The sequence below is a fragment of the Plecotus auritus genome (genome assembly GCF_963455305.1).
Source record: "Plecotus auritus genome assembly, chromosome: 5".
Classification (NCBI taxonomy): Eukaryota; Metazoa; Chordata; class Mammalia; order Chiroptera; family Vespertilionidae; genus Plecotus; species Plecotus auritus.
The window spans coordinates 93,826,815-93,898,903 of record NC_137776.1 but is presented as its reverse complement, the minus strand read 5'-3'; the positions used below and the strand labels follow the sequence as shown (position 1 = coordinate 93,898,903).

The window sequence follows — 72,089 nt, the reverse complement described above, 5'->3', positions numbered from 1 at the left end:
CCTTTCTGTAGTTGAATAATTTGAAACCCAGAAAAAGATTGTTTAACATCCCAGATTGCATAAACAATCTTGTAATTTCTAGATGGGCCTGCTTCCCAATTCCCCTCACTGTGGAATGATACGTATTTCAGTAAGTTTATTGCAAGATGCTTCCATGCAATAAATTTACCTGCCTCAATACTGAAGTGCCAAATTAATAATGCAGAAAAGTAGCATTTGATGTTCACTGGATCAAAACAAAATAACCTAGCAATAAAAATACAAAATAATAGAAAAATTTAACTTTGATTCTAAGGAATACACATCTCATCTTCCCTAATGTTAATTTGCAACATTAAGGCACAGAGGTTTTAAAAATATGTTTTTATTGATGTTTAGAGAGAGAGAAAGGGAGAGGGATAGAGAGATAGAAGCATCAATGAGAAACTTCATCAATCAGCTGCTCCTGCACACCTTCTACTAGGGATCGAGCCCGCAACCTGACTGGGAATCGAACCAATGACCTCTTTGTTTCTAGCTTGACACTCAATCATTGAGCAACACTGGCCAGTCTAAAGCACAGAGGTTTTAAATAAGTACCTCTATGGTTTCTGGGCTCTCTGAAACGATGCTCAGAGAAAATAAAAATGTGCATTCTGCAGTTGTCGGGATATTGATTACATTTCAGCACTTGTCATTATGCTTTCCAAAATTACAGTGAGAAGTAACAGGTAATTCTGAGGCAAGGTTTAATAGCAAAGAAAATAAAGAATGTTAGTCAATCAACTTAAGGTTGTGAAGATTTATCATGGCTTAATAAAGAATCATAATAATACAGTAAATCATAGAGCTAAGATTTATTGCACAACAGCACAAAATGATAATAGATCAATATAAACACCAGATAAAATAATACTTCTTCACTTAAATTTTATTAGTTACTTAATCCCAAAACATAGAAAACATCCAAAATGATTCAAATAACTGAACCAACAAAAATATTTAATTGTAATAGTTAAAATTATTATCTTAAAAAAAATCTAAGATTAATGTGACAATGGAAGAAATATGATGTTGGAGTAAAACATGACACAGATTTGTGCTGTGTGATATCGGTCACATTTTTTCAACTCCCATGCTTCTCCGTGTCCTATTTCTAAAAAGAGTGACATGAATAGCATAGAATTATTTTGAGAATTAAATTAGAATCAGTAATTTGTTAGTTACTTATTTTAGAGCTTCCTTTCACTTTTTCTTTTCATCTCTTTCAGATTGGGTTCTCTGGCAAGCCAACTCTGAGATGGAAATCATCATAAATAAAATATATTAAAGAATATTGTCAGAGTCATCATCTATCAGTGGATGATGGAGGCAGGTTGGGCAGAAGAACTGGACTGCAATATAGTCTCAACAACATTTAGTTAACCTCACTATGACTACTGAAGCTGAATTGGCTATTCAGAGTGATCTCATGTTGGGGTGGGGTCTGAGCATTTAAACTCCAAAATAAGAGAAAAAAATGGTGGCCTAATAGGCAGACCAGATGTGAATATTGTCCCAGGGCCAGACTGGAAATACAACTAACTTGGAGAACATGCATCTGGAATCACCCACTGAAGTTCAGCTGAGGAGGATATAGATCAAGGAAGGACAGAAAATACCTGGAAACTGGTAGGAAGGGTGAGGTCATGAGAGGAGCTGACCCAGCTTCCAGGGGTAGCAGGCTGGAGGGTGCAGAGAGTGAGGAGGGAGTACTGGGCTATGGGAGGGTCTGTTCCCTCAGAAGATAGAGGCCCAGAATTCAGTTTGGGCTCGGACAGAGCCAAGACCCATGGCCCATGTAACATCCAGCTGTGAAAGGTGGCAGGGCTGCTGGCCACTGCAGAGTCTAGAGCCACAGACTAGAGGTGGTCAGAGAGAATGCCACAGTTTCATTTCATTTTTTTGTTTGTTTTATTTTATTTTTTAAAAAAATTTTCCTGGAGTACAGGAGTTTTCATTTGCAACTACTCAACTGAGCCTTTGGTGCAGGGAGGGAGGCATGGACTTGAGGTGCCTAAGGAGAGGCTGAGGTGGGAAGCATTGTGGAGAGACTTGAAAAAACAGAAGCCAGGAGCATTTGGTCATAGCCGCCCCCCAAACCAAAATGGCCATTTTTCCTGAGAGGAGCTAGCAGCTACCAGCAGCCACAGGGCAGGTGAAGAAAACATACACACACACACACACACACAAAAAAAAAAAAAAAAAAAAAACACACACACCCACTCTAGATGGTACAGCTTTACCCACCTTCAGGAGGCCTGCATGCCATATCCTGCATTTTGAGTTTTTTAGAGGAAACAAAAGTAGAAGTCAAGCTTAAAGGTTTGAACAATCTCAAGGAGCCCTCAGTGACTGGATTGAGGAAGGAACAATCCACCCTGCTATCCTGGGAACCAGGCCAGTAATTTCCCTGTACAGGAGAACTGATAAAAACTTTAGGTTTCTGGCCAGCACCATTGGTCTCCATACCAAAGATCTCTGTCAAGCCAAGGGCTGAGTAATATTTCGGGCCACACACAGATAAGTAGCTCTGAGACAGGGAAACACACCCATTTTATTCTCTGAAAGCTAAACAGCACCTCCTCCACCTGAAGCCCTTTCAGAAACAGACTTTTGAATGATTGAGATTGACAGCTGGCTAGCAGCAAAGGCCAGCAAAGGCAGAGCCTGGGGAACCAGGGGAAATTTGCTGACCAGCCATGAACCCCATGCTGCTAACCAGCCTACTTTAGAAGGTAGATTGGCCCCTCCTGCTTGGAGCCAAGGCCTGTAAAGACAGACACAAATGGTGGTTGAGTGGATCACTTGGAGCTTCAAGCAGGTTGCTGAAAGCCAAAGGACAGTACCTGACAGTGGTTAGCCCCTAAGTACCTTACAGGAAGCCCAGAATTGGCAGACAAAACAAAAGAGTGGGATCCAAAGCCAGCTGCCATGGGGCACTAAAGTTGGATGAAACAAATGTCACTTCACCTTTGTTTTTTTCTCTCCCTTTTTTTCTTTTCTATTTTTCCTCTCTTTTTACTATTCTTTTTAATTTTTTCCTCTTTTTCTTTTTTTGCCCCTTTAAATGTATCTTTGTTATCTATCTACTTTATTGATTTGTTTTTAGTCTATGTCTATTTTTTCGTACATATATCTAATTTTCCTCTTCTCTTTTCCTACTCAATGTGTTTTCTATTTTTATTTTTTATTTTCTTCATTACTCAAATCTTTTTCTCTCTTTTACTTCTCCTGCTGTCTCAACATTTTTTTTTCTCATTTTAGGACTATCTGCTTTCTCTTATATTTCCTTTTCAAAAATTTTTTCTTGTCTTTTTGTTTCTTTTCTCCCTCCTTTAATTGTAAACTGTTTTCCTTCTCCTATTCCTTTAATTCTTTATTATTATTTTATTTATTTCAGCTCTGCATTTACAAATTCAGCTCCCCTTTTCTTATTCTTTGTGTGTGTTTGTTTTCTTCTCATATTTCTTTCTTTCTTTTTTTATTTCCCCCTATCATTCTTACTCCCTTTCCTCTTCACTAATTCTCTCTTCTCTGGTGGTTGTTTTTGTTGGTGCTCTAGGGGTCTTGTGTACTTTATGGTTTTGTTTCTTCTGTGTTTTGTTTTGTTGCATTGTATTTTTTTTTCTGTTCGGTCAGCACTTCCACAACAGCTTGCATGACATGCTCGGGGATGAGGCACATAATCAACCATCCTGAGAGGAGATTCTATCCATGAATGGGACCATTAGAATCAATATCAAACTACAACAGGAGAACCCAAATAACTCAAGTAAGGGGCTTTCCTAGAGCACCCAGCTCAGGAGATATAAGAGACTGCACCACTGGTTCCAAAAAACACCTATTACATAAGACCATCCCACAAAATCTGGGAGTCATAGCCCTTGGATCTAATACATAGAAACAAATACAAAGAGATGTCAAAAACGAGGAGACAGAGGAACAACCCCTAAATGAAAGAAAGAAGGAATCACCAGAAAAGAAAGTAAATGAAATGGAGATAAATAATTTGTCAGATAAAGAATTCAGAGTAATGGTAATAGGATGCTCAAACACATCAGGGAGAACTATAAGCAACTTAATGGGAATTATGAGGGTCTTAATAAGAGCTACACCAGCATGAAAAGTGAGCTTGAAGCAATAAATAATAATCAATTGGAAATGAGGAATGACATAGCTAAAATAAAGAAGACCTTGGAAGTATTCAACAGTATAAGAAGAAACTGAGGACTGAATCAATGAATTAGAAGACCAGGAAGAAAAAACACCATACAAGGAAACAAATGGGGAAAAAAATTAAAAAGCAGGAGAGTCTAAGGGAGCTTTGGGACAACCTGAAACATAGCAATATTTACATTATAGGGGTGCCATAAGGAACAGAATCTCAGAAAGGAATAGGGAACATGCTTGAAGATATAATAGCAGAAAGTCTTGCTTACCTGGTGAAGGTAAAAGCCTCTCAAGTTCAGAAAACCCTGAGAGTCCCAATCAAGATGAACACCAAAAGACCCACACCTAAGCACATATTAATTAAAATGGCAAAAATTAAAGATGAAAAAAGAAACTTAAAGGCTACAAGAAAGAGACAGAAAGTTACTTACAAGGGAACTCCCATTATACTGTCAGCTGACTTTTCAATAAAAACACTCAAGGCCAGAAGGAAATGGCATGAAGTACACAAGATAATGAAAAACAAGGGACTGAACCTATGACTACTCCATCCAGCAAGGCTATTATTCAAAATTGAAGGCAAAATTAAAAGCTTCACAGAAAAAAAAGGCTAAAAAAACTTATTACCACCAAATCAGCACTGTAAGAAATGTTAAAGGGGGAATAGAAAATGGCGACCGGCAGGAAGGTAGGGAGAGAGAGAGTGTGAGAGAGTGAGGGAACCATAGAGGAGAGTGTAGACGTGTGTGGTGTGTGTGTGTGTATGAGCTAGGGACAGTTAGATTCTGCAGGTCCTCCAAGGGGCTGCCAAACCAGGCAGTCTTAGACGGAGGAGCCCTGCACACAAAGCAGACACTTCTGGGCGGCCAGTGTGGGCACAGAGACCATGCCATCTTGAGAAAAAGAGCTGCTTGAGACTAGGAAGCTGGCCTCAGAACCACCCAGTCGTGTCTCAGATGCAAACCAGGACCCTGCAGCCACTGGGGACAGAGAACTGCGACCACAGCTTCAGACCAACAGACAACAAGAATCCAGACTTCCCGACCACAGATTTCTGTGAGTCAAAGAGCCTATCCCCCTCCCCGCAGGGTCACGGATAGCACCATAGTAACTGATAGACCCACCCCTTGCTCAGGCTGCAGTGCCCCTATGGGAATTTGAGCCTGTGCAGGAACAGAGACTGGAATCTGCTCCCCACAACGCAATTGGGCGACCAAACCCAAAGCCCACGCAAGGTTGCAGTGCCACCTGACTTCGATTCTGGGCAAGCGCACACGGAAGACTGTTTTCCGCAGCGCACACAGGAGTCTGTTTTCCACAGCGCACACGGAAGTCTGTTTTCTGCAGCGCAGGCATGCCACAGTGCTACTGTGCAACCCAGTCCCCCATGGTGACTGCGACCCAGATTCTACTGGCAGGAGGCAACACTGAGCACCACTGACTTGACTATGTTTCTTACCGTGTGCACCTGGGATCCCTGACTCACAGTGCATTCACACTAAGAGCCAGTGACTCCAATTCTTGGTGCATGCACACACGGGGACCCTGATTCTCAGCAAGAAGCTGCATGAGGCAACAGAGACTCTGATACTCTTTTCTTGGTGCAGACACAGGGAAACTCTGACTCCTGGCATGGGCCAGGGGACTCATTTTCGGTACACGCCAACAGTGCAGTGCAGGTGGGGTCCATGATTCTAGGTGTGCACATGAGACCACACTGAATGCTGGTAACACTGACGCTGGGCAAGCCTGGTTCCCACCAACCCACAGCAGCCACCCGTCCTAGTGTCAGAGCATTTCAGTGACACTCGGTGGTATGAAGCTCCCACAGGACATGGCCCAGGTCCACGCAACTCAAAATTTGAACCTTCTGGTGATAGAATGGGGAGATGACACAATCCCCAGAGGAAAGTAAATGAGGAGTCTCCAAGAAAGGAAATGAGTGAAACAGAAGCATGCAACATGACAGAAAAAGAATTCAGAGTAATGGTCATGGAATTCATACATCGGATGGATGAGAAAATCAACAACCTATTCAAGAATCAGGAAGAAATGAAAAGTGATATAGCTACAATAAAAAACACGATGGAAAGTTTCAACAGTAGACTAGAGGAAGCAAGGGACCGAATTAGTGAGTTAGAAGATCAGGTACAGAAACAAGCCAATCTGAACAGCAACTGGAGAAAAAAATTAAAAAGCAGGAGGAAAGCCTAAGGGAGCTTTGGGACAACATGAAATGAAGTAACATATGTATAATAAGGCTGCCAGAAGGACAAGAAGAGCAGCAAGGATTAGAAAATTTATTTGAAGAAATAATGACAGAAAACTTCCCGGATATGCAGAAGAAAAAAGTTACACAAGTACAGAGAGTCCCAAGCAAGATGAATCCCAAAAGACCCACACCAAGACAAGTCATAATTTCAATGGCAAATATTAACGACAAAGAGAGAATCTTAAAGGTGGCAAGAGAGAGACAGTGGGTTACCTACAAAGGATCCCCCATCAGATTATTAAATGATTTCTCAACAGAAACACATCAAGCTAGAAGGGAATGGAAGGAGGTAAACAAAGTGTAGCAAAGCAAAGGACTAAATCCAAGAATACTCTGTCCAGCAAGACTAACAATCAAAATTGAAGAGGAAATCAGGAGCTTCGCAGACAAAAAAAAAGGCTAAGGGAGTTTATCACCACCAAACCAGCAATGCAAGAAAGGCTAAAGGGAATACTGTAAAAAGAGAAATAAAAAGGTAAGAAGGAACACAGACACAAAAATAGATATGACTACAAATAAGTACCTTTCAGGAATAACTTTAAATGTAAATGGACTAAATGCTCCAATCAAAAGACATCGAGTGGCTGAATGGATAAAAAAACATGACCATATATATGCTGTCTATAAGAGACCCACCTCAGAACAAGGGACTCACACAGACTGAAAGTGAAGGGATGGAAAAATATCTTTCAGGCAAATTGAAATGAAAAAAAAAAAAAGCTGAGGTAGCAACACTTATATCTGACAAATTAGACCTCAAAGTGAAGGCCATAACAAGAGATAAGGAAGGCCACTTCATAATACTAAAGGGATCGATACAACAAAAGGATATAACCCTGATAAACATATATGCACCCAATTCAGGAGCACCCAAATACATAACAAAACTCCTGGAAGATATCAAGGGAGAGATCGACAACAATACAATCACAGTTATGGGGACTTTAATACACCACTGACATCACTGGATAAATCCTCTAGATAAAAAATCAGCAAAGACACAGCAATCCTAAATGACTCACTAGATCAGATGGACTTAACTGACATCTTCAGAACATTACATCCCAAAGCCACGGAATATATGTTCTTCTCAAGTGCACATGGGACATTTTCAAAAATAGATCACATATTGGGTCACAAGCAAAGTCTCCCCTATTCAAGAAGATTGAAATCATACCAAGCATCTTCTCACACCACAATGCCATAAAATTAGAAATAAACTAAAATAAAAACAATCCAAAATTCTCAAACACTTGGAAGCTGAATAGCATGCTATTAAATAAAGACTGGGTTAACAATGAGATCAAAGAAGAAATTAAAAAGATCCTGGAAACTAATGACAACAAAAACACAACAATCCAAAATCTATGGGACACAATGAAAGCATTCCTGAGAGGGAAGTTTATAGCTCTATAGGCCTACCTCAGAAAGCAAGAAAAAATCGTAGTAAATCATCTAATACTACAACTCAAAGAATTAGAAAGAGAGCAACAAGAAAAGCCCAGAGTGAACAGAAGGAAGCAGATAATAAAGATTAGAGCAGAAATAAATGACATAGAGACCAAAAATAAAAATAAAAATACAGAAGATCAATGAAACCAAGAGCTGGTTCTTTGAAAGGATAAACAAGATTGATGAACCTCTAGCCAGCCTCACCAAGAAGCAAAGAGAGAGGACTCAAATAAACAAAATCAGAAATGATAGAGGCAAAATAACAACAGACCCCACAGAAATACAGAGTATTGTTAAAAAATATTATAAACAACTCTATTCCAACAAACTAGGCAACCTGGAGGAAATGACCATATTCCTAGAGAAATACAACCTTCTAAAACTCAATCAGGAAGATTCTAAGAATCTCAATAGGCCAATAACTATGGATGGAATTAAAAGAGTCATCAAAAAGCTCCCAGCAAACAAAAGCCCGGGGCCAGATGGCTTTACAGGGGAGTTATACCAAACATTCAAGGAAGAACTAAAACCTATCCTCCTCAGACTATTCCAAAAAATTCAAGAGGAAGGAACACTTCCAAACTCATTCGATGAAGCCAGCATCACCCTAATACCAAAACCAGATAAAGACAACACAATGAAAGAGAATTATAGGCCAATATCCCTCATGAACATAGATGCCAAAATCCTCAACAAAATTCTAGCAAATCGGATCCAGCAATACATCAGAAAGATCATACACCATGACCAAGTATGATTTATTCTGGGGATGCAAGGATGCTACAATATCTGCAAATCTATAAAAGTGATACATCACATAAACAAATTGAGAGAAAAAAATCACATAATCATTTCAATTGCTGCAGAAAAAAACATTTGACCAAATCCAACACCCCTTGATAAAAACTCTCAACAATGTGGGAATAGAAGGATCATACCTCAACATAATAAAAGCCATATATGAAAAACCCACAGCCAACATCATACTCAAAGGGCAAAAACTAAAGCCATTTCCCCTAAGAACAGGAACAAAACAGGGATGCCCTCTCTCACCACTCCTGTTCAACATAGTACTGGAAGTACAAGCCATTGCAATCAGACAAGAAGAAATAAAAGACATTCAAATTGGAAAAGAAGAAGTAAAACTGTCCTTATTTGCAGATGACATGATATTGTACATAGAAAACTCTAAAGACTCCATCAAAAAATTATTCGATTTAATAAATGAATTTGGCAATGTAGCAGGATACAAAATTAATGCCAAGAAATCTATGGCATTTCTTTACACCAATAGTGAACTTATAGAAAGAGAGACTAAAAAAGCAATCCCATTTACCATCGTACCAAAAAAAATTAAGATACCTAGGAATAAACTTAACTAAGGAGGTAAAAGACCTATATGCAAAAAACTATTGACACTGAAAAAAGAGATAGAGGAAGACATAAACAGATGGAAGAACATACCGTATTCATGGATTGGTAGAATCAACATCATCAAAATGTCCATACTACACAAAGCAATCTACAGATTCAATGCAGTCCCCATTAAAATACCAACGGCATATTTCACAGACCTACAACGAACTTTCCAAAAATTTATCTGGAATAAAAAAAGACCCCAAATAGGCACAGCAATCCTGAGAAAGAAGAACAAAGTAGGTGGGATCTCAATACCAGATATCAAGCTGTATTACAAAGCCTCTGTCCTTAAAGCAGCCTGATACTGGCACAAAAACAGACATATAGATCAATGGAATAGAATAGAGAATCCAGAAATCGACCCAAACAACTCTGCCCAATTAATATTTGACAAAGGAGGCATGAACATACAATGGAGTCAAGACAGTCTCTTCAATAAATGGTGTTGGGAAAATTGGACAGATATATGCCAAAAAATGAAACTAGACCACCAACTTACACCATACACAAAAATAAACTCAAAATGAATAAAGGACTTAAACATAAGACGGGAAACCATAAAAATACTAGAGGAATCCACAGGCAGTGAAATCTCAGACATATGCCGAAGGAACTTCTTCACTGATACAGCTCCTAGGGCAATGGAAACTAAAGAGAAAATAAACAAATGGGACTCCATCAAAATAAAAAACTTTTGCACAGCAAAAGAAACCATCAACAAAACAACAAGAAAGCCCACTGCATGGGCGAACATATTTGCCAATGTAATCATCGATAAGGGTTTAATCTCCAACATTTACAGGGAACTCATACAACTTAATAAAAGGAAGATAAACAATCCAATCAAAAAAAAATGGGCAAAGGACCTAAATAGAAACCTTTTGAAGGAAGACAGAAGGAAGGCCAAGAGACATATGAAAACATGCTCAAAGTCACTATTTACCCAAGAGATGCAAATCAAAATGACAATGCGGTATCATTTCACACCTGTCAGAATGGCTATCATCAACAAACCAACAAACGACAAGTTTTGGCGAGGATGCCGAGAAAAAGGAACTGTTTTGTACTGCTGGTGGGAAAGCAGACTTGTGCAGCCACTGTGGAGAACAGTATGGAGTTTCCTCAAAAAACTAAAAATGGAACTCCCAGTTGACCCAGTGATCCCACTTCTAGGAATATATCCCAAGAAACTAGAAACACCAATCAGAAAGGATATATGCACCCCTATGTTCATAGCAGCACAATTCACCATAGCTAATATTTGGAAACAGCCTAAGTGCCCATCAGCAGCTGAGTGGATTAAAAAACTGTGGTACATCTACACAATGGAATACTATGCTGCAGTAAAAAAGAAAGAGTTCTTACCATTTGCAACAGCATGGATGAAACTAGAGAGCATTATGCTAAGTGAAATAAGCCAGTCAGAGAAAGATAAATACCACATGATCTCACTCATTTGTGGAATATAATAAACAACATAAGCTGATGAACAGGGACAGATCCAGAGACAGAGAAGCATCGATCAGACTGTCAAACCTCAGAGGGAAGATGGGGGAGGGTGGGGGAAAGGAGGAGAGATCAACCGAAGGACTTGTATGCATGAATATAAGCCTAACCAATGGACATGAACACCAGGGGGGTGAGGGCATGAGTGGGGCTGGGGGTTGGGGGGTTAATGGAGGGATGAGGACACATATGTAATACCTTAATCAATAAAGAAATTTAAAAAAAAGAAATGCTAAAGGGACTGTTGTAAGAAGAAGAAATAGTGAAAAAGAGAAGAACACAGACATAAAAAATAAGAATGGCAATAAATAAGTACATATCAAGAACAACCTTCAATGTAAATGGCTTAAATGCTCTAATAAAAGACATAAGGTAGCTGAATGGATAAGAAAACATGACCCCTATATATGGTGTCTGCAAGAGACCCGCCTCAGAATAAAGGACTCTCATGAAATGAAAGTGAAGGGATGGAAAAAAGTGTTCCTTGAAAATGGAAATGAAAAGAAAGCTGGGTTGGCAATACTCATATCTGACAAAACAGACTTCAAAGTGAAGGCCATAACAAGAGACAATTAAAGCCACTTCATAATTCTAAAGTGATCAATACAACAAGAGGATATAACTCTGATAAACACATATGCACTGATTACAGGAGTTTCAAAATATATAAAACAAAACAAAACAAAAAAACCTTCTGAAATATTTTAAGGAAGAGATCAACAGCAATACAACCATAGTTGGGAAATTTAACACCATATTCACATTACTGGATAGGTCCTCTAGACAAAAAATCAACAAGGCAATAATGATCCTAAATGACATACTAGATTAGATGGAATTAATGGATATTCTCAGAACACTTCACCCCAAAGCTACAGAATATACATTCTTCTCAAGTGCCATGGGGTATTTTCAAAGATACATCACATGTTCAGTCACTGGGCTTTTATTATATAGGATAGCGATAGCTACAGTACATTGTGAAGTAAGAAATGTGACTCCCTCTGAACGACCTGACTTTTGTGCATTGAGAATCCCTGTTACTTTGTGTATCTCTGCTCAGACTACCAGGCTGCCCAGTGTCAAAGCTCACTCTTTCTCCATGCTCCCTAGCCTCACCCCTCATGCCTTTATATACAGGGTGGGGCAAACATAAGTTTTCAGCTGTGAGTATGCAAACTCAGAGCTATTCTTGTATTGTTATTTATTAATATTTGTATTATTTAGCATAAGAACAACTGTAAATCTCTGTTTACCACACTCTATGTGTGATGGCATGGAAAGGCTTCAGGAATCAGTTACCTGGTCCTGTTAGAACTCAGTGTAAATTGCTAACACAGAGGATCCAAGTGATTTCCTGATAGCTCCTTTCTTATGCTATTCATTTATTTGTTGCTTTCTGCTTTAGATCCCACTTATCAGTGAAATCATATTATTCATCTTTTCCTTCTGATTTATTTTAAGTAGCATCATATTCTCAAGATCTATCCATGTTGTTGCAAATGGCAGTAGTTCATCTTTTCTTATGACTGAGTGATGGGAGTAGCCCACTATGCAATATACAGGTGATTGCCCTAACCGCTTTGGCTCAGTGTATAGAGCGTCGGCCTGCAGACTGAAGGGTCCCAGGTTCGATTCCGGTCAAAGGCATGTACATCCCCAGTAGGGGGTGTGCAGGAGGCAGCTGATCGATGTTTCTCTCTCATGGATGTTTCTAACTCTCTATCCCTCTCCCTTCCTCTCTGTAAAAAATCAATAAAATATATATTTAAAATATATATATATATATATATATATATATATATATATATATATATACACACACACACACACATACATTACATACAGGTGATGTATTATAATATTACTAGAGGTCTGATGCACAAAATTCATGCAAGAGTAGGCCTTCCTTCCCCTGGCTGCCGGCACTGGCTTCCCTCTGGAACCTGGGACCTGGACTTCCCTCACAACCCCAGCTTCTTTGGGAAGGTCCTCCGGAAGGATGTCCAGTCTAGTTAGCATATTATGCTTTTATTATTATAGATACACTTGAAACATATAATTTATTAATCAATGTCACCCCAGTACATTTAATACAAAACTAAATTGAAAGGTTGAGAAATCCTGAAAAGAATGAAGACGTCTTGTTGGTTAAGCAGTTGTTAGATGTGATCCCTCCTGAAAACTCTTTGTCCTTGCAGTCCACAAGTGGTCTGATGGTATTTTTGAATCATTTTCTGCATTTTGACTTTATAGATACACAAGTTTACAAGAGAAATGGATTTTAGGTAGACTATGTCTTTAATCTTTCTTGTTTTTCTTATGTCAATTCTAATTTCTTGAGTAATAGCATTTTACTAATTGTTGCTATATATTAATTTCTTACTGCATTATGAATGGTACAAAATGCTTCATAATATTTTATATTTTACTTAATAAAGTCTAGTATAATGGGTAATAATATTTCTGTTTTAAATATTTTAAAAAATGAAAATAATGATCACATAGTAAACACTTGCAGACCTGATATTTCAATCAATGCATAAATTCACTTCGTTATGTACTAAAATAAGTTAAATATCGTACACAGATGCACACATATACACATATATACATATAGTTTTTTCTGCTTTGAACTATTTCACACACATACCACTACCTCTGGAAATCACACTGAAGTTCGTAAGATTTGTCCTTATTCTGAGAATGGTGTAGCCAAGGTACAGAAATCCATGGAGCAGGATGCAGGCCTCTGTGAACTGTTTGTCTGGAATACGTATCTGTTACTGCAAAGCAGTTCCCAATGCACAGTATACTATTCCATTGATGTGGGAATGTCACACAAACTCTAGTAATTTTGGAAAAATTTAGCTATCTTCAGGAGAAAAAAAAAACACAGTACTTTATTTACTTCACTTAAATATAGCCTCATGTCTCACTTTCATGAAGGTCTCATGGGTATGGCAGCAACCCAGCATTTCCAAAACACTTGTATGACAGAAAAACAGTACAACTCAGGAGCTAAATATAAAATTATTATGAGTGTTAGTTGCTTTCATAACCTCATGAATGCCCTTCCAGTGAAGAAAATACATGATATAAAATAATGTATATAAAATATTGGGACTAAATAGCTTAAAATGTAAATACCAGACTAGCAATGAACTGCAGGTGCTCAAACATGAGGATGCTGCTAATGTTGGAGGGCTGGGAGGAAAGGGAGACAGGTGATCTTGTTCTGAAGTTTGGATAGTAACCCAAGAGGCTTATTCAACCACATCATGGCCATTTAGAGCACAGAAATGACTGGAGTCATGCAAATCAAAGCCCAGTGGATTAGAGGTAAAAAATAAAATGCTTTAATTGTACTGGACAAAAAGCTGTTCCTAAAGAGTTAACTAAAATTTCCATTGGTAGTTCATATCATGGTAAAATTCCTGAACATGCAATGAACCTAAAGCAGTCATATTTTTGTGCAAAAAATTAAAATTTAAAGTTATCAAGACTGCATTATAAAATTTACAAAAGCCTCCATTAATCAAAAAAAGGGGGGATAGTAGGGTAATATCATGTAAGAAAAAATATTCTATAAGTAAATTACATCTAGAAAATTTTTACTTTACAAAATTAATTTTCATTTGTAATGCTAACAGCAAGACACCCATGAAAAACACACAAGGTGTCTAAATAAGACAAAGGAAAATTGTTTGGGCAAAAATCAAAAGGACCCCAAATCAATTATATAGAAAAGATTCCTTTATTAACTTTTGGTTGGGAATATGTTTGTATATTTTCAGAAAATAACTCCAAGACCATGTGGATTCCTGCAACAGAGAGGAATTGACAGGTCTGCTCCAACCACGAAGACAAGAGGAGAAACAGTCCAGAGATGGGAGACGCTGACGACGCCCTGCCACGCTAGCAGTCAGAAGCTGTGCCTAGGACCAAACTAGAGAGGGTCGGACCTGCATTGCTACCATGTGCCCACCATCCAGATATCATTTCTGACATGTACACCTAAGGAACTGTTTGACATTGAAACGGGGACTCAGAACTGTTGGACATGGAAATTGGGACTCAAACATTTTTTGTTATTATACGTTTATTTCTAGTCTGCAGAGGTAAGATTTTTTAAAGGAAAGAAAGGGGAAAAAAATAGATACAGAGGCAAAGAAGCATTGAACAGACTGTCAAACTACAGCGGGAAGGCAGAGGAGGTTTTGGTGGGGGCGGGGGGCTGTAAGAGATCAACCGAAGGACTTGTATGCATGCATATAAGCATAACCAATGGATAAAAGATACTGAGGGGGAGGGCAGGTAAAGGCATGTACTGGGGAGAAGGGGAGGCTGGGAGGAGGTCAATGGGGAAAAAAAAGAGACATATATACTACTATTTGTAATACTTCAAACAATTAAAAAAATAAATAAACTTAAAAAAAAATGCTCAAAAATGTCTCCAATACAACATCAGTGCCAGGATACAGTAGAAAATGAACACAAATTTATTTTGGTCCCATACTTCCCCCTTCTTTCTCCCCCTTCCCTCCCCAAGCCTCTTGTGGGAGACTACTCGCTCCTCCTAGTCCTCCTCTCCCTCCTTCCTCACACTAGCTATTACAGGGCCCTTCAAGCTTCAGAATTTTCTAATTTTACAGTGTTATCTCTTGGTAGGTCCTGCACCATTATCCCACCCTGGATTCATATCAAACTAGTTGTAGCTATGTAAAGAAATTCTGATTTTTGTCCTTATTTAACAAAAACAAAACAAATATCCGACTCCATTGCCACCCCCAGGTCTTCTCCAAATGGGTAGTTTAACTTTACTCATGCATCTCAGACATTTGTCATTTCAGGACATTTCTTCTCTCTCAGGACTGGTTATAAAACCCGCTTCCATATTCTAATAACAAAGTGTTCTCACCCACACTCATATGTCCTACTGTTGGGTCATGCTCTATCTGCTTATTTCAATGCCAATGGAGCCTGAGTCAGATTCCTTCAACTCCTTCATGGCAGGATTTATATTTTCAATTTTTCTGTTGCATCCAAGGCTCTCTGCACTCTGCTTGTTCTTTTTTTTTAAATTATCTTTATTGTTGAAAGTATTACAGATCCCCCTCCCCCTTTTTTCCCCTCATAGATGAAAACCGTTCACTTGCCCTTCCCAGGCCTTCACCAGACTATTGTCTCTGTCCATAAGCTATGCATATATGCATGTAAATTCACTGGTTAATCTCTCCCCATCCACCCCCCACCTCCACCTTCCTTCTGTGATTCCTCAGTCTGTTCTATGCTTCTATGTCTTCTATGATCATCAGTTTATTTTGTTTATTAGATTCCATATATGAGTGAGATCATGTGATACTTATCTTTCTACAACTGGCTTGTTTCACTTAGCATCATACTCTTAAAGTCCCTCCATGCTGTTTCTAAGGGTAAGAGATCCTTCCTTTTTAACTGCTGCATAGTATTCCATGGTATAAATGTACCACAGCTTTTTTATCCACTCACCTACTGGATGAGCATTTGGGCTGTTCCAGATCTTAGCTACTGTAAATTGTGCTGCTTTGAACATAGGGGTGTATATACCCTTTCTGATTGGTGTTTCTGGTTTCCTAGGATATATTTTTTAGAAGTGTGATCACTGGGTCAAATGGGAGTTCCATTTTTAATTTTTGAGGAAACTCCATACTGTTCTCCATAGTGGCTGCACCAGTCTGTGTTCCCACAAGCAGTGTACTAGGGTTCCCTTTTTTTCCCACATTCTTGCCAGCATTTGTGAATTGTTGGTTTGTTGATGGTAGTCATTCTGACAGGTGTGAGGTGACACTATAAAGCCACTGTATCAAAACAGTCTGTCACTGGCACAAAAATAGGCTGATAAATCAAGGGAACAGAACAGAGAACCCAGAAATCAACCCAAGCCATTATTCTCAATTAATATTTGACAAAGGAGGCAAGAGCATACAATGGTGTAAAGATAGTCTCTTCAATAAATGGAGTTGGGAAAGTTGAAAATGAAACTAGACCACCAACTTATACCATACACAAGAATAATCTCAAAATGGATAAAAGAAGTAAATGTAAGTCATGAAACCATAAAAATCTTGGAACAAACTATTGGCAGCAAAATCTCAGTCATCTCTCATAGCAATGTTTGCCATTACATCTCCTAGGGCAAGGAAAACTAATGAGAAAATAAACAAAGGGGACTACATTAAAATAAAAAGCTTCTGCACAGCAAAAGAAACCAGCAACAAAATGAAAAGAGAGACCACTGTATGGGAGAACATATTTGCCAACAATACATCTGATAAAGGGTTAATATCCAAAATATATAAAGAATTTATACAATTTAACAAAGGGAAGACAAACAACCCAATTTAAAATTGGGCTAAGGACCTAAATAGACACTTCTTCACAGTGAACATACAGAAGGCCAAGTCACATATATAAAAAAAAAAAAAAATGCTCAAAGTCACGAATCACAGAGATGCTTGTTCTTTATTTAAAATCTCTTCAACATAATCCCAACTCCTTGTTTCTCATGTTGTCTCAAGTTGGCATCACTTCATAATCCCAATTTCCTCTTTCTATAGTCTTCTTCATCATATAGGCATTACCATGAAGAGTATTTCAGATCCTATGGAATAACAGGAAATAAATTTTCTAGATCCATTCTTAGCAAAGGATTCCTATCTTATTGGATTTCTTGTCCTACCCTGTGTGGCAAGACCCCTTCACTCCCCCAAGAAATGAGATCTCATTGCGTGTAGATTATTCAGAAAGTACAGAGACACCAACGGAGAATATAAAGTGTGGCCAGAAAAAAGAGAGAGACAATAAATGGGTAAAATCAGGGATTAAATGGAAACTTAATCCTACAGAAAAACTGTGAGAGATTCTGTTAATATGTACCTTGCTAAGGGGCAGAAGTATTTACAGCCCCACACTGTATTCATTGCTTCAGGCCTTTCCTCAGAAGGACCTTTATTTAGGTCCAGTAACCTGAGGGAAACCTTCCAACAGAAATACAGATGCTAGTCATTGGAATTCAGGCTGATATACATGGACATGGTGAGTGGATGTATATGGGTGGAACAGCCACAGCATCTGCCATAATTCAACCATAACTACATTCTTGGCTCATTTAATATTATAGCTGTAAGGATATTGGATCTTCCCAGCCTCTCCCGGTGTTCACAAATCTCACAGAGCATATGTTCTACTACCAATTTACCTCATTAGATTTCCACTAATGTAATATAAATTACCATTGCTAAGTATGACAAACACAAGACAATAACATTTAAAGCTTCCACTACATGTATTTTATAGAGTTACTGTTTAATCTATCATTATGCTACCCTGTTAGATTAGGGCACCTTGTTATTAATGCTACTACCCATTACACACAGACTTACTTATAAATGGCTGAAAACAACCATGAGACACTTCTATTCTGATTTAATTTTTCCCTAGCTATTTTTGTTTCCTAAAGCAAATTGAAATTAGTAGCATAAATATAACTCAAACTTTCTTGACAAAAATAAATGACTAGCTAGGTTATTGAGAAAATGTTATGTCTTTTTCAATCAGATATAAACATGATAATGACAACAATATAAGTAGTTAGAATAGGCAGTTTAAATAATCTACTAGAGCATATATAATAGCTAAAATGAGAATAAAAGTGTACAAAGTAGTACAAAATGTCATTTTCTTAAAATTTTGTAGACTTATTTGAGCACACAATCTTAAATGCTGTGCATGTCTAGAAAAATAAAAGCACATGTGTATCCTTCTTCATTCCATGTTAGCAGAAGGTACATTTTAAAGCCAATCTGAGAAAATTCATCTGCATAGTTTTAGATGCCTCTAATGAAGACATCAGTAGCATTTCCAATTGAACTGTGAAAGGATTTGAGGTCCTGCCAAACTTAAAAAACTGATGGGAAATATTTTGATATTGCTCTCATAACTCTTTAATTTTTCAATTTGTTTAATAAGACTTGTGCTATCTTAACAGTTAACCACAGAGTGAGGTTCATTCTGAGTCAGAATCAAGGCTTTAGAAAAAAGGACCAAACTTGACTCATTCTGATGACACAAAGTTCTTAAAAAAGTGAATAATGTGTGTCCTGTCTGCACATACAGGTGTCCTACCAGATGGTGACATTTCCCCATTCTCTTCAGGAGAAAAGTTTGAAGTGATTTGCTGACAGTGATTTAAGAGCCAAATGACAATGAGAAACTAAAAAAGTTTTACTTTCTGGCAAGTTTGTGTGTGTGTGTGTGTGTGTGTGTGTGCACGCACGCGCGCACATGTATGTGTTTTGAGGAAAAAAATAAGAGCAAAAAATTTACAATTAATGAAGCTTTTCTGTGAACACTGTCTTAAAAATTCTATAGTCTGCTTTAAATAAACACTCTGAAGGATTATAATGAACAACTCTTCCAGGGAAAGATAGCAACTGCTGAGTCTTTAGAAAGCATCTTTGCTCAGATTAAAATATCCATTTTCCTGTCTGAAGTATTTGTCTACATGGAGGGACTAATTAAAACTAATTAAAGTGAGTACAAGGATATCAAACTTTAATGAGTGTCTATTCTAGATATATTTTTAAATGATGTGCAAAATAAGATGCTTTGAAGCTTTTTCCCTTTAGCAAAGTACAGATAAACAGGAGAGAGAACTCAATTTCCAAGGTCAAAGCCAAAATGGGCCCAGTGACATTTGGGAAGAGAAAAACTCTCTACATGAACACATGTCATGGGTGAGTATGGGCCACCTGCAATGTCTTCCAATTAGCATAGCAGCTAAATGAAATCACTAAGCTAGGGAAAATACACACACACACACACACACACACACACACACACACACTATTTAATTGAGCCAGTGGAAGTTGGTTGGCTGTGTGACTGGAGAGCAGGAGAGGCGCAGTCTTAAAAAAACACCTTAGATCTTAGCAGTAGCTGTTTAATATCACATTTTCCCCTCAAGCGTTGGAAAAAGAGAACCTTGCTCCTGAGCTACCAATTTCATGGGCAAATTACAAACAAGCTGTCCTCTCAGTGGTTAAGACCAGGCTCAGGAGACAGCTGCAGCTCCTGGTGCAGAGATGTCAAGGACATTTTTTATGAAGATTAAATAAAAAAGTAAATGTAAAAGATCTGTAAAATGCCTTGCACAGTGTAGTTGTTCTATATATCTGTTTCTTCTCTTTTCCATTCTTTCAAGGTTGATTTGTTCAAATTTGGCAGCATATTGATCTCGATTCCACAGAATACCAGTAGAAATGTAAATCTATTTCTTTTTTAAAAATTACTTTTGAAACTCATGAAAATTTAGTCAACAAGGAGATTACCAGGTGGAGAACTAATTGTAGGTTGGCCTTGACACATACATAAAGTAGACAAAATGCCCTTCTGTTTCTATGTGGCACAGCCACATCACATGAGTGAATTAAAGTCCATTTATACCCTGGCATTTGAAAATAAATCTCTAATTGGAAACATAAAAGATAATTATGCAGACATCATTTGTGAAGGAATAAGCACTAATGTGGTTAGCACATGCTAACTCTAGATGGTCTTTCTCTTGAAAAATATAATTTACAAAAATTACATATTTAAGTTTAAAAATGAAATCTGACTAAAGTTTCATAATGAAAAGAGCAACCTTTTGCCCAATGCTTCCCCATTGAATATCTTCACTGACCAAAGTTAACCACATTAAAAATTAAATCCTATTTTTGGGCATATATCCTTATGTAGCTAAATAACATTCTTCAAAAGTTAGGAAACTTCTTAGATTATCATTATTAGACATGACTTAATATAGTACTCTAGGATTTATTTCTCTGATAGAGCCATCTCTACATGACATTTTCACACTATTTTTACATGCTATTGTTTTTGTAAAATTGTCACGGTTTATGTACATTACGTAATATTTATATTATAAATATACTAGTAGCCCTGTGCATGAATCTGTGCACCAGTAGCTCACCAGTAGCTCGCTGCTGCCCTCCAGTAGCTCTCTGCTCACTGCTCCACCCTCCTGTAGCTCCCCCATCTCCCCTCCCCCCTGCCTCGCCATAGCTTGCTGCCCTGCCCCCTACTGTAACTCTCCGTCTCCCGCTTGTAACCAGTAGCTTGCTGCTGCCCTCCTCTACCTGCTGCCCCACCCTCTTGTAGCTCCCTCTGGCCCGCTGCACCCCCTTCATAGCTTGCTGCCCTGCCTCCTCCTGTAGCTGTCCGCCGCCTGCTTGTAGTTCTCTGCCCCACCCTCCTGTTGATCCGTGATCCAGTCGTTACGCGGTCGATAGTTACGCTTCATGGCGAAATGACCATTTGCATATTACATCTTTATTACATAGGATATAATAAGTATTATATATAAATAGCTTAGTAAAAATTCTGTTAGCAATTTTTTTCTTATACACACATTTAAATGTATTCTTGGCCTTAATAAACACTAATTTACAAATTATTTTATTACTTTTACTAGAGGCCCGGTGCACGAAATTTGTGCATGGAGGGGGGTTCCCTCAACTCAGCCTGCACCCTCTCCAATTGGGGACCCCTTGCAGGATGTCCGACTGACATTTTAGGACCAATCCCTGGGATCAGGCCTAAACCAGCAATCAGGACATCCCTCTCACAATCTGGGATGACTGGCTCCTAACTGCTCATCTGCCTACCTGCCTGATTACCCCCAACTGCCTCTGCCTGCGAGCCTGATCACCCCTAACTGCCCTCTCCTGCAGGCCTGATGTTGCCCCCAACTGCCCTCCTCTGATGGACAATTTGGTTCTGTTTGGTGGGTTCCTATGCCAGTGTCAAAAGCTTCACCTCCTAGGCAGCCATTGGCTCCCCACAGCACCCAGATTTGGTTCTCATTGGTCACTTCCTATGCCAGTCAGCATCAGAAGCTCCACCTCCTAGGCAGCCATTGGCTCCCCGTAGCACCCAGATTTGGTTCTGATTGGTTGTTTTCAATGCCAGTCAGCGTCAAAATATCCACCTTCTAGGCAGCCATTGGCTCCCCACAGCACCCAGATTTGGTTCTGATTGATCAGTTGCTATGCAAGTTAACATCTCCAAGCCTATCTCTGGGCCTGATCAAAGAGGCGGGGCTTAACAGCAGCCCCCCGGGAGGCCCAGAGAGAAAGAAAAACCTGGCTGCTGGCGAAGATCAGAAAGAAAGAGGGAGAGTAAGAGAGAGGTAAGTACACTGATCACTAGCTTCCACTGAGGCTGCAGATCAGACCCTGACTCACTTTCTGGGTCTTAGCCACCTGGGCTGTCAGTACTGGGTCACCAGGCTGCAGCTGGGCAACCCAGCGCTGACTTCTGGATGGTCTGCCTTTGGTCATAGGCTCAGCCCCTTCCCCAGCCGAAAGCCTGGGCAGAGGCTTTTGGCTTGGGAAGCCCCCCCCCCCTTCCAATGGCCGGCTGGGGGTGACCTGGGTGCTGAAGAGGTTCCCGGGACCCAGGTGTGTATGCAAATTAACCACCATTTTTTGTTGGGTTAATTTGCATACTCACTGCGATTGGCCATGGGTGTAGTGGAGGTATGGTAAATTTACATGTTTCTCTATTGTTAGGTAAGATTAGTATTCATTATTTTTTTTCTTTCAAAGCTATACATGTTTTACAGATGCTCAAATTACCAACATAATCTATTAGTTCATTAACATGTTTCCTGAATCCTTTTACAGAGTAGCCAACATCCTCCTACTCCCACAGGATGAAAACGTCTCTCAGTTTTATACACAGAGCCTTCCTCTACTTTCCTTCACCCACTCTGCTGTACAGGATCCTAAATCCCATTTCCACTGGTTTTGTTAAATGTACTTCCTGATTTTAGTTAAAACATTGTTTATAGTAGGCTTTTAAGTTGAAACTGACATATATGTATTAAACCTTGTGAATGTGAAAATATATGTAATCTATATTTAAGATGAATATTTGGCCAAATGTAGAATCTAAATTTAAAATACTTTTGGTAATATTTAAAAAAACTGGCTCTACTAGAACCCTCTGTCATTGTTGAGGAATCTGATGCTATCTGACTTAGAAATATCTACTGATATAGAATATTTTCCTGTTTAACTATATATGTATATGATCGTGCACAATTGTGATGATCTCTATTATGCATGATCATATACTCAGCTTCATCATCAAAACAAAATGTACAGTCTACCATGTGCAGAAAATGGATCCTATTGATAATATGGTATGTGGGATTCACAGAGATTCTATTTGATTATAGAATCAGGAGGCAATATTTTAGGGCAAGTGTTCAGAATTAATGACCACTTGAGTAAAGAGCTTTGTATCTATCTACCTGGCTTGCAGGCGTGGCTCTACCACTTTGTAACTGCAACATTGGTCATAGTAGCTCACCTTTCTTAGCCTGAATGTCATCCACTAAAAAGTAAAGATTATATCTGCATTGCAGATTTGTTTTCTTTTTTTAGATTCAGTCAGGACTTTAAATCAGTAATATCTTCTATTTTAGGTAGGCCTATTCCACTTTTACAAATGGATACATTTAAGTGTTTTTTGCAAGTTGACTTTATAAAGAGCTAAACTTATTTTGATATAGAATATTAAGTTTTGTGCTAGCCATCAATTATATAAAAAACAAATAACCAATGGTAATAAAATAAATTTATTAAAACACAAAATATTTCAATAAATTAAATAGAGGTCAGTTGTTTTAAACTGAGCTTTAGAAAACTGGATCATTAAATGTACACAATTTGAAGTGAAAAATAAAAATAATACTTAAAAATTTAAGTTAAAATAGAAGAAACACATTCATTTTTCTTATTAAAATAAACATGATTAACGTATTTCTTTTATATAACTAAATTAATAGATTTGAAAGTACAAAAAGCATCTACATATTTAAATAAAAATAATAAAAATGAAAGAACACAAATTAAATCCTTCATTATACAGGTCAATTACTTGCATTAGACAACCAGCTTTATAATTATAGCTTGCAACCAGGGCCTAGAAATTCCCTTCAACTATGCAAATGTACTTACAGTTAATTTTGTTTCCCTGATAAGTAGTCTAACATGTAAGGCTTTCACAATTTCTTTTTCTGATAATTTCAACCCACTAGTATATTTCCTATGTATTCATTTTATTTTACCAACAAAGATTAAAGACTTAATCTGGGGCAGGGTGGGAACCAGGCAGAGAGGATTAAGGGGAACATCTGTAATATTCCCAACACTAAAGATAAAAAAGATTAAAATTTACCCTAGCTGGCAATCCCATTATCTTGCATGATAAAGGCAAAAGTATGTTTGGTGATTGCTACAGAACTCAAGGGATTTATTATGAGTGAGTATAAAATCCAATTAATTCCTAGTTTTCTTAGCAGTCATGTGGATCATTAGTTTATTCACTTGAATGCTTATGTTTATCATTATTTCCCCAGGAGATATATATATATATATATATATATATATATATATATATACACATACACACACACACATATGTATACATATATATATACATATATATACATATATATATATACACATACATATATATATATATATATATATATATAGAGAGAGAGAGAGAGAGAGAGAGAGAGAGAGAGAGAGAGAAATACATACTTGATTTAATTTGGTTCAAACTGAAATTATTTAGAATGGGATTGTTTTATATGAATACATTTTTAAATGAAGTATTCCCATATGGAAAAAAGAACAACAGGTCATCTATTTTATAAAAATAAATGGTTTGGAGTTGTATTCATGCTTTATTATATAGGCTCCTTTTCAGAGCTAGGAAAGCATATTCTTATGAACAAATAAAAAATTTACATCTGGGGAGTAAAATCATATTTCCCAGCCTTTATCACAAGCCCCTTTAACACACACACCCCACCACATTTTTTTTGGGGGGGGAATGTTAAAATACAAATTTGTTTTTATTTTTTACATAATATATTAATTTTATTTTAAAATAAATAGCTGGATTCTCTACACTAATATTTTATTTTGGAGTTTTATTCATATAGAGGTTTGTAATTTTTTTATTTTTAATTAAATGTATTGGGATGGCATCTATAATAATAAAAGCATAATATGCTAATTAGACTGAGTAGCTGAATGACCTTAGGGACGTCCTTCTGGATGACCTTCCAGACAACCATGCTATGACACCCACTGGCACCAGGCCAGCCAAGGTGGGTGCAATGCGATTGGTCAGGGGCCCAGCCATCGCCCCATGATTGCCCCAAAGAGGGAGGCTCAGGCCACAGACCAATGGCTGCAGCGGATGGCGGGGCATCCTTCTGCGGGGGCACGATCAATTGCCCCAAAGAGGGAGACCCAAGCTACCCTGCAGCTGCACTGAGGCAGGTGGGTGGGGCCTATCTCTTTGGGGCAATGAATAGCGGGGCTCCCAGACTGTGAGAGGGAACAGGCCGTGCTGAGGGACCCCTCCGCCTCAGTGCACGATTTGGTGCACCGGGCCTCTAGTTGATTAATAAAATTATATAGGTTTCAAATGTATAATTCTATGATACATCATCTGTATGTTGCATTGTGTGCCCACCACCCAAAGTCAAATCTTCTTTCATCACCATTTATTTGACCCCCTTCCCTCTGGTAACCACCAGGTTGTTGTCTATGAGTTTTTGTTTTTCTTGTTTATTCATTTGTTGCTTTCAGTTTCAAATCCATATATGAGTAAAATCATGTTACTTAACTTTTTCTGTCTGACTTATTTCACTTAGTATGATATTCTCAAGATCCATCCATGTTGTCACAAATGGCAGTATTTTATCTTTCCTTATGGCTGAGTATTGTTCATTGTATATATGTATCACATCTTCTTTATGCAATCATGTATTGAAGGATGCTTCAGTTTTATTTTCATATCTTGGTCACCATGAACAATGTTGCAGTGAGCATAGGAGTGAGTGCATATATCTTTGTGAATAAGTGTTTTCAATTTTTTTGGGTAGATACACAGAAGAGGGATTGCTGGGTCATATAGTAACTCTACTCCTAAGTTTCGCGGAAACTTCATACTGTTTACTATAGTGGCTGTACCAGTTTACATTCCCATCAGCAGTGTATGAAGGTTCCTTTTTCTCCAAAACCTCAGCAACACTTGTTATTGTTAATAATAGCCATTCATTTTGACAAATGAAATCTGGCTGAGAGGAATAAGAACATTTAGGCCAATAATAAGAGATCTACCAAAGTTGTGATGCTGTAGTGAGGTTTGCATAATAAGATAATATTTAGTAAAACAGTTACTACCTTCTTCATACATAGTAAATATTAATAAATGATTACTACTATTGATAACCATAATGGTGAGCCGAGGTTTTTTTTTTTTTTTTTCTCCCAGGGTCGTGTCTGGCGATGCCAAAGAATGAGCTCCATGGGCCAGAAGATTTAAGCAAAAGTGTGGAAAATTTATGGTCTTGGGGAAATGAAATTCCCAGATGGGGATTTTATGTGGGATGCTGACAGTATTGTTTCAGGCTACCTTAGGGTGTTATACAAGGGCAAATTGAAGTTAAAATTAAGAGGCTTATTTCCAGCCATTGAAAATAATAGGAACTACTTGTTCCCTTTTACTTTTTCTTTTAGGATTTCATTCTCTCTCCTTTCCAAATGTACACAAATCATTTTAATGTCTAAGTAACCTCTTGCTTGTTTTAAAACTTAAGAATATCCCTACCTGGTTTGGCTCAGTGGATAGAGTGTTGGCCTGAGGACTGAAGGTCCTGGGTTCGATTTCAGTCAAGGGCACATGCCCAGGTTACAAGCTCGATCCCCAGCAGGGGGTGTGCAGGAGGCAGCTGATCAATGATTCTCTCTCACCATTGATGTTTCTATCTCTCTTTCTCCCTCTCCCTTCCTTTCCGAAATCAATAAAAATATATTTAAAAAAAACCACAAAACCTTAGGAATGTTTCTTCAATGTCCTTAAAGACTTCTCCTGTCAAATTATTTTGCATTTATTGATATGATCATGTGATTTTTCTTTAGTAGTCTGTTGGTGTGATAGATTGCATTAATTGATTTTTTAATGTTGAACCAGTCTCACATACCTGGATAATCCCACATGGTAGTGGTGAATACTTCTTTTTGTACATTGTGGATTCAGTTTGCTTATATTTTATCAACTTTATTTGAATTTTTTTCCTGAAAGCTGTTAGACTGTAGTTTTCTTTTTCTATAATAGTTTGTCTGATTTTAAAAATAGAGAAATGCTGACTTTAGAGAATTAGAAAGTATTTCTTTAGCTTTCTTTCCTAAGGATTTGATAGAATTAACAGGGAACTCATCTGAGCCTGGCGTTTCTGTTTTGGAAAGTTATTAATTATGGATTGCATTTCTTCAATATATATATAGGCCTATTCAGGTTGCCTATTCATGTGTGAGTTTTTGCCAGTTTGTGTATTTCAAGTTATAAGTCTATTTCATAGTTATAAAATTTGTGGGCATAAAGCTGTTCACATTATTCCCTGGTTATTTTTTAATGCCCATGGGATCTACAGTGATGTCCCTTCTCTCAGTTATGATATTAGTAATTTGCGTCTAACTCTTTTTTTTGCACATTTATTCTGAAATGCAGAAAAAGAAATTCAAGTATTTCCCTACCCTCATAGAATTTACCTTTCTGAATTTATCAGAAAGTCTCTGCCATTTTTTTCAATACAACTATTGTTTGTTTGTTTTTTTAAAGATCAATAAAACATATTTAAACAAATAGTTTGAGTTTAGATAATAGCTTGTTGAAAAGGGAAACCTAAGAGGTGGAGAAAGTGAACTGAATGGCACAAAAGTAAAAGATTATTCATGAGTATCCAGCAATGCTCCTGCTACTTGGATTCAGGGTATCTAGAGGGGACCAAATGAAAAAAAAAATGTTGGGGCTAAATGATAAAATGTACCCATTTATCTATTGTTGATTGAGAAATGAGACTGCTGTTTAATAGCCTGAGAGTGAGGAGTAAATGTATAAGTTTATTCTATTCTTAAGCAAGAGAGTCACAAAATTATCCTGTGCTTTATAAACATTATAGGGCAGAGGAATTGCAGAATCTGTAATGTATGTCTGGGTATGTTCTAAGAGATGTTCTTACTACAGAGAAGTACACAGTTTCATAGGACGTGCAGGCAAGTAAAACACTTAGACGGCAAATTATATGTGCTATAATGGGGACACAAGAGCCAATAAAATTTGTGTCCTAAATAATGTTCTATGTGCATGTTTAAGTAATAAATATATAAAAATTGAACATAAAAAATTAAGTGGTCAAAAGATAAAATGAGAAATTCTGTATGCCCCAAGGAAAGCAAGTTTTTATCTCTATATATAAAAGCCTAGGCGACCATTACGACCGAACAACTGGAATGATTGGTCCATCAGGTCAACCAGTCGCTATGATGCACACTGACCACCAGGGACTAGATGCTCAAGGCAGGAGCTGCCCCCTGGTGGTCAGTGCGCTCCCACAGCCAACCTCCTGTGCCCCCCCCCCCCCACATAGGCATAGGCCTTGGTCGCTGGCCAGGCTGAGAGAACCCACCCATGCACAAATTCATGTACTGGGCCTCTAGTATATGTATAAAATTCAATCTTAGTAACAGCGCTCAACAATTGATATTTTTTTAATGTTAAATCACAGGTGAGAAAAATGATGCAATTACTTGTAGTCACACAGCTGTGAGGATATTGAGCTTGGTTTTGAAGTAAGATCTGTCTAATAATACTTTTCCTATACTTTATACTTCACTCTGATGCCACGAGGCTGTGTTTGTCAGTAGTTACTGTAATTGGGACTCAAGTTTGCCAAGCAAGGCTGAATCAGATAAGACTTTTTCTTTGCTTTATAACTTAGTTAGATCGTCTCTGTTGAGCCTGATATTCTGACTCAATTGAGTAATGTCTTATGATCATTTTGGTAGAAATTCATTATCTCATTTGAGTGACTGAATCTACCACCTTTGTGACTTAGAATCCATCAAATTAGTTGGTCTGAGAGCCCTTTATAAACATCACCTAAAATAAGAACCTTACAAAAACATCTTTCACTTTCTGGAGTCACATAAGTTAATGTGGGAAAGAGAATGCTGACTTGTAAAATGTTAACATTGAGGTAATTAAAATACTTTACTGAATGGAAGAGGTTTCCATCAGATATGAACAGACTCTGGAGTGGTTTTTTTGTTTTGTTTGTTTGTTTAAATATATATTTTTATTGATTTCAGGGAGGAAAGGAGAGGGAGAGAGAGATAGAAACATCAATGATAAGAGAGAATCATTGTTTAGCTGCCTCCTGCACACCCCCTACTGGGGATCACCTGCAACCCAGGCATGTGCCCTTAGTGGGAATTGAAACTGGGACCCTTCAGTCTGCAGGCCGATGCTCTATCCACTGAGCCAAACCAGATAGGGCATACTCTGGAGATTTTTCCTGAGTTCTTGCCTTTAAGTGAATATTAACACTAATAATAATCTAGACTAATAAAAACAACAGATAATCCAAATATAATTTCTATTCTTTTTAAGAATAAATAATTGATATTACATTATTTTGTTATTCTCTTGGGTGTTGTGCATTTACTCTTTTTGCACAATAAAAAGCAAACAAATAATAACAAGGAAATGCATTATTAATGTCCATATTCCTCAAGAGATTTATTTGAGTATATTTGCTTAGGTGCTTGATGGAGTTTATTGTCTTTTCCCCTGAGGCACAAACTTTCTACTTTGGGAAAAACAGTGAACTGTTTGGGGTGCATGTATATGGAGACCCAAGAACTTTACGTTCTCATACTGTGCCTCCTCCACCCATGGGAGGACACAAAGACATCACATCCTCCCACTGTCCTCTCCATCTATGAGGGGCGCTGATGATTTTACATACTCTGCATCCTTTTCTCCAGCCATGTTGGATACCTGGGAACTTTGCATCTTTTCACTGTCTTCTTTCTCCATTGTTTTTCAGCTCACTAGGTCTATTTCTTTCTTTTTTATACCAATAGTAACACTTTCCTATTGATTGAGAGTTTCTGTCCTTGCTCATGAAGTGTGCATCAGGACACTTTCACAATGAGATCAAAGAGGAATTTCCAACATCCTTACTCTGAAACTGTGTATTCTCATTATCATTCTCTAACTGAAGTTTGTCTTCAATTTGGGGTGAGGAGAACAGCATGCTGGCCAAAGACAGCCCCAGAGGAACTTGCAGCCACATAAAGCTTACAATTTAACTTTCAGAAGTTGCTTATTTTAAATCTTTTAAATACTCTTTATTTCTTAAATTTTCCTCTAAAATTTATTTTATAATGCAACAGGAAATAAGAATCTGAGAAGCAAATCTGCTATGAAGTTTCCATCATCAGAAGAGCAATGACCTGTATGTCAAGGATTTGTGCCAGTTCCTGAAGATCATTAGAAAAATCAGTGCTGCCCAGCTGGTGTTGCTCAGTGGCTGAGCATCAACCCATGAACCAGGAGGTTGCATTTTGATTCCCAGTCAGGGCACATGCCTGGTTTTCAGGCTGAATCTCCAGTGTGGGATGTGCAGGAGGCAGATGATTCTCTCTTATTATTGACTAGAGGCCCGGAGCATGAAATTCGTACATGGGGGGGGGGAGGGCGGGGGAAGTTGTCCCTCAGCCCAGCCTGCACCCTCTCTAATCTGGGAACCCTTGGGGGATGTCCGACTGCCAGTTTAGGGCCAATCCCTCTCACAATCCAGGACAGCTGGATCCTAACCATTCATCTGCCTGGCTGCCTGATTGCCCCTAACCACTCTGCCTACCAGCCTGATAGCCCCTTAACCACTCTCCTGCCAGCATGATTGACACCTAACTGCTCCCCTGCCAGCCTGATTACCCCCAACTGCCCTCCCCTGCAAGCCTGGTCACCCCCAACTGCCCTCCTCTGCTGGCCATCTTGTGACATGGTGGGGGCGACCATCTTGTGACATGGTGGGGGCGGCCATCTTGTGATGACGTGGGGACAGCCATCTTGTGGTGGCCATCTTGTGATGACATGGGGATGGCCATCTTGTGACAATGTGGGGGCAACCATCTTGTGATATGAGGGTCAATTTGCATATTACCTCTTTATTATATAAGATGTTTCTATCTCTGTCTCTTTCTCTCCCTTCCTCTCTGAAATCAATAAAAAATATTTTTTTAAATCATAAAAGAAGAAGATTCAGTCCTAATCTTACAATGTATGGCAGGGGCTGGTTTTAAGAATACATCAAATCAGGTCCTGGGAAAGCAGAAACTGTATAAATTATAAAGTAAGCCTGAAACAGAAACTATCTCATTAAGTCAATCTCCAAATTGTTAACCATGGAAATGAAAATCCATACTTTTGCACCATTTCCATCTCTTCTGCACATTCTATTAAACACATACAAACAAATATACATACTAGAGGCCCGGTGCATGAAAATTCATGCACTGGGGTGGGAGGGTCCCTCAGCTTGGCCTACCCTGTCTCATAGTCGGGGTCCTACTGATGGCTTAGGCTCCAGGGGTAGTGGGCCTAAGCTGCAGTCTGGCCTCCCTCTGCAGGAGGCAACTGGCCAATCAAGGGAAGGCGTTGCCCGCATCACCCCATCGCTGCTGCTGCCTCTGGCCTCCCTCTGCCTGTGGGAGATGTCCAGGCCAATCAGAAGAAGGCACCACCCCATCACCCCACTGCTGCTGCTACTGCCAGCCACCATAGCTGTGAGGCCTGAGCCCTGGGCCTAGTAGCCACTGGGGCTCAAGTCTGCCTGAGCCTATGGCTGCCTGAGTCCTGGGCCTCACAGCCACCACCATGGCTGCCTGCTCTTGTCCCTTGCAGCTCCACTTGTGGCTGCCTGCCCTTGACCCTCACAGCTGCTGCCATGGCTGCCTGCTCTTGGCCCTCGTAGCCACTGCAGCTTTGTCCGGAAGGACATCTGGAAGATGTCCACTCTAATTAGCATATTACCCTTTTATTAATATAGATACACACACATATACATATACACCTACATAGATAGACACACAAATTCCTCTTAAGTACTAGAATTGTGTCTTAAAGATAAATAAAATGCAACAATAAATTTTCCCCCAAAATATTAAGAATTTTAAAATTACTAATAATGTTACTACCTTTAGGAAAATGTAACTATGAAATATCCCTTGAAACCAAAATTTAAATATTTCTGGAATACTTTGAGTGAGTATAAAACATTACCTAGATGTTATTCTGTTAGCATTATTACCCTAATCCTATCTAATAAAAAGGGAATATGCTAATTGACCCTCACACCATCGCAAAGATGGCAGAGCCCACAGCCAATAAGGAAGGAATATGCTAATTGACTGTCACGCCCTCAAAGATGGCAGCACCCACAGCCATAAGATGGCGGCGCCCAGTCCCTCAGCTCCGCTGGGGCGGCAGGAGTGGGCGCACCTGCCTCCAGAGTCCCCAAGTCCCCTCAGGCCCCAAGCCACCCAGGGCCAGCCTAAGGCACAGGCAAGCTTCCGATGGTGGCTGCCCAGCCACCTAGGGCCAGCCTGAGGTGCAAGAAAGCCTCAGATGGCAGCTGTCCAGCTGCCTAGGGCTGCCTGAGGCTCAGGTAACCAGGGCCGACTGAGGCTTGTGCTGCCAGCAATGGCAGCATCAAAGGTGTGATGGGGCATTGCCTTCCCCTGATCGCGAGGTCACCTCATGTCCCTGAGGGCTCCTGGACTGTGAGAGGGGGCAGGCCAGGCTGAGGGCCCCCCCTCCAGTGCATGAATTTTTATGCAGTGGGCCTCTAGTAATAAATAATGAAAAAAATATATACTCTGTTATTGATCATTTAATTTGAGTAGGCACTGTGTGCAATGGATATCACCTAAGTCCACACTCCTATCATAAATTATCAAAGTGATAAATAGTTGAAATTTATTATTATCTCAGTAGAAACATAACTTTACACAGTTGAGCTGACGTCCTTATTTTAATAAAGAGCTTCCCAGACAAAGCAAAAAAAAAAAAATGGTTAAAGGAGTTTATCACCACCAAGCCAGCATTGCAAAAAATGCTAAAGGGACTGCTGTAAAGAAAAGAAGAAATAGAGCTACCTAGGCATACCAAATTAAAATGGCAATAAATAAGTACTTAATAACCTTAAATGTAAACTGATTAAATGGTCCAATCAAAAGACATAGGGTAGCTGAATGGATACAAAAACATGACCCAACTATATGCTGTCTACAAGAGACCAAACTCAAAACAAAAGACTCACAGAAGATGAGAGTGAAGGGATGGAAAAAAATTATGCAGATGGAAAAGAAAAAAAAAAGCTGGGTTAGAAAAAAAAGAAAAAACAAAAGCCATCACAAGAAACAACAAAGGTCAGTGCATAATACTAAAGGTATCAATCCAACAAGAGAATATAACCCTGGTAAACATATAAGCAACCAATATAGGATCACCTAAATACATACATATATATATATATATATATATATATATATTACTGTATATATATATATATGTATCTTATATAAAAGGCTCCTGGCTGTCACGTCATAACGCCATCACTAACAAATGAGCAGCGGCTCTTGTGGTTGGAGTGGTGGGGTGTGAGCTACTAGCTGTGGAGAGCTATGAGCAGTGGAGGACTACAGGTGGTGGTGGGCAGGGCAGTGAGCTAAGAGTGGTGATGGGTGGGGTAGCCAGCTGAGGCAAGAGGAAGCGTGCTACTTGAGCACGATTTCATGCTTGCTGAGCCTCTAGTATAGCCTTGGGCAAACTACGGTCCGCGGGCGAGATCCGGCTGTTCTATCTGGTTCTCTTGCTCTCCCCTCCGCTCCTTTACTTTGAATTTATATTAGTTCACACAAACACTCCATCCATGCTTTTGTTCCGGCCCTCTGGTCCAGTTTAAGAACCCATTGTGGCCCTCAAGTCAAAAAGTTTGCCCACCCCTGCATATATATAAACTTCTAGAGGACATTAAGTCATACTAGGGGATTTTAACACACCACTGACATCACTAGATAGCTCTTCCAGACAAAATAACAACAACAACAACAACAACAAGGAAACAGTGACTCTAAAGGACACACTGGATCAGATGGATTTAATTGACTTTTATAGAACATTTCACCCCGAAGATGCAGAATATACATTATTCTCAAGTGCACATGAGTCATTCACAAAGATAGACCACATGTGAGGACACAAAACAAGTCTCTACAAGTTCAAAAAGGTTGAAATCATATCAAGCATCTTCTCAGATCACAGTGGAATGAAATTAGACATCAAATACAGTAAAAACACCCCAAAATGTAAAAACACATGGAGGCTAAATAGCATGTTATTAAACAATGAATGGTTTACCAATGAGATCAAGAAAGAAATAAAAAAACTTCCTGGAAACAAATTGAAATGAACACACAATAAACCAAAATCTCTGGGACACAGTAAAAGCAGTCCTGAGAGAGAAGTTCATAGCACTTACCTAAAAACAAAACAAAACAAACAAACAAAAAAAAAAAACAAAAAAAAACTAATAATAAACTATCTAATCCTACAATTTAAAGAATTAGAAAAAGAACAAGAAAAGTCCAGAGTAAGTAGAAGGAAGGAAATAATAAAAGTTGGAGCTGAAATTAATGACATAGAGACAAAAAAAAATATGATAAAAAAGATCAATGAAACCAAGAGCTGGTTCTTAGAAAAGATAAACAAGATTATTAAACCATTAACCAGACTCATCAAGAAACAAAGAAAGAGGACCTAAATAAATAAAATCATAAACAAAAGCAAAGAAGTAACAACTGACACCACAGAAATACAAAAGATTGTAAGAAAATACCAAGAACAACTATATTCCAACTGGCAGGACAATATGGATAAAATGACAAATTCCTAGATTAATATATTCAGCCAAATCTTAATCAGAAAGAATCAGAAAACCTGAATAGGCAACTAAAAACTGATGAAATAGAAGCAGTAATCAAAAAACTTATAGCAAACAAAAGCCCTGGTTGAGATGGCTTTACAGTGAAGTTTTACCAAACATTCAAAGAGGAACTTACATCTATCCTCCTCAAACTATTCCAAAAAGTCCAAGAGGAAGGAACACTTCCAAGCTCTTTCTATGAGGCCAGAATTATACTAACTCTAAAAGCAGATAAGTACACTACAAAGAAAAAATTATAGGCCAATGTGCCTGATGACTATAGATGCTAAAATCGTCCACAAAATATTAGCAAATCGAATCCAGCAATATATTTAAAAGATCATGCACCATGAGCAAGTGGAATTTATTCTAGAGATTCAAGGCTGGTAAAATATTCACAAATCAATAAATGTGATACATCATATAACCAAATTGAAAGACAAAATCACATGATCATATCAATAGAGACAGAAAAAGCATTTGACAAAATCCAACACCCATTTTTGATAAAAATTCTCAGCAAAGTGGGAATAGAGAGGGCATATCTCAACATAATAAAGGTCATATATGACAAACCTACAGCCACCATCATATTCAATGGGCAAAAACTAAAAATATTTTTCCTAACAAGACAGGGATATCCATGTTCACCTTTCTTATTTAATATAGTACTGGAAGTGCTAGCCATGGCAATCAGACAAGAAATAATAAAAGGAATCCAAATAGAAAGAAGGAAATAAAACTCTCATTATTCACAGATGACATGATATTGTACATAGAAAACCCTAAAGATTCCATCAAAAAACTACTAGATTTAATAAATGAATTTGGCAATGTAGCATGATAGGCAATCAACGCCCAATAATCAATGGCTTTTGAAAACACTAATAATGAATTCTCAGAAAGAGAAACTAAACAATCTCATTTACCATTGCAACAAAAAAGTGAGATACTTTGGAATAAACTTAAACAAGGAGATAAATGACTTGTACTTGGAAAACTACAGGTTGTTGAAAAAAGAAATAGAGGAAGATGTAAACAAGATGAAAAATATTCCATGTTCATAGATTTGTAGAATCAATATCATTAAAATGTCCATACTACCCAAGGCAATCTACAGATTCAATGTAATACCTATTTTTTAATCTTTATTGTCCAAAGTATTACATATGATCCCTCTTTCTCCTATTGACCTCTCCTTCCTTGCCCTGCCCAGGCCTTCACCACCCTATCTATAATAATAAAAGGCTAATATGCTGATTAGACCAGATGTCTTCCCAATGTCCTTCCTGACAAAGCCAGAGCTGGGGGGAAGATGGAAGGGGTTCCCAGTGCCTGTGGCTGGCCTGGGGGAAGCAGGCCTGGGTCCCAGGTGCCTGCAGGGAGCCTAGGGGAAACAGGCCTGGGTCCCGGGTGTCTGCCAGCAGCCAGAGGGAGGGAATCCTGGGTCCTGGGTGCCAGAGGGAAGCTGGTGCCAACAGCCATAGGAATGAAGGCCTACTCTTGCACTAATTTTCGTGCATTGGGCCTCTAGTTGTTTATGTCCATGGCTCATGCAGATACAAATATGAGTTCATTGGTTGATCTCCCCTCCACCCTCCCCTGCCTATCCTCTGAGTTTTGACAGTCTGTTTGATGCTTCCATGTCTCTAAGTTTATTTTAGTTCAACAATTTAGGTTGTTCATTAGATTCCACATATGAGTGAGATCATGTGATACTTAGCTATCTCTGATTGGCTTATTTTGCTTAGTGTAATGATCTCCAGGTCCATCCATGCTATTGCAAATGGTAAAATTTCCTTCTTTTTCAGCAGCATAGAACCACAATTTTTCTATTAATTCTTTATTGTTGAAACTTTTACATGTCTTCTTTTCCCCCCATTGACTTCTCCCCACTTTTTCTCACCCCCAAGCACATGCCCTCACTCCCTATTGTTTGTGTCCTTTGGTCATGCTCATATGCATGGATACAAGTCCTTTGGTTGATCTCTTACTCCACCCCCTGACCATTCCCTGCCTTCCCTCTGTGTTTTGTTGGTCTGTTCGATACTTCTATGTGTTTGGATCTATTTTTTTTAAATTTCTTTATTGGTTAAGGTATTACATATTTGTCCTCATCCTCCCATTACCTTCCCACCCCCTCACTACTGCCTCCACCCCCCTGTTGTCTATGTCCACCGGTTAGGCTTATATGTATGCATACAAGTCCTTTGGTTGATCTCTTCCCCTTACCCTCACCCTCCCATACCTTCCCTCTTAGGTTTGATAGTCTGATCGATGTTTCTCTGTCTCTGGATCTGTTTTTGATCATTAGTTTCAGTTGTTCATTATTTCCCAAAGATGAGTGAGATCATGTGGTATTTATCTTTCTCTAACTGGCTTAGTTCACTTAGCATAATGCTCTCCAGTTCCATCCATGTTGTTGGAAATGTTAGAAATTCCTTCTTTTTTAGCACAGCGTAGTATGCCATGTGTAGATGTACCACAATTTTTAAATCCACTCATCTGCTGATGGGCACTTAGGCTGTTTCCAAATCTTAGCTATGATAAATTGTGCTGCTATGAAGATAGGGGTGCATATATCCTTTCTGATTGATGTTTCTAGCTTCCAGGGATATATTCCTAGAAGTGGTATTACTGGGTCAAATGTATTTTTAGTTTTTTCAGGAAACTCCATACTGTTCTCCACAGTGGCTCCACCAATCTGCAATCCCACAAGCAGTGCAAAAGAGTTCCCTTTTCTCCGCATCCTCTCCAACATTTGTCGTTTATTGATTTGTTGATGATAGCCATTCTGACAGGTGTGAGATGATACCACATTGTCATTTTGATTTGCATCTCTCAGATAATTAGTGATTTTTGAGCATATTTTCTTTTTTTTAAGGTATTATATGTGTACATATCTTACCATTGCCCCCCCACACCACTCCCATACATGCCCTCACCCCCCAATGTTTTGCATCCGTTGGTTACTCTTATGTGCATGCATATAAGTCCTTCAGTTGATCTCTTATTTTCCCTAACCTTCCCGCTATAATTTGACAGTCTGTTTGATGCTTTACTGCCTCTGTATCTATCTTTTTGTTCATCAGTTTATAATGTTTTTCATTATCCCAAAATGAGTGAGATTATGTGGTATTTTTCTTTCATTGACTGGCTTACTTCACTTAGCATAATGTTCTCTAATTCCATCCAGGTGCCTACAAATGGTAATAATCTCTTCTTTTTCATGGCAGCATAGTATTCCATTGTGTAGATGTACCATAGTTTTCTGATCCAGTCATCTACTGATGGGCACCTAGGCTGTTTCCAAATCTTAGCTATTGTAAATTGTGCTGCTATGAACATAGGGGTGCATATATCCTTTCTGATTGGTGTTTCTAGTTTCTTAGGATATATTCCTAGGAGTGGGATTACTGGGTCAAATGGGAGTTCCATTTTCAGTTTTTTGAGGAAACTCCATACTGTTCTCCACAGTGGCTGCACCAGTCTGCATTCCCACAAGCAGTGCACGAGGGTTCCTTTTTCTCTGCATCCTCGCCAACACTTGTCGTTTGTTGATTTGTTGATGATAGCCATTCTGACAGGTGTGAGATGGTATCACATTGTCGTTTTGATTTGCATCTCTCAGATAATTAGTGACTTTGAGCATGTTTTCATGGGTCTCTTGGCGTTCCTTCTGTCTTCTTTCGAAAAGATTCTATTTAGGTTCGTTGCCCATTTTTTTATTGGATCATTTATCTTCCTTTTATTAAGTTGTATAAGCTGCCTGTAGATGATGGAGATTAAACCTTTATCAGTGATAACATTTGCAAATATGTTCTCCCATACAGTGGGGTTTCTTGTTGTTTTGTTGATAGTTTCTTTTGCTGTGCAAAAGCTTTTTATTTTGATGTAGTCCCATTTGTTTATTTTCTCTTTGGCTTCCATTGCCCTAGGGGCAGTATCAGTGAAGAAGTTCTTTCGGCGTATGTCTAAGATTTCTCTGCCTGTGGATTCCTCTAGTATTTTTATGTTTTCCTGTCTTATGTTTAAGTCCTTGATCCATTTTGAGTTTACTTTTCTGTATGGTGTAAGTTGGTGGTCTAGTTTCATTTTTTTGCATGTATCTGTCCAATTTTCCCAACACCATTTATTGAAGAGACTGTCTTGACTCCATTGTATGCTCATGCCTCCTTTGTCAAATATTAATTGCGCATATTGGTTTGGGTCGATATCTGGATTCTCTATTCTATTCCATTGATCTATATGTCTGTTCTTGTGCCAGTACCAGGCTGTTTTGAGGACAGTGGCTTTGTAATACAGCTTGAAATCTGGTATTGAGATCCCTCGTACTTTATTCTTCTTTCTCAGGATTGCTGTGGCTATTCAGTGTCTTTTTTTATTCCAGATGAATTTTTGGAGAGTTCTTTCTATGTCTGTGAAATATGCCAATGGTATTTTAATGGAGAGTGCATTGAATCTACAGATTGCTTTGGGTAGTATGGACATTTTAATGATGTTGATTCTACCAATCCATGAACATGGTATGTTCTTCCATCTGTTTACGTCTTCCTCTATCTCTTTTTTCAGTGTCCTGTAGTTTTCCGCGTATAGGTCTTTTACGTCCTTGGTTAGGTTTTTTCCTAAGTATCTTAATTTTTTTGGTGCGGTGGTAAATAGGATTGCTTTTTTAGTCTCTCTTTCTGTAAGTTCACTATTGGTGTATAGAAATTCCATAGATTTCTTGGCGTTAATTTTGTATCCTGCTACATTGTCGAATTCATTAATCAAGTCTGTTAGTTTTTTGATGGAGACTTTCGGGGTTTTTATATACAATATCATGTCATCTGCAAATAAGGACAGCTTTACTTCTTCTTTTCCAATTTGGATGCCTTTTATTTCTTCTTCTTGTCTAATTGCAATGGCTAATACTTCCCGTACTATGTCAAACAGGAGTGGTGAGAGTGGGCATCCCTGTCTTGTTCCTGTTCTTAGGGGAAATGGTTTCAGTTTTTGCCCGTTGAGTATGATGTTAGCTGTGGGTTTATCATATATAGCTTTTATTATGTTGAGGTATGATCCTTCTATTCCCACCTTGTTGAGAGTTTTTATCAAGAAAGGGTGTTGGATTTTGTCAAATGCTTTTTCTGCATCAATTGATAGGACTATGTGATTTTTATCTCTCAATTTGTTTATGTGATGTATCACATTTATTAATTTGTGAATATTGTGCCATCCTTGCATTCCTGGGATAAACCCTACTTGGTCATGGCGTATGATCTTTCTGATGTACTGCTGGATCTGATTTGCTAGAATTTTGTTGAGGATTTTGGCATCTATGTTCATGAGGGATATTGGCCTGTAATTCTCTTTCATTGTGTTGACGTTATCTGGTTTTGGTATTAGGGTGATGCTGGCTTCATAGAAGGAGCTTGGAAGTGTTCCTTCCTCTTGAATTTTTTGGAATAGTCTGAGGAGGATAGGTTTTAGTTCTTCCTTGAATGTTTGGTAAAACTCTCCTGTGAAGCCGTCTGGCCACGGGCTTTTGTTTGCTGGAAGCTTTTTGATGACTGCTTCAATTTCTTCCATAGTTACTGGCATATTGAGCTGTTTAGATTCTTCCTGATGGAGTTTTGGAAGGTTATATTTTTCTAGGAATATGTCCATTTCCTCCAGGTTGTCCAGTTTGTTGGAATAGAGTTGTTCATAGTATTTTTTAACAATCCTTTGTATTTTGGCGGGATCTGTTGTTATTTCACCTCTTTCATTTCTGATTTTGTTTATTTGGGTCCTCTCTCTTTGCTTCTTGGTGAGGCTGGCTAGAGGTTCATCAATCTTGTTTATCCTTTCAAATAACCAGCTCTTGGTTTTGTTGATCTTTTGTATTGTTTCTTTGGTCTCTAGGTCGTTTATCTCTGCTCTGATCTTTATTATTTCCTTCCTTCTGCTTACACTGGGCTTTTCTTGTTGCTCTTTTTCTAACGCTTTGAGTTGTATGGTTAGGTAATTTATTACCATTGTTTCTTGTTTTTTGCAGTAGGCTTTTTGAGCTATGAACTTCCCTCTCAAGACTGCTTTTGCTGTGTCCCATAGATTTTGGATTGTAGTGTTTTCATTGTCATTTGTTGCCATGATGTTTTTAATTTTTCCTTGATCTCTCTAGTAACCCAGTCATTGTTTAATAGCATGATGTTTAGTCTCCATGTGTTTGATTTCTTTGGGTTGTTTTTATTGTAGTTGATTTCCAGTTTTATGCCACTGTGGTCTGAGAAGATGCTTGATATGATTTCTATCTTCTTGAATTTGAAGAGACTTTGCCTATGTCCCAACATATGGTCTATCTTTGAAAATGACCCATGTGAACTTGAGAAGAAAGTATATTCTGCAGCTTTGGGGTGAAATGTTCTGAAGATGTCAATTAATTCCATCTGTTCTAGTGAATCATTTAGGATTGATTTTTCTTTGCTGATTTTTTGTTTAGAGGATTTGTCCAATGGTGATAGTGGGGTATTAAAGTCTCCTACTATGATTGTATTGCTGTAAATCTCTCACTTGATATCCTCCAGGAGTTTTTTTTAATATATTTGGGTGCTCCTGTATTGGGTGCATATATGTTTACCAGAGTTATTTCTTCTTGTTGGATTGCTCCCTTTAGTATTATGAAGTGGCTTTCCTTATCCCTTGTTATGGCCTTCACTTTGAGATCTAATTTGTCAGATATAAGTATTGCTACCCCAGCTTTTTTTTCAGTTCCATTTGCCTGGAAAACCTTTTTCCATCTCTTCATCCTCAGTCTGTGTGTGTCTTTTTTTCTGAGGTGGGTTTCTTGTAGACAGCAGATATATGGGTCATGTTTTCTTATCCAATCCATTACCCTGTGTCTTTTGATTGGGGCATTTAATCCGTTTACATTTAAAGTTATTATTGATAGGTACTTATTTGTCACCATTTTTATTCTTTACCCCTGTGTTCCTTCTTCACTTCCTATTACTTTTATTTTTTTTTTACAGCAGACCCTTTAGCATTTCTTGCATTGCTGGTTTGGTGGTAATAAATTCCCTTAGTCCTTTTTTGTCTGTGAAGCTCCTTATTTCACCTTCAATTTTGATTGATAGCCTTGCTGGGTAAAGTATTCTTGGATTCAGACCCTTCCTTTGCATGACTTTGTATATTTCATTCCATTCCCTTCTGGCCTGATGAGTTTCTGTTGAGAAATCAGTTGCTAGTCTGATGGGGGTTCCTTTGTTGGTAACTTTCTGTCTCTCTCTGGCCGCTTTTAAGATTCTTACTTTGTCGTTGGTGTTTGCCAATTTAATTATAATGTGCCTTGGCGTCGGTCTTTTGGGGTTCATTTTTCTTGGGACTCTGTGAACTTCTTGGATTTGTGTGGGTTTTTTCTTCCCTGTATCAGGGAAATTTTCTGTCATTATTTCTTCAAACAGGTTTTCTATTCCTTGCTCAGCTTCCTTTCCTTCTGGAAACACTATTATGCGGATGTTGTTTTGTTTCGTGTTGTCCCAAAGTTCCCTTAGGCTCTCCTCCTGCCTTTTAATTTTTTTTTCTAGAAGTTGCTCTACTTGGGTATTTTTTCCCATCTTGTCTTCTAGCTCACTAATCCAGTCCTCTGCTTCTTCTAGTCTACTCTTGATGCTTTCTATTGAGTTCTTTACAGCAGTGATGTCATTTTTCATTTTTTCTTGGTTCTTTCTCATTTTCTTTTGGTTCTTGCTCATATTGTCAAATTTGTCTTCTGTTCTTTTCAGCCACCTTCTGACCATTTCTCTGAATTCTTTCTCTGGAAGGTTGCTTGCCTCCATTTCGTTTACTTCCTTTTCTGGTGATGCCTGCTTTTCTTTCATATGCGGGCTGTTTCTTTGTCTCCCCATGGTCTCTCTTCTCTGGATGTCTGGTTATGTAGTTCTCTCTCTCATGTGTTGATTTATAGGCACAAAATACAGCACTACCAGGTACAACACACAAATAGAACAGAAATGTATTCACAATATTAATAACCTCCAATAAAGGTGACCACCAGAGAAAGGAAAATTAGGGGATAGGAGAGAAAGAAGAAGAGGAAAAAGAAAGGAAAAAAAAAGGAGTGTCAAAATGAAATTGGGAAAAGGAAAAAAAAAGTAAGTGAGACAAGAAAGAGACTAAGAGAGAAAGGGGAACAAACTATATATATGGGGATAAAACTCCAATAGAACAATCACTAATCCCAGCAAATGCCAGCAACAAGTACCTGGAGATTAATACAAACTACAACACCAACTAATATTGAGTGAGGCAAGGGAAAACAGAAGCACAAAACAAACAAAAAAATAAACAAACAAAAGAAGAATAAGCAAAACAATCTCACAAAAAAGCATAAAAATTCGATATAATCAACATTCAAGCGAACAACAACAAAAGGACAGAGAGAAAAACAATTTTTTGGATAGTTAAGACAGCAAAGAGAGAGGTGTGTATGGACTTGGAGCAGGGGATTAGAGAATAGATATGTAAGTAGGGTAAAATTTTAACAAGGGGTAAACAGAAAGCATAGGGAAAAATCTAAAGCAGGAAAGGGGAAAGATAAACAAGACACTGAAAAGGGGAAGGTTAGGAAGAGAGTGATGGCATAAAGGTAGAGTTGAGATAGAGTAAAACGATGCTAAAGGAAAGATGAAAATAGAATGTAGAACACTAATCCCAAAATAAAATGAAGAGAAAATAAAATGACACTTTAAAAAAAAAAAAGATAAAATAGCAGTAGTAATAATACAGATTGAAAATAAAAATGTAATAATTAAAAAGGTAAAATCAAATGAGGAAAAAAGAAAAAAATTAGTTTCTTGAGTAAAAGATGCAAAAAAATGAAAATAAAAAATAAAAAAATAAAAAATAAAAATAAAATGTGGAGTAGTGAAGGTCATTCACTTCCTCTGTTGTTCTGTTTGGCACGCCTGTTTCTCAGTCCGGACAGTATTGCAGTTCCCTGCGTTCCACTGCTCTTCAGTGTTGTAAGCCAGTCCTTATTTTAAGCAGGCAGTGTGTCTTAATTTCTTTTATTCCTTTATTTTTGATTACACAAGAGTCAATTTGTGATTCAGCCCCTGGGTGGCAGTGTTTCTGGATTGACTTCTGGGTCTATATATGGCCTCTCTAGGCAGTGTTAGAGCCTTCTTTCACTGTGGCACTCACTACCAGTTTGTGGGAGTAGGCTGCCTCAGAGCTGGCTCTCCAATGGTCTCTCCCCACTCCGATCCCCAGGTTCCAGAAAAACACTTTCCCCTGCAGTCTCCCAGGGTGTCCCCAACTGGGTGATCCTATGTATTGGGCTTAGTAATCAGAAGCAAGGATTTGAAGAGGAAAAAGCCCAAGTGTGCGAACTCCGGGGCTTCGCGCAAGTCTAGGCAGCCGGCACACCTTTGAAATTCTTAGGGTGTCCCTGCACGTCAGATCAAAATGGGTTGCTTTTTAGTGAGCCCTTCTGTTAGCAACTCTGAGGACCCCCCTTCCACATTCACGGATCACGCCAGCACCAACAGCCACGGATTTTTCTAGGCACAGACTTCCCTGGTCCTCCAGCTCCCACAAAACGCGCATTCCTCTCTCCCAATGGGACCAGAGACCTCACCTTATCCCAGGCGAAATCTGACCTTTCCGTGGTGGAGTGTAGAGCTCCTCTGAATCCGAGTCTTTGCGCCAATTGGGGACCGGTGTTCTGGGGCTCACAGCTCTTCCGTGGGTGCCACAGTTGTGGATTCTCAGGCTTCCGATAAGCTCCACTTTCCCATTCAAGATGGCGCAAAATCCTCATCAGAGCCAGTAGCTCCAGGAGGGGACCCAGCCGCAGTGGGGGCTGCCAGGTCAGGGGAACCCTGTCTAGCAGTCTCCCACCTTCTTCTGGAGTTTAGCTGTCCCTTAACTTGCCAACAAACAATCCTAGTGCGACCCTCAGCTGTTCTTTCTTTCTGCTCCGGGACAAGGCTCGGAACACGTCTGTCTATTCCGCCGCCATTTTTCCTCCTCCAAGCATGTTTTCTTATGTCTTCTTTGGAAAAGTTTCTATTTGGGTCCCTTGCCCATTTCTTGATTGGATTGTTTATCTTCCTTTTGTTGAGTTGTATGAGTTCTCTGTAAATGTTGGAGGTTAAACCCTTATCAGTGATAACATTGGCAAATATGTTCTCCCATGTAGTGGTCGTTCTGGTTGTTTTGTTGATGGTTTCTTTTGCTGTGCAAAAGTTTTTTTATTTTGATGGAGTCCCATTTGTTTATTTTCTCTTTAGTTTCCATTGCCCTAGGAGCAGTATCAGTGAAGAAGTTCCTTTGGCATATGTCTGACATTTTGCTGCCTGTGGATTCCTCTAGTATTTTTATGATTTCCCATCTTATGTTCAAGTCCTTTATCCATTTTGAATTTATTTTTGTGTATGGTGTAAGTTGGTGGTCTAGTCTCATTTTTTTGCATGTATCTGTCCAATTTTCCCAACACCATTTATTGAAGAGACTGTCTTGATTCTATTGCATGTTAATGCCTCCTTTGTCGAATATTAATTGGGCATAGTGGTTTGGGTTGATTTCTGGTTTCTCTATTCTATTCTATTGATCTATATGTCTGTTCTTGTGCCAGTACCAGGCTGTTTTAAGGACAGTGGCTTTGTAATACAGCTTGAAATCTGGTATTGAGATCCCACCTACTTTGTTCTTCTTTCTCAGGATTGCTGCAGCTATTTGGTGTCTTTTTTTATTCCAGATGAATTTTTGGAGAGTTTGTTCTAGGTCTGTGGAATATGCCATTGGTATTTTAATGGGGAGTGCATTGAATCTATAGATTACTTTGGGTAGTATGGACATTTTAATGATGTTGATTCTACCAATCCATGAACAAGGTATATCTTCCTCTATCTCTTTTTTCAGTGTCCTGTAGTTTTTTGCATATAGGTCTTTTATCTCCTTAGTTAAGTTTATTCCTATGTATCTTAATTTTTTTGGTGTGATGGTAAATGGAATTGCTTTTTTAGTCTCTCTTTCTGTAAGTTCACTATTGGTGTATAGCAATGCCATAGATTTCTTGGCGTTAATTTTGTATCCTGCTACATTGCCAAATTCATTTATTAAGTCTAATAATTTTTATGAAGTCTTTAGGGTTTTCTGTGTATGGTATCATGTCATCTGCGAATAAGGACAGTTTTACTTCTTCTTTTCCAATTTGGATGCCTTTTATTCCTTCTTCTTGTCTGATTGCAATGGCTTGTACTTCCAGTACTGTGTTGAACAGGAATGGTGAGAGAGGGCATCCCTGTCTTGTTCCTGTTCTTAGGGAAAATGGCTTAAGTTTTTGTCCTTTGATTGTGATGCTGGCTGTGGGTTTGTCATATATGGCTTTTATGATGTTGAGGTATGATCCTTCTATTCCCACCTTGCTGAGAGTTTTTATGAAGAAAGGGTGTTGGATTTTGTCAAATGCTTTTTCTGTGTCAATTGATATGACTATGTGATTTTATCCCTCAATTTGTTTATGTAATGTATCATATTTATTGATTTGCAGATATTTTACCATCTTTGCGTCCCTGGGATAAATCCAGCTTGGTCATGGTGTATGATCTCTCTGATGTACTGCTGGATCTGAATTGGTAGAATTTTGTTGAGGATTTTGGCATCTATGTTCATGAGGGATATTGGCCTGTAATTCTCTTTCATTGTGTTGTCTTTATCTGGTTTTGGTATTAGGGTGATGCTGGCTTCATAGAAGGAGCTTGGAAGTGTTCCTTCCTCTTGAATTTTTTTGGAATAGTCTGAGGAGGATAGGTTTTAGTTCTTCCTTGAATGTTTGGTATAACTCTCCTATGAAGCCGTCTGGCCCTGTGCTTTTGTTTGCTGGAAGCTCTTTGATGACTGCTTCAATTTCTTCCATAGTTATTGGCCTATTGAGATTCTTAGAATCTTCCCGATTGAGTTTTGGAAGGTTGTATTTTTCTAGGAATATGTCCATTTCCTCTAGGTTGCCTAGTTTGTTGGAATAGAGTTGTTCATAATATATTTTTTTTTAACAATACTCTGTATTTCTGTGGGGTCTGTTGTTATTTCGCCTCTATCATTTCTGATTTTGTTTATTTGAGTCTCCTCTCTTTGCTTCTTGATGAGGCTGGCTAGAGGTTCATCAATCTTGTTTATCCTTTCAAAGAACCAGCTCTTGGTTTCATTGATCTTTTGTATTTTTATTTTTATTTTTGGTCTCTATGTATTTATTTCTGCTCTAATCTTTATTATCTCCTTTTTTCTGCTCCCTCTGGGCCTTTCTTATTGCTCTCTTTCTAATTCTTTGAGTTGTAGCATTAGATGATTTACTACCATTTTTTTTTCTTGTTTTTTTGAGGTAGGCCTGTAAGCTATAAACTTCCCTCTCAGGACTGCTTTCATTGTGTCCCATAGGTTTTGTATTGTATTTTTATTGTCATTAGTTTCCAGGATGTTTTTAATTTCTTCTTTGATCTCATTGGTAACCCAATCAATATTTAATAACATGCAATTCAGCTTACAAGTGTTTGAGTGTTTTGGATTTTTTTATTGTAGTTTATTTCTAATATTATGCCATTGTGGTCTGAGAAGTTGCTTCGTATGATTTCAATCTTCTTGAATTTAGGGAGACTTTGCTTGTGACCCAGTATGTGGTCTATTTTTGAAAATGTCCCATGTGCAATTGAGAAGAATGTATATTCTGCAGCTTTGTGGTGAAATGTTCTGAAGATGTCAATTAAGTTCATATGATCTAGTGAGTCATTTAGGATTGCTGTGTCTTTGCTGATTTTTTTTTTTTTTGTCTAGAGGATTTATCTAGTGATGTCAGTGGTGTATTAAAGTCCACTACTATGATTGTATTGTTGTCAATCTCTCTCTTGATATCTTCCAGGAGATTTTTTATGTATTTGGTGCTCCTGCATTGGGTGCATATATGTTTATCAGGGTTATATCCTCTTGTTGTATTGATCCCTTTAGTATTATAAAGTGGCCTTCCTTACCCCTTGTTATGGCCTTCACTTTGAGGTCTATTTTGTCAGATATAAGTATTGCTACCCCAGTTTTTTTTTTTTTTTTTTTTCATTTCCATTGGCCTGAAAGATATTTTTCCATCCCTTCACTTTCAGTCTGTGTGAGTACCTTGTTCTGAGGTGGGTCTCTTGTAGACAGCATATATATGGTCATGTTTTTTTATCCATTCAGCCACATGATGTCTTTTGATTGGAGCATTTAGTTCATTTATGTTTAAAGTTATTATTGAAAGGTACTTGTTTGTAGCCATTTTTATTTTTTGAGGCTGTGTTCCTTCTTACCTTTTTGTTTCTTCCTTTTACAGCATTCCCTTTAGCATTTCTTGCATTGCTGGTTTGGTAGTGATAAACTCCCTTAGCCTTTTTTGTCTGTGAAGCTCCTGATTTCCCCTTCAATTTTGATTGATAGTCTTGCTGGTAGAGTATTCTTAGATTCAGTCCCTTGCTTTGCATCACTTTGTATATCTCCTTCCATTCTCTTCTACCTTGATGTGTTTCTGTTGAGAAATCATTTGATAATCTTATGGGGGATCCTTTGTAGGTAACTCTCTGTCTCTCTCGTAGCCTTTAAGATTCTCTCTTTGTCGATAACATTTGCCATTGTAATTATGGCATGTGTTGGTGTTGGTCTTTTGGGATTCATCTTGCTTGGGACTCTCTGTACTTGAGTAACCTTTTTCTTCCCCATATCAGGGAAGTTTTCTGTCATTATTTCTTCAAATAAATTTTCTAATCCTTGCTGCTCTTCTTGTCCTTCTGGCAGCCTTATTATATGTATGTTATTTCATTTTGCATTGTCCCAAAGCTCCCTTAGGCTTTCCTCCTGCTTTTTAATTTTTTTTCTCTAGCTGCTGTTCAGATTGGGCTTGTTTCTGTACCTGATCTTCTAACTCACTAATTCGGTCCTCTGCTTCTTCTAGTTTACTGTTGAAGCCTTCTATGGTGTTTTTGATTGTAGCTATATCATTTTTCATTTCGTCCTGATTTTTGCATAGGTTGTTGATTTTCTCTTTTATCTGGTGTATGACTTGTATTACCATTACTCTGAATTCTTTTTCTCTCAAGTTGCATGCTTCTGTTTCACTTATTTCCTTTCTTGGTGATTCATCCTTTTCTTTCCTCTGGGGATTGCTTTGTTGTCTCTCCATTCTTGCTATCACCAGAAGGCTCAAATATCAAGTTGTGGGGCCTCAGTCATGTGCAGTGGGAGTTTTGCACCACCCAAGTGTCACTGAAGAGCTCTGACACCAAGATGTGCAGTTCCTGTGGGTTGGTGGGAGCCATGCTCGCCATGGGTCAGAGTCACAGGTGCTTGGTGTGACCTCGTGTGTGCATCTAGAATCAGGGACCTTACCTGCACCACGTTGAAACAGAGAACCCACTGGCGTGTGCCAAAAATCAAAGTTCCCTATTGCGTGTCAGGACACAGGCACCCTGTGCCCATGCCGAGAATCGAGTATCAGAGTCTCTGTTGCTTTGTGCTACCTCACACTGAGAATCAGAGTCCCTGTGTGCACATGCGCCAAGAATTGGAGTCACTGGCTCTTAGTGTGAATGTACTGGGAATCAGAGATTCCAGGCATACACAATGAGGGACAGAGTCTAGTCACTGGTGCTCATTGCTGCCTCTTGCGTGGAGATTCAGGGTCCCCAATTTGGTTGGGAGACTGGGTTGCTCAGTTGCACTGTGTTGGCAGGAGGACCACTTCTGCCCTGTGGTGAACAGCCTTCTATGTGCACTTGCCCTGAATCAAAGTCAGGTGGCACTGCCACTTAGTGTGGGTGTGGGGTTTGGTCACACAGGTGTGCACTGTGGAAAACAAACTCCCCATGTCCATGCACCCAGGCTCAAATTCAGCATTGCCTCCCTGTGTGGGCGCAGGGTCTGGTCATGGGGAACAAACTCCCTGAGTTCGCACATCCAGGTTCAAATTCAGCGCAGCCTCTCTGCTAAGGAGCAGGGTCTGGTCATGGGAAACAAATTCCCCAGGTTTGCACCCCCAGGTTCAAATTCAGCACTGTCTCCCTGCATGGGCGCAGGATCTGGTCGCAGAAAACAATCTCCCCAAGGTCGTGCACCTATGCTCAAATTCAGGACTGCCTCCCTGCCCTGTGTGGGCACAAGATCTGGTTGCAGAAAACGACTTCTCTAGGGATGAGCAGCTAGGCTCAAATTCAGCTCAGTCTCCCTGCCTGGGCCTGGAGACGAGTCGCGGGAAACAAATTCCACGAGTTCGCAAGTCCGGGCTCAAGATCAGCATTACCTCCCTGCCCTGCATGGGCGCGGGATCCAGTCACAGAAAACTACCTTCCTAAGGATGAGCAGTTAAGCTCAAATTCAGCTCAGTCTCCCTGACTGGGCATGGAGCCCTGTTGCGGGAAACAAATTTCTCGGGTCCGACACCAAGGCTCAAAGTCAGGCAGAGTAGCCACTGCTTTGTGTGTGCTGAAAGTCTTATTGTGCAGCTGGGGTCTGGTAGTTTCTATGTTGCTGCCACGGGGGTGGATGAGGAGGGGGATTGGCTTTGTTACTCACAGAAATCTGTGGCCGGGTGCCTGGAGTCTTGGTGTCCCTGGGTCTGCAGCTGTGATGGCAGGTCTTCTTCCAGAGTGGCTGTAGGGTCCTAGTTTGCTTCTGAGACCAGACTGGGTGTTGTCGAGGCTAGGATTCTAGTCTCAAGCAGTTCTGTTCTTCAAGATGGTGTGGTCTCTGTGCTGCCAGTGTCCTCCCTGGAGTGTTTGTGGTGGCAGCAAAGTTTTGCAGTCTAAGACTGCCTGGATTGGCAGCCCCCTGGAAGAACTGCAGGGTCTAACTGTCTATATTTCACTCACACACACACCCACACACATCCACACACACCTCTATTGCTCCCTCACTCTCTCACACACTCTCCCTCCCTACCTTCCTGCCGGTCGCCATCTTGGTCTCCTGTTTGGATCTATTTTTGTTCATCAGTTTACGTTGTTCTTTATATTCTACAAATGAATGAGATCATGTGATATTTATTTTTTCTTGGGATATATTCCTAGAAGTTGGATTACTGGGTCAAATGTGAGTTCCATTTTTAATTTTTTGAGGAAATGTCATACTATTTTCCACAGTGGCTGCACCAGTGTGCATTCCCACTAGCAGTGCACAAGGGCTCCTTTTTCTCCACATCCACACCAGCACTTGTCATTTGTTGATTTGTTGATGATAGCCATTCTGACAGGTGTGAGATGGTACCTCATTGTCATTTTGATTTGCATCTATTGGATGATTAGTGACTGACCTTTTTTTTTATATGCCTCTTGGTCTTCTGTATGTCCACTTTGGAATATATATTTAGGCCTTTTACCCATTTCCTAATTGGATTGTTTATGATCCTTTTGTTAAGTTGTATGAGTTTACTATAAATTTTGGAGTCTAACCACTTATCAGATGTATTATTGTCAAATATGTTCTCCCATGCAGTGAGCTCTCCTGTCATATTGTTGATGGTTTCTCTTGCTTTGCAGAAGCTTTTTATTTTGATGTAGTCCCATCTGTTTAGTTTCTCCTTAGTTTACATTGTCCTAGGAGCAGTATCAGTAAAGATATTGCTACAACAAATGTCTGCTATTGTGCTACCAATGGCTTCTCCTAAGATTTTTATGGTTTCCCATATTACATTTAAATCCTTTATCCATTTTAAGTTTATTTTTGTGAATGGTGTAAATTGGTGGTCTAGTTTCATTTTTTTGCATGTATCTGTCCAATTTCCCAACACCATTTATTGAAGAGACTGTCTTGACTCCATTTTATGCTCTTGCCTCCTTTGTCAAATATCAATTGAGAATAATGGTTTACATTGATTTCCGTTTTTTTTGTTGTTTTTTTTTTTTTTTTTTTTTTTTTGTTCTGTTCTATTGGTCTATATGTCTGTTCTTGTGTCAGTACCAGGCTGTTTTGAGAACAGTGGCTTTGTAATACAGCTTGAAATCTGGTATTGAGATCCCACCTACTTTGTTCTTCTTTCTCAGGATTGCTGAAGCTATTTGGGGTCTTTTTTTATTCCAGATGAATTTTCAGAGAGTTTGTTCTAGATTTTTGAAATATGCCATTGGTATTTTAATGGGGATTGAATTGAATCCATAGATTGCTTTGAGTAGTATGAACATTTTAATGATATTGATTCTACCAATCCAGGAGCATGGTATATTCTTCCATTTGTTTATGTCTTCCTCTAACTCTTTTTTCAGTGTCCTGTAGTTTTCTGAGTACAGGTCTTTTACCTCCTTAATTAAGTTTATTCCTAGGTAAATAATTTTTTGTTGCAATGGCAAATGGGATTGTGTTTTTCATTTCTCTTTCTGTGAGTTCATTGTTGGTGTTTAAAAAAATCCATAGATATCTCAGTGTTAATTTTATATCCTGCTACATTGCCAAATTCATTTATTAAGTCTAATAGTTTTTTGATGGAGTCTTTAGAGTTTTCTATGTACAATATCATGTCATCTGTGAATAATGAGAGTTTTACTTATTCTTTTCCAATTTGGATGCCTTTTTTTCTTCTTCTTATCTGATCGCTATGGGTAGCACTTCTAGTACTATGTTGAAGAGGAGTGGTGAGAATGGGCATCCTTGTCTTGTCCCTATTCTTAGGGGAAGTTGTTTTAGTTTTTGCCAATTGAGTATGATGTTGGCTATAGGTTTGTCATATGTGGCTTTTATTATTTTGAGGTATGATCCCTCTATTCCCCCTTTGCTGAGAGTTTTTATCAAGAAAGCGTGTTGGATTTTGTCAAATGATTTTTTCTGCATCATTTGACATGATTCTGTGATTTTTATCTCTCAATCTGTTTAAGTGATGTATCACATTCATTGATTTGCGGATATTGTACCAGTTTTGGAAGAGTCGCCCAGGAGCTGCCTGCAGGGGTGGTGATTTCGCAGGCTGTGTGCTGGAACAGAGCAATCTTGGTATTTGGATGCCAGCAGCCTGGGAGTGGGGGGTCCCAGCTTCTGTTGTGGGAGCTGTGCACCCTTGGTTGTGTATGCACGTGCCTTGAGGTGACCACAGAGGTACCCAGGAGCTGCCTGCCAGGGCGATGGGCTCACAGGGCCCACTTGCTGGAGCTGCGTGACCCTGACGCTGCCTCTGGAGGTCGGCTGTAGGGGAGAGGGAAGTCCCAGTTTCTGCTGTGGGTCCACTGCACCCTTGGTTAGATACCTGTGTGCCCAGCAGTGGCTCATAGAAGCATCTAGGTGCTGCCTGTCAGGGCGGTGGCCTCACAGGGCCCAGTTGCTAGAGCTGTGTGACCTTAGTGTCTGGAGGCCTGCAGCTGGGGAGGAGGAAGCCATTTCTGCTGCAGAAGCCTTATGCGCTTGGAGGTGGACATCCTGGGGTCTGCAGGTCACAGAAAAGGCAGCATGGCTTTGGCTGGAGTGGCTGCAGGGTCCCTGACAGTCCACTCTCTCTTTTAAGATGGCATGGGCTCCATGCCCGAGTCCTGCAGCCTAGGCAGTGCACACAGTGGTGGCAGGTGCTCCCTATCCAGGAGAGGGAGAGCCTGGTCTGCCAGCCCTTGATGCTCCTGCAGGATCTAACTGTCACACACACACACACACACACACACACACACACAACACAACACATGTCCACACAGACCTCTTTCTCCCCTTCACTCACTCACGCTCTCTCCCTCACCTCTGTCCTGTCAGCCACCATCTTCTGAGAGACTGCGTCTGATCTTTTTTTTTAAGACAAAATTTTAATCTAGTTTTTCCATTTTATATTAAATCATTAATACAAGTCACAAATTGCATTTATTCACAGACATGTATAAAACATCTATCTCTCTATACAGATATCCTATCTAATAAAGAGGGAATATGCTAATTGACCATCACACCCTCACAAAGATGGTGGTGCCCACAGCCAATAAGGAGGGAATATGTTAATTGACTGCCACACCCTCAAAGATGGTGGCACCCTCAGCCCACCAGCTGCCCAGGGTCAGCCCAAGGTGCAGGCAAGCCTTGGATGTCAGCTGCCCAGCCGCCCAGGGCTGGCCTGAGGTGCAGGCAAGCCTCAGATGGCGGTTGCCGAGCCAACGCCCAAGGCACAGGCAAGCCTTGGATGGTGGCTGCCCAGCTGCCCAGGGCCGGCCTGAGGCACAGGCAAGTTGCCGATGGTGGCTGCTCAGCTGCCGAGAGCTGGCCCGAGGTGCAGGCAAGGCTTGGATGGCAGCTGCGCAGCCACCCAGGGCAGCCCGAGGCTCAGATAACCAGGGCTGGCCAAGACTTGCTCTGCCAGCAGTGGCAGCAGCAGAGGTGTGATAGGGTGTCACCTTCCCCTGATCACCGGGTCGCCTCCTGCCCCTGAGAGTCCCCAGACTGTGAGAAGGGGCAGGCTGGGCTGAGGTACCACCCCCCTCCATTCCATGAATTTTTATATACTGGGCCTCTAGTTATTAATAAATTTTATTTGGACAGGAGAACTTGAGCCACAATAGTTTTAAACAGCATGATTAAAGACTGCAGCACTCCTAAGAGTGTCACAGATATGTACAGCATGGGAAGGAGAAGATTCACCTAAGAGCTGATCATGATCCAGTTAAAAGAACCTGACGCACAGTATACATGCTAATAATGTCATTCAGGTTATGACCAGCATGAAAAAAATTCAGGACATAGATATCTAAGTACACGTAAATGTGTACAGCAATATGCTGCACTTATGAGTTAAAATCATATTCTCCTTTAGTGTTAGCATCAAGCCCTTAGGAGAAATTAAAAAAATCTCCTTTCCCATTAACACACATAAGTAACTATTCACACTTAGGGCTGGACTGGGTCGCTAGCCACAGGCGCACAGGTCCTTGCCTGTGTGGAAACAATGAGGGCTAATACTGAATTTGTCTCTCACAACCTGGCTCACAGCCACTTTCTGGCTATAATTCTATCCTTCAGTCATTAAATAAAAGCAGGAGAAAGAAACGCAGGTCTCTGGGAATCCTGTCCTTTCCAAAAGGAGAATGCTCTGCAATTCAAGTTTCTTTCAGTCAGGAAGACAGAAGGATTTAAGGCTGCAGTGACAATTAAAATCCTGAGAAATTATTTTCCCTTAAAGTAAAGATAAGATAATAGTGTTTACTGTACTTTCTCTTGACTCTTAAAATCCCTGGTGTCTGTGTAGGCAACTTGCATCTGCATTTAAGTCTGCAAGAAAGGAAGGTCTCTCTTCCTCCTCAAAGTGTCCAGCTCACACACATGTGGAGCACGTGTGGAACCTCGGCTTCTTAGGAAGGGAGAAAGACACCATGGCTGAAGCTTTCTAGTTGGTTGAGGAAGCTGTGCTCATAGAATCTTCAGAGATTTTGGAACTGGCAGGGTGGGTACTTGCAAAGTAGTTGATGTCACTGTCATGATTCATCTGAAGAGCCATGATGGTTTGTTCCACAGCTTCCTGGTGACAGCTGGCAGAGGTTAGGGAATAATCTTTGTCTAGTAGAGTTTGTCTTAGTGTCTTTGCAAGGAGTACTCTAACATTTGGAACCCTATCGTTTGCTAAGGTTAGCAAATGTGGCATCAGATGCATAGCAAACTGGTCCATGGGAAGGCAGTCATCTTCAATGACAGTCTGGCAGACAAAGTCAAAGGCTTGATGGCCAGACCACTTAGGACATCTACCAAAATTTTCTACAAGCTCATGGATGTGGTCCACACCAAATGTTGGTGGTGTCACCATGTACAGCTTCTTCACCATCTCACTGACCAACTTGTAGGAAATCCAATGAACAGAAGAAACTTTATCTGCACATAGATTCAGAGCAATGGGACATAAATAGTCATAAACATCTCTGGCATTATATAATTCTAGAGGTAAAATCAGCTGTTCAGCTAGTTCAGCTCAAAAGCGCCAATTTACTATTATCTGTCACCAAAAGCTCCTGAAGTTGATAAAGATATTCTCTTCTTTTGTCAATATGAAGAAGCTTCCAAAAACCATGCAAGTATTTAAGGACACCTGTCCTTACTTCATCGAGGTCTTTTAAAAATCCATTAAAAATTGGAACCAGATCTATAGCTGTCAACTGATCTCTGAGAATAACTGCATGCTCATGGATGGAGAAGGCTAAAGTTCTTCGAACTTTCCACTGCATGTTTGATGCCAGAGTCTCATAAGTCTCTCTTAGGCAGTGATAGTTCTGCCTGCCAAGTGTCAGAGCCATGCCTGGAAGACTGTATGCACGGTGCTTAGCAATTTCAGTGTCGACTGTCTGTGCAGGAGAGGGGTCAGTCAGAGATACTAAATACTAATCTAATAGAGCCTGAGGCACAACGTCCTGTACTTTAGGTCTCTTTTCCTCATCAGGGCTGAAACTACTCCTGGTGCTGAAGTCTGAATCATTATGAATATAATGAAGGGTGGAGTCCATGTTCTCAACATCATGATTTATTTTAGTTTGGTAGCTCACTGACACACAGTTCATCTTGCACATCACTTTTCCTTTCTCTATCGCTGGCCTCATCACGAGCATCCAGACTGGAAGCTCACAGCGTGGCAGAGAGCACGTCCACTTGTGCTCTAATATCTGGATAATCAATATGCAGCACTAGATTTTCTATCATTTCTTCCAGTTCCTTTCTGGTAGCTATAGTGATGTTTGAAGAACCTGGTATGGTTACTTCAGGTGTTTCTTCTGGTCTCTCTGGGTTGAGTTTATTCCAAGAGCCCTGCTCAAGCTCTATATCTAGATCTATTTCAGGAAGAGGAGTCCTCCAGAAATAGAAAGAATTGTATAATTCCTGATCTAAGAGAGCAGAATCTTGTGAACTGGTGCCAACCTCTGGCCATATGTAGATTTGTAGTTACCAGGTTTGTTTTTTTTTAAATCATTTTCATTACTAGCTGCTTCCTGATGAGAGTCTGAGGACACAGTACAAGTAAAGAACTGTCCATTGGAACACTTATTTCACCTGGAGATTTCCTAGTTGTTTCAGTATGGTCTTCCATCATGTTTTCCAGTTTGACACTGGAATTACTAATACTGGGATCTGAAGGAACATCCTCTGGCCTGATTTGTCCATCCTCTGGGACTTTCTGATCTCTGATCCTATTTTTGTCTTCTACTGATGTATTTTCTGAAGTTTTGCTTTCTTCTTTAAAATACTGGCCTGAGCTTGATGGATTAGCAAAAGTAGATATGAAAGGTCCCAGAGACTGAAAAGCTGCTTGGTGAACCCAACATGAAGGATCACTGATCAAATTAATAAATAATGCTGATAATTTAGTCTGCCAGATTTCTTGACATGTTGCATGTGAAACCGCCATGAAGCATTCAGCACCAGCTTTCTGGACTCCCCATATGTTATCAGAACAAAGTTGAAAAAACCTGGGCAGCAGCATTTCCTCAGTAATTTGCTGGCCAACTACAATGCAGATTTCTCCAAGGTTAATGTTATGCCCAGATTTCGTGATCCCCAAAGACCACCAGGGAGCCGAGTCCGATGCAAAAGCAAAGAGCCTTTATTCGAGCTAGCTTGAGCTCGGTCCCACACACACACACCGGTGCAGCAGCGAGGTGGAGAGAGAGAGAGAGCTTCAACAGGACAAAGGTTTTATAGGGATCTGGGGCAGGGGGAGGGTCCCCTGAGTTGGCTGACCCCGATTGGTCAATTCCAGGTCACCTGAAGGGACTAGCAAGGCTGTCCCCTACCCACACAGTTTTCCCAGGCTTGTTTGGATGGCGGTTATCAGTAGAATGAGAGCAACCTTTCATAGCTTACCAAGAAGTCTGTAACTATTTACTGAGATTTGCTGTACTGAGAATTTGTCCTTCTGCTCTGTCTCTCCCTTAGAGATTAAGAGGAACAAAGAATACATTCCTCTTGACAGACCTCCTATTCAGTGTTTTGTGCACAAAAGGCATTACGCAGTTAATAAACTTGCTGCAGTCTCTCGATGATCTGTAGTCCTCCCGATCCCGCTCTCCTGTCTTTCTTTCTTTTCTCAATTCCCACCTCCCTACCTCAGCCCGGTTCAACCTGTCAGGCTGGCCCTGGCACCTGATGGGTGAAGGAGCATGCTACGGTATAGCCCAATTTGGGCCTAGCTGCTTTCTTGTAGTTTTTCTCGGAAGGGAGGTTATTCTGGGGACAGGATGAAGGGCCTAGCACAAAAATGGAGTCTCTGCCCTTTCAGTTGGCAGCACAGACTATAGGGAGCGGCTATAGGATTAAGCCTCAGACTGACCTGTTGGCAAAGCCACAAACAAGTCCCAACTTAGAGGGAACAGCCCTCTTAGCATAATTAAGCTTGACCTTATGACACTCCCTAGATCCTTCCTGGGTAGCTAATGGGCTGTGGGAGGTGCAGCAAGTGCTGCCAAAACAAGTGAAGCTCACAAGAACATTGTAACTTTGTTGACCACTACCTTGTTTACCTCTGTCTATAAAATAAAGCATCAGCTTGCCTTCTGGATCTTTTCTCTGTGGCCTTAGCCAGGCACAGGAGATCCACCTAGAACCAGCTTATTCTCTTTGTCTGTCTTTTCTACATCCTTCACCGCCCTTCCTCAGGCTTGCCGAACCCTTGGCTATGCTGGTGCGGCACAACAGACCTTTCAAACATGGAACATTCTGCAATCACAGCACATCTCACAAAACCTAAGCAGGATAACACACTCTTTAATGCCCTTCCCAACCATGGGAGCCATGTTGCACATTATAGCCACAGCTTCTGTTTTCACATCATCATTGCTATCTGGGAAGTCAGCTCTATGAGGACGGGGCACACTTTGGTCTCCACATCAAATCGCTCAATTAACTCTTGCTCCAACAGAGCCAGTAAAGCTGCCTGACTTGTGTTTTTTTTTTACCTGATTATTCTGATCTGCGAGATATCTAACCACAATAGGTATTTTTTTTTATTGTTTGAAGTATTACAAATAGTAGTACATATGTCTTTTTTTTTCCCCCCATTGACCTCCCCCCCAGCCTCCCCTACCCCCCAGTACATGCCTTTACCTGCCCCCCCCCCAGTGTCTTGTATCCATTGGTTATGCTTATGTGCATGCGTACAAGTCCTTCAGTTGATCTCTTACAGCCTATCCCCCCTCCAACCTCTCCTGCCTTCCCGCTGTAGTTTGACAGTCTGTTCAATGCTTCTTTGCCTCTGTATCTATTTTTTCCCCATTTCTTTCCTTTAAAAAATCTTGCCTCTGCAGACTAGAAATAAACATATAATAACAAAAAATGTTTGAGTCCCAATTTCAATGTCCAACAGTTCCTTATGTGTACATGTCAGCAATGATATCTGGATGGTGGGCCCATGGTGGCAATGCAGGTCCGACCCTCTCTGGTTTGGTCCTAGGCAACCTGCTGCAAAGCACAGCTGCTGACTGCTAGTGTGGCAAGGCGTCTCAGCGTCTCCCATCTCTGGACTGTTTCTCCTCTTGTCTTTGTGGTTGGTGCAGACCTGTCAATTCCTCTCTGTTGCAGGAATCCACATGGTCTTGGAGTTGTTTTCTGAAAACATACAAACATATTCTCGACCAAAAGTTAATAAATGAATCTTTTCTATATAATTGATTTGGGATCCTTTTTATTTTTGCCCATACAATTTTCCTTTGTCTTATTTAGACATCATGTGTGTTTTTCATGGGTGTCTTGATGTTAGCATTACAAATGAAAATTAATTTTGTAAAGTAATAATTTTCTAGATGTAATTTACTTATAGGATATTTTTCCTTACATGATATTACCCTACTGTCCTCCCTTTTTTTGATTAATGGAGGCTTTTGTAAATTTTATAATGCAGTCTTGATAACTTTAAATTTTAATTTTTTGCACAAAAATATGACTGCTTTAGTTTCATTTCATGTTCAGGAATTTTACCATGAGATGAACTACCAATAGAAATTTTAGTTAACTCTTTAGGAACAGCTTTTTGTCCAGTACAATTAAATTTTCTTGAATATTCACTTATTTCAATTAGCCTATTTAAATTAATCTGAAAACTTGATTATTATTTTACTGTCAAATTTAATACTCTACCAACAATCTTAATTTACCCTGTAAATATTAGTGGAAAGGATTATTTGCATTCTTGAGTAGGCCCTGAGCATTCCTGGTGCTAGGCTGGATTTAGATATAGGGCAGCTGCTGTCAGCCAAGTCTCTGTCTGTTACCTGGGTCCCAATCTGAGCTGGGCCAAGTCACTGTCTGTCACCTGTGTCCCGATCTGAGCTGGGTGTGGGAAGCAAAGCAGCCATGGGGGAAAGAATTAGCAGATTAGCTGATGATTCAGAATCAACTGTGAGAGCAGTTCTGAATCATCAGCTAATCTGCTAATTCTTTCCAAATCAGCAATACAATCTATTTCATCATCACAGACTTCCTGCAATGTATCCAGCAAACTTCAGGCCACCATTTGTCTGTTAAATATGTTCTCACTTGCAGCATACTTGTCCAGTCTCTCCAGTGGCGTCAACATTTCATCTTGTGAGACAAAGTCCAGGGCTGATGGTGTAATAATCACATCAGATTCTGAGTTGTAGTCATCCATACCAAATACGTCCATGTCCTCCTGGAGCAGCGAGAGGTCTGCCATCTTGTGGTTGCCCCCTTCTCCTCTGTCTCCCAGGGATGGGGAGGGGGCTACATGGAGCACCCTGAGCTGGGGAGCAGGTGGATGTGTGGGAGAGTGGCAGCGAGGAGGAAGACCGGGCCAGTGGGGGCTTGCACCTGATCTTTTTAATGTATTGCTGGATCCAATTTGCCAAAATTTTCTTGAGGATTTTAGCATCTATGTTCTTTGGGGATATTGGCCTATAATTCTCTTTCTTTGTATTGTCTTTATCTGGTTTTGGGGTTAGGGAAATGCTGGCCACATACAAAGACCTTGGAAGTGTTCCTTCCTCTTGAATTTTTTGGAATAGTTTGAGGGGGATATGTGTTAATTCTTCTTTGAATGTTTGATAAACCTGCCCTGGGAAGCCATTTGTACTAGGGTATTGTTTGCTGGAAGATTTATTTATTTATTTATTTATTTATTTATTTATTTATTTATTTATTTATTTATTTAAATTACTGCTTCTATTTCATAGTAGTTATCAGCCTAATCATGTTTTCTGATTCTTCCTGATTGAGTTTTGGAAGATTATATTTTTTCTAGGACTATGTCCATATCATAAAGGTTGTCCATTTTGGTGAAATAGAGTTATTCATAGTATTTTTTTGTGATCCTCTGTATTTCTGTGGGGTCAGTTGTTACTTCACCTTTTTAATTTATTATTCTGTTTATTTGGGTCCTCTCTCTTTGTTTTTTGGTGATTCTAGCAAGAGATTCATCAATCATGTTTATCCTTTCAAAGAACCAGATCTTGGTTTTATTGATCTTTTTTGGGTTTATTTATTTATTTATTTATTTATTTATTTATTTATTTATTTTGGTGTATATGTCATTTATTTCCACTCTGATCTTTATTATTCCCTTCCTTCTCTTGGCTTTTCTTGTTGCTCTCCTTCTAATTCTTTAAGTTTTATGGTTAAATAACTTTTTACAAGTTTTCTTCTTTTTTTTGAGGTAGGTCTGAAGTGCTATGAATTTCCCTGTCAGGATTGCTTTCACTGTGTCCCATACATTTTGAATTGATGTGTTTTCATTGTCATTTGTTTCCAGATTTTTTTTTTTTATTTCTTCTTTGATCTCTTTGGTAACCCATTCATTGTTTAATAAGATGGTGTTTAACTTCCATATGTCTTATTGTTTTAATAGTTTTTATTGCAGTTGATTTCTTATTTTATGCCATTGTGATCTGAGAAGATGGTTTATGTGATTTCAGTCTTCTTGAATTTGTACAGACTTAGCCTGTTTCCTAACATGTGGTCTGTCTTTGTGAATGACTCATGTGCACTTGAGAAGAATGTATATTCTCTAGCTTTGGGGTGAAATGTTTCTGAAGATATTAATTAGTTCCATGTTATCTAATGAGTCATTTAGGATTGCTGTTTCTTTGTTGATTTTTTGTTTAGAAAGTTTATTTAGTAAAGTCAATGGGGTATTAAAGTTCCCTACTATGATTTTGCCGCTGTCTCTCTCTCCCTTCATATCTTTCAGAATTATTTTTGTATGTATTTGTCTGTACCTCTATTGGGTGCATATGTGTGTACCAGAATTATATCCTTTTGTTGCATAGATCCCTTTAGTATTATGAAGTGTCCTTCCTTATATCTTATTATGGCCTTTGGTCTATTTTGTCAGATATAAGTATTGCTACTCCAGCTTTTCTTTCATTTCCATGTGAAGAATTTTTTCCATCCCTTCACTTTTAGTCTGTGTGAATCCTTTGTTCTGAGGTGGAACTCTTCTAGACAGCATATATATGGGTCATGTTTTCTTATCCATTCAGCTGCCCTATGTATTTTGATTGGAGCATTTAATCCATCTATGTTTAAGATTATTATTGATAGGTACCTGCTTGTTGTCATTTTTATTCTTTATGCCTGTGTTCCTTCTTCCCTTTCTATTTTTTCTTTTTACAGCAGTCCCTTTACCATTTCCTGCATTGCTGGCTTGGTGGTAATAAACTCCCTTAGCCTTTTTGTTTGTTTGTTTGTGAAGCTTCTGGTTTTACCTTTAATTTTGAATGATAGCCTTGCTGAATAGAGTATTCTTGGATTCAGTCCCTTGCTTTTCATCACTTTATATACTTCATCTCACTTCTTTCTGGCCTGATATATTTCTGTTGAGAAGTTAGTTGATAGTCTAATGGGAGATTACTTGTAGGTAACTCTGTTTCTCTCTTGCAGCCTTTATGATTCTTTGTTTTTTTTTTCATTTGCCAATTTAATTATGACGTGTCTTGGTGTTTATCTTTTTGTGTTCATCTTGATAGGGACTCTCTGTGCTTCTTGGACTCATGTGACTTTTTTCTTCCCCAAGTCAGGAAATTTTTCTGTCATTATTTCTTCAAACAGGTTTTCTATATCTTGCTCAGCTTCCTCTCCTTCTGGCATCTGTATTTTGTGGATATTGTTTCCTTTCATGTCTCTAAGCTCCCTTAGACTCTTCTGCTTTTAAATATTTGTTGTTGTTGTGTTTTGTTTTTTTTCACTTGCTGCACTCTTGGGTGCCTTTTCTATCTTGTCTTATAACTTGTCGATTCGATCCTCAGCTTATTTTAATCTACTGTTGAATCCTTCCATTGTGAGACCATAATAATCTTAGAAGAAAACACAGGCAACAAAATCTCAGACACCTTCATATCATTATATTTATGGATACATCTCCCAGGACAAAGGAAACTAAGGATAAAATAAACAAATGGGACTACATCAACATAAAAAGCTTCTGCACAGCAAAAGAAATCATCAACAAAATAAAAAAGAGAAACCACTGTATGGGAGAACATATTTGGCAATGATATATCTGATAAAGTGTTAATATCCAAAATACATAAGGAACTCTTACAACTTGACAAAAGGGAGACAAACAATCCAATTAAAAAATGGACAAAGGACCTAATTAGACACCTCTCCAAAGTGGACATGCAGTTGTCCAAGAGACATTTGAAAAAATGCTTAAAGTCATTGATATCAAAGTGATACAAATTAAAATTACAATGAGGTATCTCCTCACATCTGTCAGAATCATTACCATCAACAAATCAACAAAGGACAAGTGCTGGCAAGGATGTGGAGAAAAGAGAACCATAATACACTACTAGTGGGGATGCAGACTCATTCAGCCATTATAGAAAATAACATGGAGTTTCCTGGAGACACTAAATATGGCCCTAGCAGGTTTGGCTCAGTGGATAGAGCATCGGCCTGTGGACCAAAGGGTCCTGGGTTCAATCCCAGTCAAAGGCAAAAAAAAAAAAGAAAAAAAAAGAAAAAAGGAAAAGAAAAAAAAAAGAAAGAAAGAAGAAAAAGAAATTAAATATGGAGTGGCCATTTGACCCAGTGAACCCACTTTTAGGAATATATCCTAAGGAACCTGAAATACCAATCAGCAAGAATGTATTCACCCCTATGTTCATAACAGCACAATTTACAATAGCTGAGATCTGGAAACAGCCCAAGTGCCCATCAGTAGATGAGTGGATTTATACCATAAAATACTACTCAGTAGTAAAAAAGAAGGATATCTCTTTCTTTTTTACTTTTAAAGTATTATGTATGTCTCCTTTTTCCCTGATTGATGCCCCCCCCCCCCCAGCCACTCGCAACCCCCAGGACAAGCCTCCACCACCCCAGTGTCTGTGAAGAAGGATCTCTTACACTTTGAGACAGCATGGACAGACCTGGAGAGTATTATGCTAAGGGAAATAGTCCAGTCAGAGAAAGACAAGTATCACCTGATCTCACTCATATGTGGAATCTAATGAACTAAATTAAATGATGGATGGAGTGGCTCCAGAGACATGGAAGCATGGAACAGATTGAGTAATCTCAGAGGGAAGGTGTGGGATGGGTGGGTGGGTTGGAGTCGATCAACCAAAGAGCTTGTATGCATATATGCATAACCCATGGGCACAGACAATAGGGTGGTGAGGGCAGGGGTAAGGGTGGGCTAGAAGGGGTTAACAAGGGAAAAAGGAGGACATATGTAATGCTTTCAACAATAAAGATTAAAAGAAAAAAGAAGCCTTGCAACGAGGCCCATGTGACCTGGAACTGAAGCCTCCCACCACAGCCAGTCAGGACCTGAGTCCTCTTTGCAGTATCATGCAGGTGTTCAGAGCTCATGTTCCTCTGATCTACATGCCTGTTCTCGTGCCAGCCCCAGCCAAACCTTCAGATGAGCAGACCTAGGTGACATCTTCTCTGCAATCTCATGAGAAACCCTACCCTGAACCAGAACCACCCAGCAAAGCACCCCAGATTCCTTAACCTCTAAACTGCAACATATAAAATGATTTATCATTTAAAAATGCCTTTATTACATTCTTATTACCCTTTAATTCTCTCTACCACCTAATTTACTCTTCACAACAATTCCATGAGGTAAGCAATCATATTTTGTGAGTGTATCTGTGCGTTTGTCTGTCTGTGACAGTCTTAAGGAAGTAATGTAATGTAATGTAATGTAATGTAATGTAATGTATGTGTAAAAGTCTCTTCTTCCATTAAAATTCTACATTTAATGATTCTTTAAAAGTCCCGATAATAAGGTTTCTTGATTAAGCTAGGATCACTCAGGTGAGCAGCAATGCTGTGGGACAGCTAGTTCCATGCGATCCTAGAAGGAGTGAGGTGCTCTTACATGTGGCTACATACACTCCGTATTCTGCTCATACTCATATGTTCATTCATTAAGTCTTTCATTCTTTTGATCAATGTTGACAGAATGTCTTCTGTATGTCAAATATGGTTAGCTTCTTGGGTTACAATTATTTATAATATACAAATGCTTATCTCAGGTTGATTAAAGTAGGGTGAGTGAAATTGACAAGCATACATATTATTAAAGTGGTGACCAAAATTCCACAGTAATGATAAACCCATGATCCACAGAAAGTCACCCCAGCTGATGAGATCCTCAGAGGAGGCTTTGTCTAGACTGTACACTGAAGGAAGAGAGAGACTGTGAAAGGCTTACACATAGAGAACAAAGCGTGCAGTAGCCAACAGTTAAAACTTTGGCACAATCTGCCACCTGTGACTTATTGCTGTCTGATTGTGAGTGAAGGGGAGGCCAGGGGGCGTTATAAGCCTTTATTTGAGACAGATCACATGGCTACAGCATGGTAATGGGTCAGAGCATGGAAATGCTGGGATCATGAAAATTAGCTGAATTTGAGAGGTAATTTGCTTAGAAAATAATGGGGAGCTGAAATAAGGTAGTGGTAGTGAGAATAAGAGAAGGAGAAGAACCTTCAAAAGTGGGAGTTATAATCACTATCATAAAATTAATGAAGTATTTGAAAGAAGATTCAGGAAAGGATAAACCTCATGTTTCCAGATTATAGAAATAAATTTATGATGATGAATAGAAAAATAAGGGAAGAGTTTTGAGTTGTGTGAAGAATGTATATATGTTGACAAGTGGGTGTGAGGAGACAATGAAGAGCTTATGTTCTTTAAAACATTATGCCTAAAGTGCTCAAGAAATCTTTAAGAAGAAATGCTTAGTCACCAACTGAAGATTGAGCTCAGGAATTCAGGGGAGAGTGCGAGTGCCGCTGGCTTGGGCATGGCAGCTGAAACCATCAGAATAGTTGGACTCATCTAAGGAGAGAGTCTAGGGGTGGCTTTAATTCTAATCTAATGAATACTAAGAACTATCCCAGGGAAAAGTATATACATATCTTGAAACTTACATGGTGAAAATTCAGAGATCAAGTTTACATGAGGATGAAAAATTGTTCTATCATTTATCAAAAAGGATGGTATTGGTAAACAATTTAACTGTTATGATGGTGTCAAAAACCAAATACATAGGGATTTGACCTTCAGGATAAAATCCAAGACCACCTCTTTCTTCTATCACCCAAAGGGATCTGACACAGCTCAGCTTGCAGGGCAACAGCACTTTTAGTGCAAGAATAGCTGTTGAAATTGTCAATCCTGATTCCTAACTCTATCCTTTACCAACTTAACAATGTGGGGCTATTTCATTAGCTCTCCTGAGGTTCATGTTCTCTTCAGCATAATAGTAATAATAATAATATCTCACGTGGCTGCTGTGAAGAAGAAATGAAATAATACATGAGCAAGCTTTAAGTAACATGCTAACTTGATATTATCAGTAACGTGTATGCTATCCTTTACATCCAGGGTGTGTTTTTGTTGTTTTAAATATCTTTGCCATTTTTCTTTATTTTTTGTTATTGTACTGGATGTGTAAAGATTATTTTTTTTTTTAATTTTTGGCTTAATTTCCAAGTAAATACCCACATGACAAAAAAGAAGGAAAATATGCCACAACCCCATGTGGTATTAATAATACTTCAAGCTGTTACTAAAATCATGCTATTTAATGAAGAAATATACAAATCTGATCCCTACTTCTGGGTCTTTCCTCAATTGTTCTCAACGCCCAAACTTCCCCACATTTGGTGCAGTAGTTCATGGCTGGGAAGCTGGTGAGACTCACCAACAAGGTCAGCATTCACATGTGGAAGAATATCTGCAAAGGGAAATGCCATTCTCCAAGGCATCTGTGGCTTGAGTTGTAGTGGCTTCCATTCAGGGTCACCTGTACATCACTGACATGTATCAACTTTCCTCTAGTTGTTAATTATGTTATACCAGTATGTTGTATGTTGTATGTTGATTCATTAGTTCAGAACTTTGGTTTCTCACATGTGCATGACTACAAGTGTCTTTTCAAATGTGTTTTTTTCCTTTATTTTAGTTTTTTATTTTCCATCACCATTATCCCCCTTATACTCTCTTCTACCTCCAACCTCCTCTACCTGCCACAATCACCACACTGTTGTCCATGTTCATGAGTTCTTTCTCTATTTTTTTCTTTTTTGCTCAGTCCTCCATCCCTTCCAACACTCCTTCCCTCCAACCAAGATGTCTGCCTGCTCTATATCTATGTCTGTCTCCATTTTGTTTGTTAGTTCAGTTTGTTCATTAAATTCCACGTATGAGTGAAATCATATGGCACTTGTCTTTCTCTGACTGGCTTATTTCACATAGCATAATGTTCTCCAATTCCATCCATGCTGTTACAAAGGGTAAAATTTTCTTCCTTTGTACCACTGAGTAGTAATTCATTGTGTAAATGTACCACAACTGTTTTATCCACTCATCTTCTGATGGACACTTCACTTGAACAGCTTCCAAATCTTGGCTATTGTAAATAATGCAGCAATGAAGATAGGGGTTCATATATTCTCTTGAATTAGTGTTTCAGGTTTCTTTGGATATATTCCCAGAAGTGGAATCACTAGGTCATGAGGCAGTTCCATTTTTAATCTTTTGAGGTAACTCCATACTGCTTTCCACAGTGGCTGTGCCAGTCTGCATTCCCACCAACAGTGCAGAAGGGTTCCCTTTTCTCCACATCCTCGCCAGCACTTATTGTTTGTTGATTTATTGATGATAGTCATTCTATTCATAAAATATGGTTCTCAACCCTACAAAACCTCATACTTTCTTTTATAGTATATACTTTAATTGATAAATTAAACTTTAATATAATCATAATATAACTTACCAATATACATTTAATTTTAAAAGAAAAACCTACTGTCCTACCTATAATAAAATTATATATATACATATATACATATACATATATATATATATATATATATATATATATATATATATATATATTGTCCTACACTAGAAGACATAAGTGATCAGATATCACAATTGCATTGTTTTATTTTGGTGACTACAATACTTGCTTCTGGTGATAAAATTTCTAGAAATAGTGGACATCTATTGGTGAAGTTATTACCTTTTTAAAATATATTTTTATTGATTTCAGAGAGGAAGGCAGAGGGAGAGAGAGATAGAAACATCAATGATGAGGGAGAATAATTGATCAGCTGCCTCCTGCCTGCCCCTCAATGGGGAATGAGCCTGCAAAACAGGCATATGCTTTTGCCTGGAATCAAACCCAGGACCCTTCCATCTGCAGGCTGATGCTTTATCCACTGAGCCAAACTGGATAGGGCTATTAGAAAGTTATTAATATATTTTTTTCTCAAATTACCAAGTGTATATTCTTGAAAAATGTATACCAATTGTCAAAAACATTTTTGTGTACATAATATAGTTAGGTTCTAAGTTCAAATAAATATAAACTGGTTTTCTTGCACAGGACTTTGAGTAGGACATAGAAAGAGCTGTATATGTAGAAAACCTTTAAAAAATAATTTCTTTTATAGGAATAGAGCTGTACCTATCCCTTAGCCTCATTTGAAAGCTAACCAGGATTGAGGCAGAACTGAGCAGTGCTGTTTTTAGATAAGTCTTCAAGCAAGCTTGTTCTGTCCCATATATGTCATGCTCCCTGCAGGAAATCATATGTTCAAATTGAGTAGATTAGGAGACTAATAATGTAATTATAAAAATAAAGGTGGGATATAAGATGTCATAAAGGATAGTGCAACTCCCTGAACTTGTAGGAGGGAAGTCATTGGAGTTTCTAAGCTTTAAAGGGCATGAGAAGGTACAGGTACCAGAAACATGGAGAGAGAAAGCTGTACAGAGGGGGCTCTCTGCCAAGAGAGAGAACTTGGGTTGTAGAGACAGACAGCTGACAGCAACCCCACTGGGGATTAACAATCCAATCCCCTCTCCTCCCTCCTCTCATTGCCTGCTATGTTCCTCATTGCTTAATCCCAACTGAAACCCAGTGGTCAGGGAGGCCCATTGGTGTAGACCAGCCTTTCGGGGCATAGAGAAGAAGCATGAAGAGAATAAAGAGGGGTTAAAGAGGAGCAGAGGAAAGATACCCAACACCTTCTTCCAAAGTTTCTTTTCTCTCTCACTAGCTACTACAGTCAGCAATGACAACTTTAGTGTAATAGTTCTAAAAGTGTTATTCCCAGAACAACACCCTCCTTACTTAAGAAGTTTTAGAAATGTAAATTGTCATTGTTATCACCACAGACTTACTTCATCAGAAGCTCTGGGGGTCAGACCCAGAATGTGGTGTTTAAGAATCCCTTTAGGTGACCCCAATACAGGCTAAAGCTTGAGAATGACCTGCTCTACAGGCTGGAGCCTTGTGTGGAAAGGGGTCTAGGAGGAGAAATATTTGTCAAGGAGCCTCCTTCTTAGACTGCCCTGTGTGTGTTTTGTGTGGTGACATCGTGCACTTTTCTGTCCACAGTTCCTGGAGTCTATTCTCAGCCTAAATAGTACAGGAAGGAGAGAAGGGTATTGTTTATTTTGTGTGGGATCCTCTCAGATTGCTGGGCACCTAGAAACCACATCTGCCCAGCACTGAAAGAGCAGCCACCAAGTCTCAGCAAGTAGGGATGAGGCTGCTTTCCTGGTCAGAATTTGTTTCAGTGACTGAGAGATCAGAGTTTGTATCAATTTTAGCAGACATAGTTTAGAGAGGGTTAGCAGAAAGGTTCCACTGATAATCTTTTTGTTTTTCTACAACCCTATCTACTCTCCTGCTTGCATCATTTCCCATGTATTCTATATTTTCATCCAGTGCAATGGAGGAAATATGCCTTCTTCTTTCTAAGCTTCTCCCTATTATCTATTTGGTTATCTGCTGGGCCTCGTGCTGGATGCTTGACTATTAAAATATGTAAATTTTACAGATATTTAATGTCTTTTCTGTATGATTAGATACATAGACAAGCTCCAAGTCCAGAGAGAGGAATATATACCTTGCCTACTTCACTTGGAGGCAAAGCAAAGCCATATTGCAAAACATTTGAATATACAATCTAATGACAAGGAGGGAATAGAGAGTTGGAAAAAAAACACCAATTCAGTCTTTTCCAGGTAATATCATGTAATGTAAAAAGCATGTTTACAGGCTGCACAAAATGACAGTGTGTCATCAAGTTCATTCACAAAACCGCAAATGGCCAAGTTCACTGGTTAATTTCTCTTCCATACCTAATTTGACCTCTTATGCACCACACATTTTTTATAGTTGGCCACTCTTACCTCTTCAAAATCCTATTCTCCGATAGTCTGGAACACCACACCTCTCTAGCTATGCTATTACCCTACTGGTTCTCTTTCTCAGTCTCTTCTGCTGGAGTCTCATTCTACTTATAGATATTGGTACCAGCCTTTGTTTCTATCCACACTCTCTCCCTCCGTGTTCCCCTTCAGACGCGTGTGCTCAGTTACCACTGGTATTCAGTGAGGTCACAATGCACATTTCCAGCTCCTCCCCTGGACTCCAGGAGGGAGGACAGCTGCTTATGTGGCATCTCCACCTGATGTCTAATATCGATCTGACCTTCGACATGGGGACAGCAAAACTCCTGGTTCCCACTCAGAAAACTACTGCTTATCTTCCTGTCTTGGTTACTGGCACCAGTATTCACTCAATGGTGTAGGCAAAAACCTAGGCTTGGTCCATGTCCTAGTTTCTCTGTTCTCATCCCACATCCAATCCAGTAAGTTCAGCACCACTTCCCCAATTATTTCCTGGTTGGACTGTTTCTCGCTCCACCAGCAGTCCCCTGCATTCACATCCCTCTAGCCACTGCCTCTCCCTTTTCCCTGCACTTGCTACACCCGTGTGGGCTTTAGGATGCACAGAACTTTCATCTACAGACTCTTCCCTCTTCCTGGAGCACTCTCAGTGATCATTGCAAAGCTAACTCCTTTACGATACTTCACTCTTAATTCCTCAGAGACCTCCCCTGACCATTCCAGTGGATGTGGCATCCTACCTATCCTGCTACTTTTTCCCTATGCTACTTTTTATTACCTGACATAATTGTTTATTTAATTGGTTACATGTTGATCACTTTTCACCACATTGTAAACTAAATGATGGCATGTAATTTTTCATTTTACTGCTACCTCACCTGCCCCCAGTAATTAGATCAGAGTCTAGTAAATTGTAGTTGGTAATGATAGCTATTTAGTGAATGAAACAAGAACTTGTGTGACTATCTTAAACACATATAAGAGTGCTATTTAAATTGACCAGAATCCCAAAGCAAGAGAAGGATGGGAACTACCATCTTTTCTGCCTTTTAAACTCTAAGCTGTGCTGCTATTTTAAGCAATTTGAAGATTGTAAACACAGGGCAGTGTAATGATATATTTTTTTCATGTTATCAAGTAAACCTTTAATTTTTCTATAACAAATTGCAGTTTCTTAGAGTGGTAATGCATAGGATGGAAATTTTAATTAAATGAACCAGAATTAAAACAATATTTGGCTCAGAAAAATTCTTCAGTGTTGACAGGAATATCACAGAGTGATGTTGTGAATTGGCCGAAAGACAAATGCATTTTGGGAGAGGTATACTGTGGTGATTACAGTGCCAATCAAATCAGCAGGAAAGAAAAATTCAGCTTGATTGTTTACCAGAAAAAAAAAAATGTTTAATATGAATGGAGGTGCTGTCTCCAATAGAGACTGTGTATCTGCATGTGAAAATAAAGATAAACAAAGTCACTGTCGCTGACAAGTTTATGAACAACAGCCCTGCCCCTCACCACCCCCCCCCAAAAAAAACAACACACCTGCAAATACATTTTCTTATTTTTTCACTTTTTTTTACATTAACAGTATTATTGCTATTTTCTGGAAAAAATTAAACAGTTTATTAATACTTACTATGTACCAGATTTTAGAAAAATTATAATTTGAAGTATTATTGTTCT

At 39.2% G+C, this 72,089-nt stretch overlaps 1 pseudogene across 1 annotated transcript; it reads right to left on the bottom strand.

Annotated features, from left to right (window-relative positions):
* Window positions 1-55,125: 55,125 nt before the first annotated feature.
* On the bottom strand, window positions 55,126-60,405 carry LOC308248253 (serine/threonine-protein phosphatase 4 regulatory subunit 1-like; annotated as a pseudogene). Its single transcript has 3 exons — window positions 60,110-60,405; window positions 58,408-58,706; window positions 55,126-57,254 (listed from the first exon to the last, which is right to left on the bottom strand). The product of its transcript is annotated as a serine/threonine-protein phosphatase 4 regulatory subunit 1-like (transcript).
* Window positions 60,406-72,089: the final 11,684 nt, after the last annotated feature.